Here is a 54,949-nt window from a genome sequence, read left to right as displayed (position 1 = left end):
TCATACAGCTGAAAATTTACCAAAATGCAAAATCTGGGTCTGTTGGCCTGTAGACCAGGTTTTTGTGTTTTTACTTTGCATCGTGACCATTTTATACAAAAAACTGCAATTCATGTGAAGGAGTGAAAGTTTCAATTGTTTAAACCAATTTATTTTGGGTGTAAGTTTTTGTTTGTACTTTCTAATGCAATAGAAAGAGCCTAAGTTACTATTTGTGACCTGAAAATATGAAATGAGTGTCTTTATATGAAAAGTAGCAAGTTGGTAGTTTTTCGACATCCTGGCTGCTGCGTTGGTGTTCTTTGTTTCAAGCCAATAGTACATGTATGTCTGTATGGGGGGCACATTGGGCCATTCATGAAGGACATACTACATGTATGTCTGTATTGGGGGCACATTGGGCCATTCATGAAGGATATACTGCATGTATGTCTGTATGGGGGGGGCACATTGGGCCATTCATGAAGGACATATACTACAGCCAAACAAGGAACACCAGTAGCCAGGATGTCTCAAAACTACCAACTTGTGACTCGACACTCGGGTCACATTTTAGTAAATTCTATGAAATTTTAATCATATTACACATTAGAATATTTTAATGTGTCTTTGTATTATTGTGTATATTCATGTTTATTATTGAAATTAAACCATGCCAAATGATCATATTATAACATCAATTATGTGATCACAAGAAGTTTGTTTCTCTTGTGGTGGTTGTATGCACTCTAGGGATTTGCTAAATCTGTAAATCTTAAAAAATATCATTAAAAATCTTATTTTTATAAAAAAGTATAGGTGTTGTAACATACCAAAAGCTCATAAGACCAAAATGACACTTGAAGGATAACATTTTACATTATTATAAGCCCCCCGGAAATCAAATGGTGCGCTCCTTAACACAGATGATGCATAACTTGTTATTCTGCAACATATTTTTGTTCAGTTTTGAAAATCCGAATCCGTTAAAAATTTATTGATTTGTTTAAACATAATTATGTGAAACTTAGAATTTTTGATATAATACTCGTAGTATGCAACGACTAGCAAACAAATCTTCTCACAGAATATCGCATTGGGTATACCATTTTTAACCAATACTAAATAATCATATATTGGAGCTTTTGTTCCTTAAATGTCAACTCCCTGAGGCTGTATTTGACATTTTGGACGTTTTTGTTACAATAATAGAGATATGACAATAGTATTTGAGTGCGCTTAGTCTAAGCATGAATAGGCATGGGACTGGCTAAATGGAAAGGTTGCCTGCGCCGAAAAGCAATGCGAGTGTATCGTCAAAGAGAAGATAACTATATTGACGTAAACAAAGTTTTCCACAAAATCCCTACTTATTTGCTATATCAGACCTTACTGCAATTCAGCTATATCAGATCTTACAGCAATTCAGCTTTTAGCTGCGAGTGTGTTTGAATAAACCATGAATAATAAAATAATAATAATACTGACATTTCAACACAATAGTATTATATAGACTATAGTAAAATTCTCTGAGACTTCCATGTCGATCCGAAAAAAGGGTTTTCGTCCCACAGGCACAGGTATCCCTGTACACACGACCAAACACTGGTATCCACAACATGCTCATCTATCTTTGGCACAGTTCTTTAATCCCAATACATCTGTACACTCATTGAATGACCTTTGAAAATTTGGGTACAAAAACTCATACTCTGCAACTTGAGGTCAGATTTCGCACTATGGATGTTTAATTGAGATTATTGAACTATGCTATTGGGATGAGGCTATTGTGGTCCATAGTGAAAGGACTAGTTCTTTCATATTTCATTATTTTACCCCAGTGGCGTAACTACGGGGGGGGCAACGTGCCCATGGCGGCACACTTGGGGGCGCCAAATTTTAAAACCGATATTCAACTTCTAGTAACCAACATTAATTAGTGGTAGGCCTTATTTGTCCAAAATTTCTGGTGGGTGTGGGGGGGGGGGGGCAGGGGCGCCAATTTTGTTTCTTGCCCCTGGCGCTACCAACCCTAGTTACGCCACTCTTTTACCAAGGGGGGAGAGAGCAGATGTCTCAATTTAATCTACAGATGTTGCCAATTAATTTCAGACTTTATTTTTCCAAGTCACCACCCATGGGAATCGAACCAGGGACCTCGTGCAGGGGCTATTTTAACGTGCCTCCTGGCACGTTCGTGCAGTGAGAATAGAAATCCGTGCAGTGAGAATTAAAAATCCGTGCTTAAAATGTTTCTATACTAGTTTCAGCCCGAAAAATGACTACGAAATTAAAGAAGTTCCTCCACAAAGTAAGACTAATCTAGTCGGGAAATCGTATATCCTATAGTTTGTGGTGATCTGTCAAACATTCAATTGGCAGGGGAAATCAAGCAAATATTGCCTCACAACGCCTCTGGTAACGCCCTTTCCTCCCAACTTTAACTCTTTGTCCACGAGGCACCATGTAATTTGAATGAGAGCACACAATGCGAAATAAAGACACCAGATCTGACACTAGAATTAACTTAAATCAAGGTTGATTTTTGCGTTCTTTCAATAATTATTCCTTTTTTCGGTTCAAACTTACTTACGTCCTTCATACCTCACCCAACTCCAACTCCAATTTTTCAATTTCCTACAATGTGTCCAGCTTATACTGGGATATTTTGTAATTCACGCCACTTTAATTTGCACATTCCTTTCGACATTTGAAAAACCCGCCCATAAATTTGTATGTTTCTTTTAGAGAATGAACATTTTTTATGTAAGGCTAAATATGAAAATAACAACAAATAAAAGAAATGTTTCCTCTACTTATATACAAGACAGCTCAAGAACAGGGACAATAAAACTTTGAGTGCTCCATTCTACTTCAGTGCCAATGAGGGTAAGAAAATGGCAATTGTTCAAAATCTACCTTACACAGAGTGTGCTGACATTCAAAATTTCTATGTCCCGTGGACAAGCATTAAAATCGAGTCAAAATCGAGTATAATGTGTCATAACAACAGAACGGTAAGTGCTAATTACTTCGTTTTTTCACACAAGGCCACTAATGAATATATCATGTGTTTTAAATCCTAAAAGTTCAATCTGGTTATAAAATAAAGATGGATTCTTTGCACTATTGCACTTTTTTGACTCACCCTGTACTGCTTGCAGAAAATAAACACCCTGTTTATGGACTGAACATCTTAGTGTTTTAAGTTGAGCACTATAGACATTTAGTTCATGAAGAGTGTGTTTAATCTTTTGTAATGAAATTTGTATGCAACTTTTCATGCAATTTGCCGACAACTTAAATGCCCTTTGAATCACTTAAGTTGCAGAAATCTTATCACATTTTGAGAACTTTACGCAACAGGTTAAGAGATGGTAGGGACACGTGAGCATTTTATTCAACATTTAATAAAGAGGTTCTATGTACTTTTACGGAGTTATCAAAAATGACAATTCAATTAAATAGAATGACATTTTATGTGAAACCTACCCTTCTAAGTAAATCAAAAGGATTTTTTCTTATTAGTACATTTTACAGATATTTTAACTTAAAAGTTCGTGCAAGTGTAGGCACCTGTGTGCATTTTTGCAGAGTTTGTATTCGTTTTTGCATATCAATACCATCAATACCATAAACCTTATGACATTTATGATCCTAGTCTGTACTTTCATGGAGCTGTAGGTAATTAAAAATAATGACAAGTCAATTAAATGAATTAGTGAAATACATTAGTGATCCAGACATGTATCCATTTTCAACTTTAAGTGCATATCATTAGATTGATAAACTTTACTTCGAGGACTGTTAAATGTCAAAAATGTCATTTTTAAAATAATTTGTCATAAAATTTGTATTATATCACAAATTTCAAAAATTCAAAATTAGTTGATATCAGTTAAGGCTATCCCTTGTACTCAAAATGCAATTTGTTATGTCTGAGTGATGTGCCCTCAGCTCTCAGCCCTTAACGTCAAAAATGAGTCAGTCAAATCCGTGATTTTAACGCGTTATTTGTAAAAGTTTACAGAACTCGAGTGGATACAACCCCTCTGCCAGCAACCCCTTCCCCTCAAGCCTTTGCATCGGGGCCTGAGATTGGAATTCCAGTTTCCTTTCTCACGAAGTAAGGGCTAAGAGTAAAATTGTACAATTGTGTTTGGGAGTGACCTTCTCTCTTTTCTCTTTTTCCTAGCTATTTTCTTCCATTTCTTGCTTTGTTTATCAAAGCTATCTAGGCCAGCATGCATATATTAGCCTACACTGGCTATCCAGGCTTGTGCATTTGTATGAGCTTGGAACGGTCCATGGTTTTCCATGGATTAGCATGTGTTCCTCACGGACCAACCTGGGTAAACAAACAAAGCTTGTCTCCGCTAGCTGATCTTTTAGATTTTACGTTTGCTAAATAACGTGCAGTGACTTTTTTCTTCTAAAATAGCCCATGACCTCGTGCACCAAAAGCAAGTACCGTAACCATTAGGTCATGCTCCCCTCCGACCCGCCATAAAAGAAAAAAACTCACGGGATTCCATTCCGTATTCGCTTTCTTTTGTTAAATTCTAAACTTCCCGAACTTCAGTTCTATTTTGAATAATATTATATGCATTCTTTCTGACAATACCTGTAAAAGTTTTATTTTGCTTAAAATGTCAAATGTCGATACACTTTTCTCATATTTTGTGAGACAACGTAAAAGGTGAAGGTCATGTGACGATTGTCAACCGAGACGCTGAAACTGAACTGAAACGTACGACATGCGCACACGTATACATTGCATTATCAAAGTTAGTTAGCAGTTAGTGTTCTGATATATATGGTGTGCTTCTCAAAATGTGGGAAAATATAATGTGGAAAACTTCATTTTTGGCGTGTGTTTAAGTCTTGTGATTTACATCAGAGGAGGACAAACACAACGTATGTATGCACTCTTCATTTGTAATTTTAAATCTTGAGCAATACTTGCTCGTTATTTATTTCACCAACTTATTTAAAGTAACCAACTTTTAAAGTAAAACAAAATCATGTGGTGGGAAGGCCCAAAAAGCAGGGTTCGAGCTTTTCGACCACCCTGGCTTTATAGCCATATTAAAGAGCCAATATTTTTAATGAATTTTTGCAAACCTGATTATTTGGTGTATTTGTAATGTTTAGGCTATATACACATTTCCTAACTTACATTTTATTGAAATCAACCAAATTTGTTGCGCTTGTACCGTATATGACAACAGAAGAATTTTCAATGAATGTCTACACCACGTTTTATAGCGTAATCTAAAGTCATTAGGGGCGTAGCCAGGGGGGCGGGGGATCAGACTACCCCAGACATTTTCAGTGATAAAATGGGGGTGGCAAAGACTAAAGTGTCCTTAGGGACGGTTCACAAACACTTGTAAGGGGGGCTGATGCAAAAAAAAATTTCATCGCGAAAATTTTTCGGCCCCCTTTATAGACCTCAAAATTTCAGGCCCCCCCACTTTTTGACATGAAAATTATGGGTCAACCCCATAGAAAAGCATATAAATTTAATTTTTCCTGGAAAATTTGTGGTAATTTTTTTCAGGTATTTTATGGGGTTTCTTTCATTTTACCTCATTTTTTTGCTTCAATTGGCCATATGACCATCCTGACAGTTGTTTCTAACATTATTTCATGATTTTGGCAAACAATTAAAATTTTCCGAAAAGCCTATAACGGTGTGGCAACGTGTAATATTCCTGATTATACATAGGCCTGATGACATTTTATAATTAGATTTCAAAAAACAATGAGATGAAAAGTAAAGGCCAAAAGCGCCATAGCTATCTCACTTTGAGCCCAGTGGCGCAGCTGGGAGTTTTACTAGGGGAAGAAGCGTTAGTTGCAGCGGTAAAACGCCACTAAAGATATATATTAACGTTGTATTGGCGTTGTACAAACCGAGACACTAGTACAGACAACTAAAAGAATAAGAACAACCCAAACAATTGGAAGGAGTTTACCCAGCAAACAAATACGTTTTCGATATCATTCGCAAAAGGTTAGAAAAGGTTGCCGGAAAATTATTAAATGTCGGTTTATAAAGGATATATATAGGGTATAAAACGTTGACATAACATTAAAAACATGCAAATATTCTAACATAATGTTATATTGACAAAATATAAAAATACAGGGTTCAAAAGAAATACCCCCCCCCTAAAATTACAAAACATTTCTTTTCATAACTTTTGATCTGAAAATTTTAAAAACCTGTAAATAGAGGAATATTCTTGCTATCCTCCCAATTTTCTTATTTCTGAAAATCATTTTTTCTTGGTCAAAAATTATCACATTTTCCAAAAATGATGCTTTCAGAAAAAGTTGCACTTTTCAACATCCTGTGCATGTTATAGGATACAAAAACGTTCTCGATATCAACGTGATCAATGTAAATTGTAAGTTTGTCTTAAATTTTATGTATCCGATTACTCAGTCACCCATGCAATCATATTTCAGTATAAAACAATGATTCATTGACATGAATTTTGACATGAATGGGGATTTCAGTCGGTGTTTCAAAAATGGTAAAATCACTATAAGAGTAGAAATAAGTCAGCATCCAGCCAAATCACTGCATGCAGCCAATCTCTTATGGCCACATCATGAGTGTTACACCTTTATCCAAGAAAGCCATCGTTTTAAATCAAAATGCAAGATGCTTCAACTGACCCAATACTGGTAAATGTTCACCCTTTTGGTCAAATTTATGCATGGAGAGCTCATTTCTCCTTCCTAGAGATTTTATCATTTTGAAACAACTGCTGATTAAAAACTTCAAAGAAAATCTCATTTTACGCCGAAATTAAGTTCAACAAATCTTTGTTTTGCACCGAATGATGGTTGTATGGTTGCCTGAAGGATCGGAGCCAGAAAGGTGAAGGAAAAAACAAGAATTAAATCAACCTTAGGATTAATATCGAGAATGTTTTGTACATAATGTACATCGTGGTAAAGTGCAACTTTTTCTGAATGCATCATTTTTGAAATTGTGATTAATTTTGACCAACATTTTTGAAATTGTGATTAATTTTGACCAAAAATATTGTTTTTGCAAATTAAACAACTCCGGGAGGGTTGAAAAACTATTCCTCTATTCACAGATTTTTGAATTTTTCAAATCAACAAAATATATGTCAAGTTATGCAAAGAAATGTTTTGTAATTGTAGGGAGGAGTTATTTCTTTTAAACCCTGTTATATACAAAATATGTTAATAATGCTGCAGTGAGTTTTCATACATACAAAACGTTTTAAACGTTTTCATGACCTTTATATAAACCGACATTTAAGGGTAGACGAGGTATTGTTGGTCGAAGCAACCTAAAATCGATTTTCATTATCTAGATCAATATTATTATTGAAAATTAATACCTTGATGTTTTGCAAAAGTCCATTCTACAAATCGTATACTCTGCAAACTTGCTTAATTTATTGTTGTTAATTAGTTGTGTACGTTTTACAAAAGTGTTGTTGTTTCAGCCCTCTTCACAACGTAACTCAAGAACCGCAGCACCTATAAAAGTATATCTGTGATATTTTAATTCTTCTACACGCTCGCTATGAATTGAGCAATGCAATTTTTGCCAAAGCTCACTACCATTCGTAAGATGCTGTAAACTACCAATCACAACAGTTTAAAATAATTAATAACCTTAATGTTATTAAAATGCTTTTACCAAAATCAAAACCCAGAATGAAATCTAGTTCAAATGTTTCAAAAACGTTTTGTGTTAGCTGGGTACCGTACTTACACTTCGGACAAACAATATTGCAGAGTTTGTTCATTTAGCCATATCGCGCGCACTGAGCCGGGCGATATCTGATATGGCGTTCAATCACCCTGCCCAGAGTTCCGGAATACTTGGAATACCGTAAACGTTCGCCTAATGGCGCATCTGGAATCCTTTGCCTTGGAGTAACTTTCATGTAAAAATAGAAAGCTCCCTCCTCTAAAAATCCCAACAAACATTAAGGGTATGTGCCCTTATTTGCTGGTGGGATTTTAACGGGAGGGCACTTTTAGTTTGTGTCTAAAATTCCAGTTATGTCAAGGGAGCCCATAGCGCCATTAGGCGAACGTTTACGGTATGAATTCAGATGTGCGCCTGCTGCCCGGGCCTGCTGCCGGCTTTTCGTGCATTGTCAATGCCAATTCCATTTTATTAATACTATAATAATGATTGTTTAGGAGCTTCCTTGACCTGCAACATTTGCATTAATTGTCTTTTCCAGAAAAATGAAATCAGAAACTTGACAATTTAAAAGTTCACTGGATAAATTTAACTTGTTCTGCGTATTTTGATGCCTTACTTGTTAATGCTGGAATAATACGTCTTCAGTTTGTATTCATTTATATAAATTAACAAAAAAATAGAATTTCAGAAATGTCAATTTGCATTTCGGCCATTAATTTTCCTTCCAATGCGCTATACATTAATGCAGCAATAAACCGTGCTAGGTATTTGAGCCCATTTCAAGTGGGACATTTTGGAGTAGCGAATAGCACAATTTGTTATCTTAAAAGCTTATAATCAAGCAAATAAGTTGCGATATCTTGCTCAAATTATATCGACATATGGACTTGAATTAGGTACCAAAACGTGCAGAACAACATTTCCCACCCGTTGCACTTATTGATTTGCTTATTTAGTTCATTGGGTCAAAAAATTGCCTCCTATCTAACTTCTTGTGTTACGTTACTTTTTGGGACTGAAAAGTTTCATTACATAAATTACCACTACCCATGCACCTCTTTAGCTTGGCCAGTTAGTAACCAGGCTTCAGAGGCTGCAATGGACTGAAGGAACTGGTATGGTCAATTCCTGCGCTGAAAAAAGGTTATCCAAAGTATTGTGATGAGAAACTCCTTTAATTTTTCTGGATTGTTCTAATTCTTAATTACATGTTGCAGGTGTCTGAGTCAGGTTGTACTCCGGGGTTTACTAACGCTGCTTTTATTCGGTTCTCCGCTGCAATTTCCCGTTCAACTTGAGGATTAGCATTCGCTCCAGCGTTTTGTAATTCGAGAATATTAAGGGATGAGTCTATAGGAATAACGACCAAACAAAGAAATTCTTGTTTAAGCCGTAATATTGTATGTAGTCTTTCAACCCTTTCACAACTTCAGCTGTGTAACTTACAAAAATTCCCACTAAAAAGTGGTTCTTTTAATTTTAGAAAATACATTAATAATCGCATTGGACTTTTCGTACTGATCGTACTATAAGTGACCACCAGCCTATAATGTTCTAATCACACTATAGACTGGGATTACATGTGACGTCATTGCCAGGCAATTGGTCTCTATTGTTCCTTGTCCGGAAATATGCCCACGCAGTCAGGGACCGTGCTTTTAAAACTCCCGCCAGATCACAATAAGGCCATTGAACTGCGTAGTAGCCATACGTACTCATTGAAGTATAACGGTAGCACGTTCCTTACCGACTCATTATTAATGTGTGGAAGGGGTCAGGGACGGCATTCTGATCATTCTAATCCTTTCTTTTGAGGTCAATAGATAAAAGAAAGGCCTTGAACACAGGTGCCGAGTTGTAAATAATATTTAATCATCAAAGCTGATGGCATAAGAAATTTCGAGGAGGCAGCGCTTATTATTTCTTGTAAACACAATCTAATGTGGTACTCACTACATGTAGAAGGCCGGGCGGGTCTGCAAATTAGTGCATGAAGCTAGTAAAGATATAGCTTTATGTTCAGTTTAATCAATTAAAATACTATGGCTGGATATCAAAAAAATCGTGAGGCATTAAGTATTAATTTTTATATTATTATGACAAAATCCAGTACCTTCTCAATTGAATAGGCTCCGAGATTAGACTTTCCTTTCCAAAAATAAATTATATGGCCTAGAGGACATGATATAGGCCTAATCTAAACCCATATTCGGTATCCAGAAACCTTCACAGTCTGAGCGGCGCTTGCACTCGCATCGCATTAAACTAGACAAAGTTCGCTAAACTGAGGCCTGCTTCAATTGCCAACCTTTATCGAGGGGCGAGTTTGAGGTTTCATAGTCATCTATTACCTATACAACATGTGATAAACTTCCAAGTGAATCTATTCACATTAAGGTTTGCAAAATTATACTCGGAGTTCATAAAAAATCCACTAACAATGCAGTAAGAGGCGAATTAGGTAGTTTTCCACTGCTCACAACTATGCTTTCTTTATCTGTAAAATACTGGTGGAAGCTTAACGAAAAATGTATGAATGGTAATGATTCTCTTGTAATTCAAGCACTTGTAGATAACAGAAAGTTAGTGTGTACTAATAATTTCACATGGTCGACAGGTATAAAAAATATATTTAGTCTTATCAATAGGATTGATATTTGGGATAAACCAAATACGATCACCGCTTCCAATTTTAATGAAATTATTGTATCTAAACTTCAAATCGTCTATAACAATCTTTGGGTTAATCATATTAATAATTTTAGTCCTAAACTCAGAACATATTGTACATTCAAAATTCTTTCAGCACAGAAAATTATGTTATTATCGCTAAAAAGATCTTCCAGGGCTGCATTCTGTAAATTAAGAATAAGCGCTCATAATCTCATGATCGAAAAGGGCGTCACTTCTCTCCAAAATTAATCCAGAGAATAGAATTTGTACACTTTGTAATTTAAATAAGGTGGAGGATGAATTTCATTTTGTAATGATATGTCCTTTCTATACCATCCCTCGCCAAGATTTATTATATACAATTCATGAAATGTATGATATAGATGGTATGGTAGACACTGACATTTTCAAACTTATAATGAGTGCAAGTGATTTTGACAGTATTACTCCAATAACCAAATTCGTCAAATCAGCTTTTGATTTACGAACGAACATGGACTTATAGATAATTATAGATAATAACAAAGTCCACATAAGTTGGGCTTAATGCAACGTGGACTTGAGCGCCACTATTAATATTGTCTATTATTATTAAGACTAATTTATATTTCTTTTATAATTGTAAATATTTGTACTTGTAACTTTAATATTACAATTTCAATTGTAAATATTTGTATTTGTAAATATTAACTGTACCAGTTTGTTTGGTGAATGTTAATAAAATATTGATTGATTAATGCCTATAGGCTACCATTTTTCACCCCGATGTGGCAGTGATGTCAACGCGTTGTGAACAGCTGTTTCGCTCGCGCATCTATGCGGTGTCTTTAAGCGCGTGCGTATGTACACCAGCGCCATCGAACTCCAGCGAGTGATGCTGCGCCTAATAAAATTCGTTTCATATCTCTTTCCCGCCATGAGTGTCGCAAAATACATCATCTCCCCGGGGAGTACAGAGTTATGTTCATTGCATTCTGGAAAACGGACATTTCGGCTGGTGCCTTCATCACAAAAAGGAATCCCCGATCATCACGATAATGGCGCGCGATCACGAACACCCGGCAAGCGGCAGAGCGTTTCAACCAATGACAAGTCTTGATTGTGTCCGTTTGTCTGCAATGCGCGTGCGCCACGCCGCTCATTGCAACCGGCATGGTAGTATGAAACCAGCACAGAGGAGTAAGATATCTTACTCCTCTGTGGAAACCAGCTTTATACTGACGTGACCCCGGATGTGACGTCACTGTCACATCAGGGTGAAATGTAGTCTCGGTACCAGCCGGTTTGTGCTCCTCCGTCACCGTTAGTGACGGAGGAGCACAAACCGGCTGGTACCAAGGTGAAATGGTATTGAACAACGCAAACCAGCCAAATTTGTCATAAGTTTGAATAGCCATTAGAACAACCGTGAATATAGTGTCAGAAAGTCTTACACACATAGAGTAATAAATAATGCTTACACATCTTAATACTAATTATGGCGTGTCCGTCCTCTGTCCGCGCGCTATCGCGTGCGCGTGGCTCGCTAACGCGTGCTCGCGGTGCGTATAACGCGAGCGCGCGGTGCGTATCGCGTAGTGCTGCGGAGTACCGACGGGCGCAGTGCGAGCATCGGAAAGCATTACAGTGACTAACAGGTGCATCTCATCGGACCAATAGGCCTATTTTAAAGACATGATTAACATACCCGTTTGCGTTCACATTTCTCCCGATTGAATTGACGGCCTACATCCAGACACTACTAAAATTTCGGGGTATTTTTGGGTCCTCCGATGTGGTTGCAGGACAGGGTTTGGAAGAGGCGAACGATGGGTTTTCAGATTATAGGTTCCGAAGTAAGCGTCACAGCTACAAAACAGAGTTGATAGTTGTGTCTTAATCATTGAGAGACATAACGTATAGGTCAGGACAAGTATTATAGGTAACGGGCGTTGGGTAATTAGAGATAGGCCTATCACGAGAACCGCCCAACCCGAGAACCGCGAAATCTAGTCTTAGTATAACCTTGTCGTTAGTGTGATACTGAATGCAGCGCCATATTTGGAATATATTCGTACACGGTGTGGGCAAATAGTTGCTCAAATGTAGGCTAAGTAGGCATAAATCATGAAAATCGCTTAATCGGAATAATACTAACCAGTAACGGACACTGAGACAGCACTACGTTTGAAGTTTGAGGTAAGTAAAGCTTTTCCTTGTTATAAAAAACAAGGAAAAGGCAGTCATTTTATCACAACGCGATATTTTAAAAAGTACATTTTGAGAGGGCCTACGCTGGTTCTTTTGATTCTAGTGTAAAATCTGTTCATCACATGTAGTCCGATTTGGTATCTATGGTCTCATCAAAGTCTTGAGAACTCTTTTGGATGTTATGTTGGTTAACAAAAACGATACTGTTAAGAATAGCGGTATTTATGCAAGCGACGTATCTATTGTGTAAAATGCATTGAAAATTGTCGGCTAAAGAGGGCATAAATTAAAATCGCGAAGAGTAATAGCAACAATAACTATCTACATTCCAAGCGGAAACGCTTTTCAAAAACATACCACCTTTTTCGGGCAATCGCTGAAACCGAAATATGAAATTCCAGGCCATCTGTAAAAAAGTGCGTGAGCAGAAATTACCATGAACTTGGGTCACCGAAACAAGTGTTTATATTGGTGTCAGGCCTATCATAGTGATACAACAATTAGCCCCCAATAATGGCTTTCATTTGAACCGTTATTTGTTAAACTGCGATTTTTACTTTTTGAGAAATCAATGAATGTATCAAAAAACTTTTCGAAAGTCGATTTATATTGACATAACCCGTTAAGAATACAACACTGTAAAATATTACACTATGAAATTTTTACACTGAAAATCACACTGATATCTGTAATGGACACTGAAAATTTAACACAATGAACAGCACCACTGAAAATAACACTGAAATAGTTCTTTTGTTATTCTGTATGCAAATAACCATTGTCCAACCACACTGAAAAATGGACTGAAACACTTCTGAAAATCATTGGCCAGTCATTAATCCCACTGAAATGTATTTAATCCCACTAAAATGGATTTAATCACACTGAAATGAGCTGGCCTGTTCTATTGTTATGGAAATTAGTGCCCTAGATCATTGCTCATTATAGCAGACAATAACCACTTGATATACCACTGAAAAATACACTGAAATACCACTGAAAACAATTTCAGTCTAACAATTTCTTTTGTTCTGATGATTTTCAGTGATACCCTGTCATTTTCAGTGTGATTTTCAGTGTAAAAATTTCATAGTGTTAGCCTACCGTTATTATACGACAATTTCACGTAAACATTTTTACCATAAAATTGAATTACTATTTCACTGAAAATAAGCATGTTAGTACCGTTAGACTGTATTTGTTTATTTGTGTGTGTGGTGGGGGTGTAAAGTGTGCAAGCATCTTCCATTTTATTTGACAGATTGTTCGTATAATGTACATTGTATAGATACGCCAACATCTGTAATTTAAACGCAGTTGCCAGATATTTTATCATATGCTTTCTTTACCATATTTTGTACAGGATTGTGGGTATTCTACCGTATTATACCGTAAATATGATAATCATACGGTGAAATACTTGTAAAATCGTCGTTTTTACGGTAAAATGCTGGCAACTTAGTTGCCAGGTATTCTACCATAAAAATTGCGGTCAGATTTTTACATTGAAGGTCTGATTTGTTTACCCGACTCCTAAGTCAGTAGAAAGTGGAAAGCAAAGAGTAATTTTAAGGGTAATGTCTCTGATTCACTTGAAATAAAAGTGGTGTTCCCAAGACAATATATTGGGACCATTATTATTTCTCATTTTATATGCTAAATGTTGTTTCACATGGGAAAACATCTATGTACGCAGACGACACCACTCTAGCTGTCAATGATACTGATAGTGATATTTTGTATTAGGTTCATCTGGATCGTTCATAAATACTATTTGATGGGAATTCATACTATCAAATCCATTTTTAAATGACATACCTTGTACAGTTTCATGCTGCTACGCAGCACTTCATCAGACTGACAACCCAGCTTCTTCTTCTTTCCTGAAGTTGCTGCCGACGGCGGTGGCGGCGCTAGAAGCTGGTCGAAAATATTCGGTAAGAAACAATTCCCCTCGTCTCTGCTCATGGTGTTTCGCCCTCGTTTCCTGATCCAAATTGCCTCTCTAATCTGTATTTTGTTCCTGTTGGCCTCCCTTGATCTGATATTAGCGTCCTCCCAACCAATGACTTGGTTGTTTTGCGCAACGTGATCTGTAATAGCAGATTTATTTACTTCTGTGATCGATTGTTTTCTCTGTGACCGAGTATGTACCCCAAGTGCTGCCTTCTCCGCTTCTCCTTGATGTTCTTTTAGACGAGTGCCAAACAAGCATGAAGTTTCGCCATTGATGATTGTCAAGCGGAAGATATAAATCTATAGGTATTAGGTTCGAATGAACTTTCTTTTATTTCAATGTTGTTGTTTTTTTCTATTTCAATGAGGTTCGAATGAACTTAATATCTATGGTTACTGACAAGACAAATGTTATGCTCATTGGTAATGAGCCTTAGTTACGTATAATTAATGTTCTGCTTTTTCAGTTACCATTGATGATTGTCAACTTGTAAGAGTTCATAGTGCCAAATGTCTTGGTGTAAAGATGGACTCTCAATTACTTTGACACACTCATGTTAACTCTGTATAAACCATTTGATGGGTTTTGTGTTGTGTGAGTCTTATGTCAAATATCAGGACGAGCTGATTTTGATTTAAACTTTTGATCCAAACACAAGGAATTAATTCCTACCTCGGAATTTTTAGATGGTACTCCATCTTTCATCAGCGAGAGAGTGACTGTATCAGGTCGTGATCTTTTTGATGAAAAAATTTTTCTCGCTGATGAAAGATGGAGTACCATCCGAAAATTCCGAGGTAGGAATTTAATTCCTTGTGTTTGGATCAAAAGTTTAAATCAAAATCATGATTTATACCAACACAGATATGAACTTTCATGAACATCAGGTCGAGCTGTTGACAGGAAAACTTATAATCTATAAGTATGAACTAAAACGACATGTAACTCCATTTGCTTCAATTGCAAAATTCAGCACCCCTCCATGCCCTGAACACAAGGATTTCGACCAGTTATATGTCACGAATACACGCGAATTGTGTGTATATGCTTGGGGGTTGTGTTGGAGTCTTTTCCGTTAACAAATTTGGCACATTTTTGAAATTGGACTGACAAAATAGCTTTTTTTTTTCGAGACTGTAAAAATTATGTTGATTGTCTACATTGGCGAGATTCAACAAGGCATACGTTGCCCTCCGACGTTGGAAATAGTTATTTCTGTGGGATGTTCCACACACACTCGCAAAATTATAATAAAATCGGCCCACGTGAAATGCACGAAATTACAGCACCAAGGCATATTCGTGCGCTGACGTAGTTCTCAGTGACAATGATGTCACAGAAAATACTCTTTGCTGCGGTCTATAGACCACCTAGCGCTAAGAGTGATATCATCAGCTATCTGAACTATACCACCTTGTATATATAAAGCAGTGGCGTACCGTGGCCGCCCCAACCCCGGGGGGCTGAAGAAGAAACAATTTTGCCGCCCCTTCCTTAACAGCCCGAAAAGGTTGACCCAATTTTTTCACGGTCGTTTGAAAAGTGAAGAGCAAAAAAAAAAACGCTTACGCCCTAAAAGCAACCCTTTTTAACATTTTTAAAGCTTTTTTCAAGTTTTTGCGCCCTTTTTTCTTTGCTAATTCGTTTTATCGCCCCCTTCGTTTTTGCCGCCCCTGTTTTTGCCGCCCATTCTTCTTCCGCCGCCCTTCGTTTTTGCCGCCCTCTGCTTTGACCCCCAAAGCCCTCCCCCCAAAATACGCGCATGTAAAGCTTTCCGAACTCAATACACAATCAATAGCTGCTTGGTGACTTCGATGTCCACCACAAGGAATGGCTTAGCAGCCGTACAACAGATGCTGCTGGACGCCACACACTTGGAGATGTGTAATGCTCTTGGCCTAACACAATTGGTCAAAGAACCTACCCGGGAAGACCGGGGAAAACTAGCTGAAACGAACATTATATGAGGATTTGCTGTATGCAATGACAAATCTGTATTTATATCAATTTGATATTCATTGATTTGATTATAAAAACTATGGTTTTGGATAAGTGGTAAAGTAGTAAAGCACAGTAATTTTGTTGTCTTTCAACTATTTTGCCCAAGTTCAAATTCAAATTTTTAAAAGAACAAAGTCATAGGGCCAGGCGCATTACTTCAATTGTAAGGATCTCAACCCAATTCTCGCCATTCATAATGCGATGCGCCGCCAGCGGCTGCTCTTATTGGTTCAATTTTTGACCTCCAACCTCCAGGGTCGACATCGCCATTTTATCAATGAATAACTTTTGGATAAGTTTATATCACACCACTCCACGCCATACATAAATTCTGCCAGTCACATTTCCCCAATATGAAATTTTTTAAAAGTAAAATTTCAATTTTAATTTTACTTCATTAAAGTTTGGCGGAGGCGGGGTTCGAACTCACGGCGGCGGCGGACTGCTTTGGATACACTATGAACCCAGCGCCTTAGACCACTCGGCCATTTGTCTTCTTGGAATTCATTTGAAACTTATTTGAAGGTATAATCGCAACTTCAACATAGGCCTACCACGTGACAAGCAAAGGCAGAAAACGTACCATATTTTGGAATTTTATTTGCCTAAAAACATTTATGTGTATTATTAGCGCTCAATTAAGTTAACTGCGTGTTTTATACAAAAAAATCCAATAATAAACAGTGATAACTGGGCGTCTGTATGGACAATACATTATATCGATTTTGACACGTGCTTGTGTCTCAGTACATTTCCATGGTCAGTAAAATACTATAGAGGAAAACCTACCATTTTCTTGTATCACGTTCGATGTTTTTATCAATTACATAAAAATTCCATTTTAGACCCCAAATGTTTTTTCAGGAAATAAAAGATTAGATTACCATAAAAACGAAACAGTAATCTTTTGCCGGGTCTAATGTAATATTCACATAGGATTTTCAACGTTTTTTCTATCCTTATTCTTGCTCAATTAAAAAAATATTTTGGCGTATATAAAATTGAAATAAAATTCTCTGCTTCTTAAACGACATCAAATGTGCCACAATTGGGTATCACGAATCGTTATATATGATGTGCAGTTAATATTCATATTTTCTTTTATGCAGAGGATGCTTCAGTTTTGACAGGAAAAATATTTTCTTGAAAACCCTCTCACTCGGTTATTTTAAAAGGTAACCACGCTTCCCTAGAATGTGCAATAAATTAGCATTAAAATTTTTCTTATTCTAACAGCAAGCGTTTCTAGAATGTATTTTGGCGAAATGTGGTGTGAGTTTATATAGAGTATTTTACCAGGGAACTTGATATAAAGTCTGCACAAAAAGTAACTCAGCTGTTATAAATGCGCCTATAGATTCAGAACTAATAATTGTTTTCACAATATTTCAACATAGAGAGAAGGATGATTTATTTACACGCATTTTGATACCCCATTCGTCAAATGTCGTTCACTATTAACAACACAGTAGTATAGTGCTTTTACAGAAAAATACCCGAATTTAAAAGTTGCTGTTTACAGCGATCAATGGTTATAATGCCAGCACTGTAAACACGTAAAGCCCGCCATTATCTTCGCGCTTACTTCAAATCAATTATAGCGGCACCTTTTAAATTGGGGTATTTTTCTTACAAAACACTGCTGTATTGTCAATATTGAACAAATGGGGTCTTCTTTATATGTTGAAATATTGTGAAAACAATTATTAGTTCTGAATCTATAGGCGTATTTATAACAGCTGAGTTACTTTTTGTGCAGACTTTACATTGATTTGTTAAATGTGATGCGATCAAGCAAAATCAGTCGGAACTCGGCAATAATAAATTTTCAGTTTCCTACAGTATAGTAAAAGGCATTTACAAAGCTGGATATTGCAGAAAACCCCATTGAAATTGAACAACCAGTTCCAAAGATATGAGCAATTTTAGTTTCCAAAACAAAAGGAAACAAAAGGAAATATTTCCTTTGTTTGGCTATATCTCAAAATCAATATTTCCGAGTTCCGACTGATTTTGCTTGATCGCATCACAAATGTTCCAGAATTCTAATATAAGGCCGTATACAATTAATGTTTTGGTTCTTGTCCAGAGAATTTCATGAATTGATGAGGGAATTGTTTTTTCCTGTGTAAAATTAGCAATGTTAGTAGTTTTCGGTCTTTTCAAACAGTGTTGGAGGAAAGAAGGAGTGGAAAGAATCACAAATTACAAATCTTTATTTATATCAGAGTGATCAAATATTTAGCCTATGCTTTTATTGACAAATATATCTTTTAATAATGTTTACAGCTCCTTGTGGAATATCTGAATTTGCATGTGACAACGGAGACTGTATAGATATCGATTGGGAGTGCGACAGATATATGGACTGTTCAGATTACTCGGACGAACTTCCCATCAATACGAACTGCCGTAAGTAAATCTTAAGAACAGACAAATTTAGCATTAAAAAGGGTGGTTGACCACAAATGGAAATATATTATGTCTGTAGGTTTTGCCCAGGGGTTATTCCATTTGAGGCCACATAAAAAGATTGGTTTTATTCATTATAAGAAAGTCTTTGAGCAACAAATTGTGATGGCATCTAAATAAATAAAAGTTTTATTCACTATGAGAAAGCATTTGGTCATCAAATTGTGATTTCATCGAGATCCCAGCTGGCTGCGATGGTTTATGTAGGTGTATTACGGCTTGCGAAGTTTATAATGATATTTTATCAATTTCGCCGTCGAGTAAGTATTGAAGGAGAAAACAGGAAAAGTAATCCCGCCCAAGAATTGAACCCAGGATCTCAGCTTTTACGAGATCTGCGTCGTAACTATTTGGTCACGGGAGTTTCATCATGATTTGGCAGACCACAAACCCTAGGGTACGTGGGAAGACTGGAAATTCAACCGATAAGCGGTCAATAAACCCTTCCTCTTTCGAGCAAGTCATCCCATAGTTGGCCTATCCTGGGACTTGAACACTGTTTTTTACGCTCGTTTAACCATTTATCTTGCTAGAACATTCTTCTAAACGAACATACCAACATTTTGGTGATTTATGATCAGTCTGGCCAAACATTATTTAAAAAATATTTTTACTTCAATGTTTCAGCCGCTTGTGGACTATCGCTGCAAAATCCTGAATTTTCATGCAATAATGGAGAGTGTATACATGAGTTTTATAAGTGTAACAGATACATGGAGTGTTCAGATTACTCAGACGAACTTCCCATCAACACGGACTGCCGTAAGTATACCGAAGAACGGTTGATGACATAATTTATTGGAACATATCTCACTGAGCAAATGCTTTGTAGCTTTGGGAGTTCCAAGTGGGAAGAGAAAATCATCATGGACACAGCCTTCAAGACTTCACTCAGAGCTAGCTACGTTATCTGGATATTCCGTCAAAATAAAGCATTTATCCAGATGGACCTCCGATAGAGCACTTAGAGGGAAGTGGGACGGTTGAGCGCTCATAAAACCGGTCCCAAGTCCAGAAACCCCAGTACACACTATACTGTGAAAATAGGCTTCGATGGTGACAGTGTTGATGTTCTACGAATGAAAGAACTATTCCTCAATGACACTTTTCATAGCTCTACACTACCTCGGGTCGACCGTTGCAACGGTGTGGCACTTGCTAGCTTTTTTGAACAATGATTAAATTGCTTTATTTTTATTAAAATTGTTCAATTTATACCTAATGCTTGCAGATAGTACAGTTGGATTAGGTATCGTGTATTTTGCACAACAAAACCGATACATGTTCAGAATAGCCCATAATTATGGAGATTATCCAAAGCTTACGAAGTTTTCGGCTTCAGTTTTTAACCGTTTCCAACGTACCAAATCTGTATTCGCTTTAACCAACATATCTAAACAACCCGTAAGATTTATTGTGTAGCCAAGATTTAAGAGTATAATCATGGGTAATTTCAATATCCTGGCATGTAAGATAACAGAGATGTGATGATGGAGGTAGAACTTTTTGAATGACCCTCGTAAAATAAAATAAAAAACACTTATTTGTTGTTGATGTTCAAAATAGGACCAAGTTTTAAGAATGTGAGCCGAGGTGGGGGCTTCTTTAAAACTTGCCGCTTTCCTTAGGCACCACATTGAATTTGGTCCTATAGAATATCGGTACCTCTTCGGGCACCGATAGCGCTATAGGACCATAAAAGATGTTGTGCCTTACGTTGTCAACGTTTTTCTATTTATATACTCGTATCATTATTTTCCCGTTGTTGTTTTTGTTGTTCTTGTCCTTGCTGTAAATTTGTCTGTTATTGTTTCCAGCTCCTTGTGATGAACTGGATGGGGAATTTACATGTGACAACGGAGAGTGTATTATACCCAAGTATCCACATCTGGGCCTAGGGGCATGTGACTTTGCATATGATTGTATGGATAGATCGGATGAAATGCAACCAAATAATAGCGAATGCGGTAGGTACATCCCTTAAAGGGCAGGTCTATTGCAAAAACAAGTTTATCTCTATTGAAGAGAATAATTATTACATTACAAGTTGACACTCGTTGCAATTTTTTTATGCGTATTTCTCCTGGGAAATTGTGTGGGTCAAGTTTTCGGGCTCGTACGTGTTCTTCCTCCGTTTGAAGCGAAATTAATTTGCAAGGCAGCGGCTGATGACGTAAGTAAATGAAGCGGACACTGTACCATGCTCTCATTTACTTGTGTGATCACTTTGACAAGTTTGAAATTAGCAACAATGAGTTGTACTAAACATCTCAAAAAAGTAACTAACCCCCCTTAAATAATGGCCATTATTCAAAAATGTGCTATTGTATTGCAAATCTGTAAAATGCGTTGGAAGCAGAATTTATTTCGGCGCATTTTGACACCTCGTTTGATACGATAGCCCAGAAAATAATAAAACACCGGTCAATTTAATGTAGTGAGGTCCAGATTTGAAAGTTGCACTTACATACAAATTTTACAATACAAAAACACTCAGATATCATTACACAGATTTCCTTTCATTACACTGAATGCAAAATCAATAGATTTACTGCAACTTTCAAATCTTGGGCTACATTGATTTAAATGTACGCTGTGACTTCAATATTTAGTCAATTGCTACAAATGATGTGTCAAAATGTGCAGAAATAAATTCTTCTTCCAACGCATTTTACAGATTTGTAATACAATAGCCCGTTTTTGAATAATTGTCATTATTTAAGGGGGGTTAGTTACTTTTTGTGAGATATTGCTCCATAACAATATGCAGACTATTGTTCTCATTTGGGAAACAAAGCGTCACACAGTATTTTTACTATGCGTTTGCTATGTAATATTTCATCCAACTGAAACTATAATAACTATAGCATTGCAATATCGCACAGGGAAATCAGGTACATGAGTTTGTGGACTTAACACGGTTTATATGCTAGTCTCAGATTGATCACGCTGAAAAACAAGCGGCTGATTTTATCCATAATTCAGAGTTTTTTCTGTGAACTGTGTGCATTGAGAATGTTTATAGTTCTTTCTCGCAAAGCAGGCACAGTCATTTCATGACGTCAACTTTGTTCTAGGTCAAATATGTCTCGTTCGAAGGAACTCATCGTTTAAGTTGTTTTTTGCGGAATATCAATTTTAAACGTCTTATTTTCTCAAAAAAAGAGTCATTTTCACTGTCCTCATAATATTAGCTTGCCAATGATATGATGTTGTCCGAGCAATATATATGACCTTTCAGTTAATAGTTCGTCTCAAAGCCGCCGTGCGTATTAGTAAAATCGCCTGCTTTTTGCACGTTATTCCCGCTGGATTAAGTAAATTTCAAATCCACCACACATTGCAATATCGCACAGGGAAATCAGATACATGAGTTTGTGGACTTAACACGGTTTATATGCTAGTCTCAGATTGATCACGCTGAAATTCTAAGCTCAAATTTTTTTTAGCCCAAATAGTTCTCATGATATTGATATACATATGAATTGTAATATCACAATTTACTTATATATGAAAAAACAAGCGGTTGATTTTATCCATATGTTTAAAAACCATTAAATTTGTAATACTTAATTCAGAGTTTTTTCTGTGAACTGTGTGCATTGAGAATGTTTATAGTTATTTCTCGCAAAGCAGGCACAGTCATTTCATGACAGTAAATTTCAAATCCACCACACAATATTAACGTGTGACGTCAAAATAGCGTAAATTGTAAATCTTAATAAAAAACTCTTCACCTTTACCACAGTGAAACCTCCAACCTCCTTGGCAGTTTAAAAAAGGTGGTCATTGCACGTCCCACGGATTAAAAAAAAGGTAACAAACCCCTAAAAACCGCATTTCACATTAAATTAAGATGGCCTGAATATCTTTTCGGTTTCTACCTCTCTCAATGTCGCACCCCCCCCCCCATGGCGACGGTCCTGGAGACAGTGCCCATATCATGCTTAAAGCGGCACATTGGAATGTCATCTTTCCCTGGGTAAGAAAGTGCTCATCATGGTACTAGCAGCAGACCAACAGTAGGCTAGACATATCAAGCCCGACCATCCTGAGGCAGAAGTGTGACTTGATCCATAGATCATGGTCAGGGCTAGTAGGCAACATTGCTTGACCTTTGCAAGGACTGAAGGACACAGTGTTGTGTGGTATATAATAGTGCTTGCATACATGAACTAAGAGGGGACTTTGTCAACTATTTGGCTATTTTCCTGAAAAAAAATCAAATAACTGTTGCTTCTATGAACATGAAATGGAAACTAGGTTATAATTGTGTTGGTTTGCTCTATACAAGATCTGTATGCAAAATATGACCTTTGGGGACACATTTTCCAGGGTATGGATGAGACAGCCTCTGGGTTGGTCAGTCCAGGGGTCAGTGTTAGCCAGCTCAAATAATCTCAAATAACATCTCTGTCTTAATTATTTCATGGCCCTGAACCCAGTGGCGTGCGCAGCACATTGAAAGTGGCGGGGCCAGGTTGTTCAGTTCCCCCGAATGGAGTCTGATTAGGAGTGTAAGATTGGTCGGGTCTAGGGCAAAGCCCTGGTGGGGGTCCAGGGTGCAGCGCCCCCTAAAGCTCCGGGGTTTTAGCGTTTTAAAAAGGCCAAGGAATCCTATTTTGAGGGGGCAAATTTTGACGTTTTTGTACAGTCCCCCGAATTCCCCCGAATGACCAACAAAAGTGGGGGCTGCCCCCCCCCCTCCGCCCAGCCCTCCCCTTTGCGCACGCCACTGAAGAAACCCCAAATAATATGTTTTAGACCACAACCTTTCACATCTGGCGTTCCGTTCCAATGTACCGCTTTCAATCTACATAATTCGTGTAATGATAGATAGTACTACCAATATCAATTTGCTTATGTTACAGACTGTGGCTGCACAGAGGCTGATAGATGTGATGGAACTATGGAATGTAGAGATAACATTACTCATGTTGCTAGTGATGAGTTTTACTGTGAAGGTAATATTTACTCTTATGATATTTATAGCCATCACGCAATGCCTTGCACATTTTAGCGGCCCAGTTTAAATACGACAGTTTACAACTACGGGAGATACCCATGCGCTTTGCCCCTAATAATGATAAATATATGAGTAAGTTGGATTTCACCCTACACTGGACCTGATATTGGCATCTTAGGCATAAACCAACACCATAGTTAATTACCCTGAACAAGTGAAAATAAAATCCAAAAAAGCAATATGATAAATGGATGCTACATATTGACAAGATAGGTCTTCAGAGTGGTTTTAAAGAACACTGAACATTGAACACTGGCGGTCCCCTGACGTTCTCTGGTAGCAGATTCTCCCGGCAGATTCCATTCTTTAGGAGCCTAAACCAGAAAAGCCCTGTCACAATAAGTGGATCCAGTCCTACGTGTCATAATAGAGACTTGCAGTTGCAGCATGCAGTCCGAGGAAACTAGAATGTAAAGAACGTAGTAGAGTGTATGTGAGGTGAGCGGGTCATCAATGTACGCCGGATCAAGACTATTCATGGATCTGTAGATGAGCAGAGCGAGCATAAAGAATAAAAACTTCCTCACTGGAAGCCGAAGGCTACGGGGAATTGGCTGGATGCTGCCATGCTCTCAGCTGAAGCTTGCTGATTTCAATCTCAGGTTAGCTACATAGCAATCTGTTGCATATATCCAGGCAAAGGAGATGAAAGCATGTATCAGTGGTTCGGTGGTTGCACAGTCTAGGAATCGTTGTAGCTGTCCGAAGATGACAGCGATAGTTAGTTGTCATACACGACATGCCCATAACTGTTACAATAGAATCCATTGATGTTCAATTTGAATATGAGGGAGGGGAACAATCCTCTCTCTTCTACATGTAACGTGAGGTGATCCAGGAGGTGGTATGGATGAATCCATTGTGCGTAAACCATCCTAAAATTGGAGATGCAAACTGCCAGTTTCTCAAGTGAGCATGATCTGGATAATGATGTAACATATTTTGTCGTCAGCATATAACATTCCATTAATAGCATGGACCCTTATGTAGAATGGCATATGTAGTCCTTTATAAATGGTGAAATCCGGTTTTGGTTCAACAATAGAGCCTTGAGGGACTCAACAAATATATCCAGACTATTCACCAACAGACAACTTGGAACCGCTTCTATGCATCTTTTAGATCATTTTCTATTAACTTACACATTACAAGGATCATATCATCATTTATAAGTACCATACCAAATGCTTATATTTGGAAGATCTTTCTTGTTTCTAAGTAATCGTCGAAGCAACTCGAACCCTTATATACAGCAGAAGATCCACTTGCACATGACATGCCTACTGATGATCTAAGTCCTGTTAACATTGACCGTTTCATTTTGTTAATCACAGGTTCTTTCTTAGATACTTTTACTGCTTATGCTTCTTCGCCAACTGATTTATCAGTCAACTGGGTGTCAACTTGTTTGGGATTGGAAGTGGGTAGGTGCTACGCAATCGATATCAAAGTGGAAGTTTTCTTAACCAACCAGGATGGGTGTTTGCCCATTGATGGGATTGGCACTAAAGTTGCACAATTAATTGAACCTGCTTTATGCATAGTCAATGATATCTATGACTACTATGACTACTACTATGACTACTACTACTATACTACTATACTACTACTACTACTACTACTACTAATACAGTGGGATACTATATATTCCCCAACTGCCCAATATATACAATATCAAACCTAGAGCCTCATTCAACGTATGATGTGAAAGTTACACCCGGTGATCATGGAATGTCTCATCTAAGGTTGTGTTTACCGTTACCGTCTCAAATTGTCACCATTACAACATTGGCAGAAGGTAAACTATTATTACTAGTTATATGAGGGGTTGGGTTCTGGTGGAGGGTCAACTTAGGAGATGCAAACCCGGGGGTGCAAGATGTTGTTTTTGCGCAATCCAAAAGGAGGGAATGACAAGCAATTTAGGGCAGGTCGAGAGGGAAAACGTTCAAATGTCCCCTTTCAAACACATATTAAGTAGCCATCAAACCTCACTCCATGATATATAACAATATTTTTTTACATATACGTAATTGTTTATAATTGTGTGTAATTGTTTGGTAAGTTGTCGTTTCTGTTTCCGTGTTCAGAAATATATATTAGTATATTTCTTTCCAAGCGTACGCGTATTATTTCCGGAATGGCTTTAAGTCGCAGGGCGTGTTTCACACAATTTCTCCCCAGAAGTTTACTTGTTCCACCTAAACATATTTGTTGGTGGCTCTCATATTGAGACTCCTTCATATACTCCTCCTTTGAATAGATCCCGGGGAATAGATCTTTTAAGATCTTGACATATTAAAGTTTCATGTTGTTTTCTAATAATTGTATCACGCATCAGACCCAAGTACCGGTCCCACTTCACTTGTTGTCACTGATGCCACACCGTCATCTCTAAGTTTATCTTGGGAGCCAGCCGCTTGCGGGGACAGAAATCATAATATCGAAGGATATCTTTACCACTTGTGCTTGGGAGATATTAGTGACCCAGAATGTGACGAATTAATAGTCGGACCTACCTTCACCGATAATCCACAGACAAACATTGATGGTCTAGATTGCAATACAGCATATACATTCATTGTGAATCATGGCGTTTATGATGACCAGGAGGGACTTCATATACCTATCGGACTCCCTACAGAACTGACAGTATGGACCTCAACACCAGGTACGGACATTATGGAGTAAAAAGATATTATACTTTCAATCCGACAACCAGAAATTTCGAAACAGTTGTCTTGCACTTGTTTTTAAAACAAAATCAAAAAGGAACTTATTATTCTTGACGACGGAGATAAAAGACTGTTTTGCGGCTGACGTCACTTACCATCAAACTTCCCTCAATCCGTGATTGGTTATCCCGCAACTTTCCGTAACATAATTTCCCCTGGTTGCGCTATAACCAATCACAAGCCATGGGAGTTTGATTAGCAGGTTACGTCAGTTGCATAACATGTGTACATCTCGGTGCTGTCTTGTGTATAAACAATTTATCATAATACACTCAATTCTAATATGCCCCTAAATAAAAGGTTCATAATAATTTAAGCTATTTTTTTTTTTTTATTGTTTTTCATTTTTTTTGTACCATGCACCAGGCCCAAGCTTACATGACAACGGATTAGTATATATTTCTTGCCTGTGCGAGGGTACCATCAATCACGCTTGTGAACCATAATCGGACAAACTAGCAATACGTCACACCCTTCTGACCTGCATTCACCGCTGACATTATTGTTTTATTGCTTCTTTTTTTTAATTTAATTTATTTTTGTACCATGCACCAGGCCCAAGTTTGCTTGTCAACACGGAAATCACGCCATCATCTCTAAGTTTTACTTGGGCACCAGCGGATTGCGGGGACGGATTAGGATACATTTATCGCCTTTGTGAGGGAACGATCATTGACGCTTGTGACGTACCAGGAATTGGACCGACCTTCACGTCTGATTCAAGTGTAATCATTGATGGCTTAACATGCTTTACGTATTATACCTTCAGTGTACGTCATGGACAAGACGGCAATGATATTGTCATCAGAATGTCCTCAGAGCTGACTGTACAGACCTCTACACCAGGTATAGCCTACAATAGTTTTTCGGGAATAGTTTTCTAATCACTCTTTTTCAATTGAATATATTTAGTATAATAGTGGATAATAACTGCCATTCGGTTTCAACAAATGTCTGTTGATCACGATTACCTTAGTCAATATTTATTTTTTTGAGCCTGCTGTATTTTATTGTAAGCAATAATGCTGGGACGGATTAGTATATATTTCTCGCCTGTGCGAGGGTACCATCAATCACGCTTGTGAACCATAATCGGACATACTAGCAATACGTCACACCCTTCTGACCTGCATTCACCACTGACATTATTGTTTTATTGCTTCTTTTTTAATTTAATTTTTTTTTTACCATACACCAGGCCCTAGCTCTCTTTCCAACATTGAAATCACGGCGTCATCTCTAAGTTTTACTTGGGCACCAGCGGATTGCTTTGACGGATCATCCCTGGACGGATTAGGAGGATACATTTATCGCCTGTGCGAGGGAACCATAAGTGACACTTGTGAAGAACCAGCGATCGGACCGACCTTCACCGATAACTCAAACGCAGCGATAAATAACTTAGCATGCAATACGGAATGTACCTTCATTGCAAATCATGGATGGCAATCTGGTGAGCGTATCGATGTAATAGGGATCTCGTCGAGCCTGACAGTATGGACGTTAACACCAGGTAATCTAACCAAAAACAATTATTTAAGTGAAGCTCTAATATATTGTTCGCATAATCTTGGCAATTTTTCCCACAAAAGAAATTTAAAATAAAATGACAACATTGATATATGTAGATTTTCACCTTATTCAAAACAATCCTGCTGATTATCACTTACACAGCACCAAATGGAATCACGAGTACTCAGTCAGCAACTCAAGGTCTGACGTTGTCATGGCGAACTCTTGATTGTGGAAGCACCAGCCCGATGAATTTCCAATATGTTCTTTGTCCTGCTGAGTTCTCCATTATAAATGGCGAATGTGTAATACCGACATCCAACCGACGTAAGCGACGTGAAACGGCAATGATGTCGGGCCAGACAACATCAACTAGTGTTTCTTTCGAAGATATTGATTGCAATGAGGCGTTTACTTTCATTTTGGCTGGTATTAACGGAGATGGAATGCCAGGAGAATGGTCTGATCCATATGAACTAATTACTGACGGTGTGTATTATAGCTAAATAATTATATTCAAGACCGCAAGCAAAATCGGTCAGTAAAGATGATGATCGCCAATAGGATATATTGATCATGAAAAACGTAATCGTCGGCAGAGTGCTACACTATCGTAAGTGCAGTAGAATGTAATAGCTGCCATTTGCAACATTTCAATAAATAATGTACTTATTTTTAATCCAAAAACACTAGAAAAACACCCAACTACATGTAAAGGTGATATCTTTGGTTAGCGTAGTGGCCATCAGGCAAGTAATACAGAACATCAACACCTTACAATGAGGAGATGTGCTGCAAATAATAGGTGTTTTACAAAAGGCAGCTATTACATTCTACTGCACTTACGATAGTGCAGCACTCTGCCGACGCGTTATCGCGGTTTATTTGTGCGATACCATAGTTAACTGCAACTTTATGTCCAGTAATCAGTGACTAACGTCCTTATTTACATAAATTGCAGCTTTTTGACGATTTCCTTAAACTACTGGTAACCGTATTTGCTGAGTGGGCAATCGACATGCGGTAAACAGGACATCTCTAAAAAATGATGTTACAACAGGTTACTCCCGACATATTGAAACGTCTGCTTAATGGGATACAGGGTGTATCAAAATGATTGGTACCGAAGACTTCTCGTTTTTGCCGAATTTTTTCACTATTTTTTGTGCCAGTTTGGTGTTCATTGTTTAAATATTTGTAATTATAGTAGTTTTATCCTCTCTAAGAATTTTAGATCATAAAGATAGCACATTCTATTCAGAAGTTACATGATTCTAAAGGAAAGTAGGTGTTTTTACATTTTTCATCGTAAGGCTGGATCAGTAGCGCACCATTTTCAAAGCACTATTTTACTGCAAATACCTTATGAGGATGATATGTTGAAAATCATGAAAATGTTTAATATTTTCCTTCATTCATAATATATATTTATGTAATAATCAATATTGATTGCTTGAGAGTAATATTATTGACTTGAATAATTTAGGTGGGGTGAAAGAAGTTTGTGTATCAACACCATCCAGGGCGGTAATTCAAATTGTATTTTTGAGATTACTAAGTCATGAAGTAGATGGTGTGGCAGAATGGCTATAGACTGTAGACAGTGTAGGTTAGTTTAGACCTGGTAAAAGTTATTGGAATGGCTCCACAGTATGCCACACTTCAGTGTGCATTCATAGTTAAGAATCACTGGTCGTCACGAAGCTATGGAGAAGTGCAGAGAAGATTTAGGAGACAGTTTCTAAGAACAAGGCGTATCCTATGCAAACATGCTATAACTTGCCATGCTTCAAAATTTGATATGGGCAGTTACAGAATGGACCAATCCCAGTTGTCATGGTTGTTTTAACAACCATGACTTAAAAGTCCTTTCAAGATAGGGTTTCACCTCACACTGCCAGAGTCGTAACCCAGCAAACACAAAAACGTTTTAAAAACGTTTTAAAGAAGTTATATTTTGGCTTTTGGTTTAGGTAAAAACGTTTTAATAACATTAAAATGTCGGGTTATATAATGGTCATGATAACGTTTTAAAACGTTTTGTATGAAAACACACTACAACAATATTTTAAATGTTTTCAAAAAATGTTATTATAAACTATTTTTGCAATCATTTTTGCCAAATATTTTGTCAATACTTAAATATCATTATTTTAAAATATTTGAACTCAGCAAACACAGAAATGTTCTTAAAATGTTTTTTCAAAACATTTTAATAACATTTAAATGTCGGGTTATATAAAGGTCATGAAAACGTTTTTAAAACGTTATTGAAAATATTTTGTGCAAACATTTTTCGCAAAATATTTTTTCAACCCCAAAATAACATTCTGTTTACAATGTTTTGTATCAAGTTTTCAAGAATGTTTTTGGAATGTTATTAAAACGTTTTTATACCCTTTACATAACCCGACATTTAAACGTTTTCTGTAAAACATTTTTGTTTGCTGAGCAGTAGATTATCAAAAATGTTTTTAAGGTTATGAAAACGTTTTATACTCTTAATATACCGTTTATATAACCCGACATTTAAACGTTTTCTGACAACCTTTTATAACCTTTTGCGAATGATGTCGAAAACGTTTTGTGTTTGCTGGGAAGGCATGTAAGGCAGGGACTTCAGGAACTATCTTTCTAAAAGCATGTGTGAAGCAATTTTATGTTATGTATACTGAGGTGAGATATTGAAGAGTATGTATGCAATAAATGGTTCAAGCAGTGAACATATTCATCTTGTGTTGTGTAAGTAAAACCATGATTACGTCGATCTTCGTTTAAATGACAATAGCTTCCAGATGCATCAACCTATCAACTTCAGATTAATAGATCAATAAGTTAATATATGCCCCTTTCTATTTATAGTACAAAAACTATATTAATTAGCAATTTTATATTTTTGATATATTTTTGAAAATGTCACATAGCCCGGTACCAATCATTTTGATACACCCTGTATATAGAATTCAATTCATAACCATAAATGAATGACGCTATTTGATTGAGCCTGCATGACAATTAATTTTCTCATCATTAAATTTCTCATGTGCAGGTGCAGGGGCAACTATCAACGATTTGACTATCACTAACATTGCTGACGGAGTTGAAGTATCGTGGATACCTCCGAATATTGGTTGTTCTCCGACTGGGTACATTGTTGAGTATTCACTTGTCAAGCTGGATCAATGTATGGAGATAGACAATCCAATACTCGTCAATTACGGAATGGTTACAGACCCACCTGTTACCATCACCGGTTTTATTCCTCATTCATCTTACCACGTCTATGTCTCGGTGGCAACACCCTCTGGTGAAAGCGGACCTTCTACCAGCACAACATTGCATACAGTGTCTGCTGCAGGTATAATACACGTTGCATTCTTCCTTATTCATTGCAAGCGCATTCAGTTCGTATCAAGAATCAACCCGGTTCAACCCCGGTATCAACATTCTTTTCTTTATAAGTATTCGACCCCGAGGTGTGCCTCGGTTTCAGGTTCCGGAACAAAAGCTGACATAACCATCGTGCATAATAAATTAAGACAATGAATAGTGGAAAACAACATAATCAGACACTTCAGCTAAATTTGTTTTGCTTCTCGTATTCAACTGATCAAGGAACAGATCTTCTGTATCTCTGCTATACAGGCTACCGGGGGTATATCAAAATGATTGGTACTCATCAGCAGTGATTATGGATATGACTGCCACATCAAAGTGCAACATAGGATCCATATAATTTGTTGATTTAGTATTAAATATGTCATAAACAGTCATATAACAATAAATTATGCCTATTATGGTCATTTCAAGACAATCCAATGTTGCATTTGAAAGAAGCAGGCTTTTTAATAACCATCAAAACTGATCAGAAATCTGACACGACTAAAATATATCCCGTGCGTATCTCATGGTAACTATGTAAAGTAAGGACTAGAATGGTTATCGTTTCTTGTTCTTAACACCTTATGTTATTTTATTCCATATTTATCGATGTGTATACCCATAGTTCCTCCAGCTGCACCACAAGATGTAACCAATACCGATCGAACTGCAACTACCTTAAGCTTTCAATGGCAGCCAATACCATGTGGTGATCGCCACGGAATAATCAGTGCTTACGACTGTAGATTGATTCTCGCAAGTACTGGTGAGCTTATACGAGAGTTTCGACTGAATCAACCAAACTCGCCATTCACGACTGTTTTTGGTCTTTCGCCTTTGGTTCAATATGGGTTCTCTGTTGCAGCAGATATTAGGCATGGAGATAATGACACTGGACCATACAGTGATGTAGCTTTAGCGACAACGTTACCAATGACAACGTCAGCTTCCGGTGGTAATAACGGAAATTCGTTTACGGCTACAGGTATTATGATAACGTTTTTGGGCTACGTTGTGCCCGTCTGTGGCTACGTAGGTACTAGCATAGCAATAGCATGAACAGGTTTAACATAACTATTATTGCTTGTGTTGGATGTAAAATTTGCCTCATCCTGGTTTTCCCCAGTTAAAATAAAACATATCGAACAAAATTTCCCAAATTCGCAGATTCCCCTGATATTCACTTACCCACAAAAAAGGTCTGGTGCAGCCATTATACAAAGCGTTTCATGTAAACATGAAATGTTGGTCATTCTGTCCACTAGAGTATAACCCCCATGTGCTAACAATAATATTGATTCCGTAGAGAAAAAGCGGGAATGTGTTCTTGTATATTTAACATAGAACATGATGGGATATTGTGGGTGGGTATCATCTCTAGAATTCACTCTTGCACTTACCCTCGTAATATAAAGACGTCTATGCTTTATTTCAGTTCTGCCACTTTCTGCGACTGTGTACATTGCACGACCGTCCTATTCAGTGAATGAAGGTGCCGGCTATGTGTCCATAATAATACAACAGACACCAGGAACACGGTCATCAACAGAAGTTGGTATGACATTATGTGTTTACTTTAAAATATTTAGAACCGTCAAAGGTATTGCCATAATTCATTCGATTAACTGTGAGGACTAACCAAATAATGATGAGGATTGTACTCATTGCAGTGTTCCTTGACATCTTTTGCATTATCATTGTTTATTTCTTACATACATTCTAGTCGTCAGCACGTTAGCCGATACTGCCACACCAGGAGCAGATTTCGAGTCTTTCAACACCGTTCTTACTCACCAAACAATATTACCATACGAAGTGATGATACCAATTGTGGCTGATCAGATTTATGAAGGGAATGAATACTTCTATGTGCGGATTCTAAGCCCGTCAGTGTCCGGTACGAGCATGTCTATAATCACCATCATTGATGATGATGAACCAGGTATTGAAATTCTACCTTTTTTTTTTTTAATACAAACCATTTGCTCGTTAAAACCTTTATCATAAAATCTTCTCATTTTGTGTTATCTCTGTACATACAACCCACTTTTTACTCTTCGAACTATAATGATCGTTTGTAACAGAGCCAACTGCCCCACCGCCCTTACCGCCACCTAGACCAGCATCATTTACGTTTGACAAACCATTCTATTATGTGTCCGAGCTTGGAGATGGTATGCTCCCAGTAAGTGTGATAAGAAGTGGCAACACGGACACTGCTGCAAATTTAAGTAAGTAATAAAAGCACATGTTGAAACGGTAGATACTATAATTTTATTTGTCTTTTAATTTTTCTATGTTACATAACCGGGGCACAAAGGCATAGCATTGTTTTTCTTAGATCAAGCTAGCTGAATGCATTTGTGATATTCTTGTTATGTAAGGAAACTAGTGAAATACTTCCATTGGACTTTGTTTTATCTCATAACCGATCCTTTGAGATTACAGATATTGTAAACTTTTCTACTTTTGCTATTGTTGGTAATATTGTGCGAAAAAAATCTTAATAAATGACTTTATGACCCCGATTGAAGACAAAGAATATTGTTTTACGAATAGGGGTGAAAAGCACTGGAACCACCGCCTTTCATCCTCAAGATTACGAAGAAGTCGATGAAACAATAATGTTTACTCCTGGACAAACCACCGCATCTCTTCAAGTAATGGTTAGATATGATACAACGAACGAAGGTCCAGAAAACATTCATGTTACGTCTGTGGAACAATACCAATTTAAGATTATTGGATCAGTCACAAGTGACAATTACAGAAGGTGACGATGATATCAATGGTAATCCTACGGCCAACGAAGAGCAAGGTAATGATATCATCATCCCATTCATCCATAGCGCCAGATTTGAAAACACGTTTACTTGCTTGTTGTGCGCTTGTTTACCTTTATTTATTAAGGCGGCCCCATCCGTAAATCTTGACGACATGTATACACTTAGATTGTGAATATCCAAACAATTCGGGGACGGAATGGGACAGCTATGGGTTTAGGCTACATTCTATTTTTTATTGATTGTGATTGCGAGCTAATAAAATTATACCAAATATATTCCTTAATACATACGCAGCGTGTGATTGCAAAAACTTTCATCGTAGTCATGCAAATATATCGGTATTCTTTTCATTGGTGGTACCAATGGCCAACAAATTCCACCAAGTGCCCAAGTGCATGTCAACGTTTTCCTTTTCATTGTATTCTAGCCACTTGTCCACGTGAGATATTGTCAACACCATACGGTGATGTTACTCTGCGGTCAGGAGATCTTACGAAAACCAGAAATTCAGGGCTGGTGTGCCCAGTAACAACAGAAAATGGTAAGAGTTATAGTTGTCTTACTGAAGGTATCTTGAGGACACAATAGATAGAGATAGTCGTCATTATAGTCAATTTGGCTTCCTCAAGAGAACGACGTCAGTACTCTGTCGGCATTACTTCTCGCGTGTTCATATGAACCGCATTTGAGTGTAAGCACGTCAGTTCTTTGAGTCAACACGCGCGACTTAATACTAACGTCAGGCTCGTGGAAGCCAAATGGACTATAGTGGACTATCATCAAGTCATATTCGAAAGTCGCGACTACCGTTATAATTAAGTCGAGACCATGCCCAGTAAAGAAGAAGCATTATGCAACCACCTCGACACCGGATTGCAGGCGGGTAATACATTGTGTTTTATGTTATTATTTTACATTTATAGCTGGATTGTCAGTTATCACCGCAGTCTGTTTGTTAGATACAGAAGAAAACCAAGCATATTGGGATTGGAAGATCAATTGTGGACAGGACTTTGGTGCGGAACAAGCTCTTGAGACACTTGTACAGGTAAATGTTCTGGGCTTCAGTTGACGTTCTTGACACTATATCGCAAGGGCATGTGCGGTAAATTCTTAAAACGTGACAAGACGTATTATATCTCCAATTGAGAGGTAATCCCTTACAATGAACCATGCGAAGGGAATAAAACAATAGTTGTAATTATTCTTGATGCTGGCATGAATAATATGCTAAAGATGACGCCATTAGTATTATTACTGAGATATAATTAACACATTCATGAAAACAATTAGACCTAGCCTAAATACAATTTTACAACTTTTCGGCCTATTTTAGCGCAATATACATGTATTATTTTCAATTACTTTCGTTATAGTATTTGAACTGTTGTTGTCATTATTCAAGGATCCAATATCGGAAGCAAATGTCATGGGGATTCTTGGAGCTACAGAAGAGTTAACTCGCAGAGAGGTGGGAGTTGGTGGTGTCTCCACTACCGCGCAGATCTTGGAAGCCACGGTAGATCTAGCTAGTTCAAATAGAGAGGTCAGTAACGGACTGAAGTATATATCCGAGCTGAAATTGTGTTTAACATGAGATCAAAACTCGAACAATAGAAACCGGATGGAACCAGTGGTCAACCGCCGGTCGAGTTTTGATTTCATTCCTTAACTGTTCCCCTTTATAGTCCATGGGGCATTGGTGTCCCCAATGAATATGAGGACTTCTATGGAAATTAAAATCAAGCAGGGGCGTAAACAGAACAGGGAAGGCAGGCCAGGGCAGAATGTACCAAGGATAAAATGATTGATATATAAAACAATGACCTAAAACATGTCTGTAAATCCCATGTAAATCAATACGCGAGTTATACATTAAATACACCGTCGGCTATTTATAATGCTGCATTTTTCATACCATGTCTCACATTTTATATTTTTAAACAGGTTACTAGGACATTGGTTAAGATTGTTGATAACCTAATGAATCTTAACCCACAAACACTCTTTGATGCTAATCAACAAGATGCCGCACCAACTAGGATTGTTGCTGCCATGGAAAATCAACTGCAACACGTGGAATTATCTGTGTTCAATGCATACCGCCAAATCGAAGAAAACGTTGCAGTAGAGGTAACACTATTTATATGCCGACGAGGATGTGCAAAATTTCAAAATCAAACATGTCAAAATGATGTCCAAAAGATTGGGTACCCTTCCGTTGGCCATGTTGGCAACACCGCTAATTTCTCTTGCACCCTATTCGGCAATCGCGCCACCCATGCTTTGAGCAGGCGCAGTGACGTTGAGAATTCGCTGCTGCGGTTGATGGTGTTTCAAATTCCGGCTTAAAGCATTTCTGGAAGTGCAATGTTATTCAAGCCAAGGAACCGCATAGTTAAGATCTAAAACACTACGAGTGCAATACTTAATGTAGCTAGACTTCAATTTCAGCAACAACTTTAAAGAAATGACGGAAAGACAAGTATAATGTATTCGAGCACACCAGTCATTCCACAACGTTGACTGGGACAGCTTTCGGTCCATCGGACTGCTTTATGCTCCGTTAGAAATATTGCGACCCTTCGCTCGTGCTTCGGTATGCTACATGAGTCACATTTCTACAGCGGCAAGTTTAAGTGCGGTTCCCAGTGGCAACTCATCCTGAGCTACACTGGATCACCCGGGTCAAATGGTAGTGTTGATCTTCCCCCATTAAGGTTTTTGCAATCCTCTAAATAAACCTGCACCTTTAGCCAAAACTGTGTGTGCAGGGATGAGGGTTCAACATAAAGTCGAATTTGGTAAAAATCACCAGCAAAATTCCTGACTGGCATGTCTAAAAGTTGATATTCTTGGTATAAAAAGGCACGTGAGCTGCAAAATAACCTATATTTGGGTGAATTAAAGTTTTAACTTCAACACTACACTATTTTTCGCTCACCTGGAACGTTTTCACTAGTCCGACTAGCGTCTTCAGCAGATGGTGATGCTGTGTTGATATCTTGTCTACAATCGTAGGATATCTCTCACTGATGACGTCATATGATTGACAGAATGACGTCATAGGATGTTACGATGTAGCGCCGCCCCCCCCCTGGGCCTCAGCAAGTTATCCCAAATAGGATCTATTTCTAGTCCTTGGTCACGATTTAGTCTTGGTTTTTGAGTCCTTATTTGTATGGCTTCAAGTACTCTCCGGGACATAACATCCGCGATCGTAACATCCTATGACGTCATTCTGTCAATCATATGACGTCATCAGTGAGAGATATCCCGATTGTAGACAAGATATCAACACAGCATCACCATCTGCTGAAGACGCTAGTCGGACTAGTGAAAACGTTCCAGGTGAGCGAAAAATAGTGTAGTGTTGAAGTTAAAACTTTAATTCATTTTATCTACCACTACGTATGAATATCCACTCGTATATATTGGGGTGGTTTTGAAATAGCGTGTGTAATACTTGTGTCAACATGGTCAAGTTTGGTATCAGAATAATACTGTAGGGCTTTGCTATTTTCAAATAATGATTTTGTTTTTAATTTTACGAGAATACTTGTAAGAAATATTATGGTTCAAAATAATAAATGGTCTTATGGGACACTCTGTACTTTCGTCAAACTCTCTTAAGGATTAACTGAGTATTTAAACAGTGTTTAAAAATAATTATGTAACTCACTTACAGGTCATAATGGCGACCACGGAGGATTTTCAAACTGGTTTAGGCGTTGCCTCATATGATCGAGCAGGAACCAGGCACAAAGACCGTACGGATCTTACCATCATGGATGCTTCTTTTCTGCCTTCTGAGATTCCACCACTGGCTGCACTTTATTTGCCACAAGGTTATCATTAGAGTTTAATGGTGTTTCTATATTATTATTAAGTGTTTGGTAAAGTTAATACACCACAGGTCACCACGAGGTCTGGAGATATTCCAGACTGCATAGGTTGTAATCATGTAATGTTGTAGCTTTTATTTCAGTTATCACTGTTTATGCAGTGTCCGGTCCGTATAATATTTATAAGGGTGGAATCAGTTTACATTATAGCTACTCGAATATAGCTTCGACGCCGATCCAGGCGCAGATCATGTCTGATGCCCAAACAGCTTAATAATCTCCCCTATCCTGCTCTTTTCTAAACTTATTTCGAACTACATGTACATGGGGTTGGCTCTCTGTATCCAAGACCAAGGCGAGGGCAAACGATAAACTGTCCCTTCCGGACGGCACATTCTCATAGTTCATTTTCTCCATTCTAATCAAGCGACAATTCTTTTGATACTTTTTAATAAACAGAAGTTGTAGACGCAACTAACGTTGATAATCCCAATGATGTACGGGTGACATTCACTGTTTTAAGTATCAATGATATCCTTCCGTCAAACATGCTGGCTGAAATAAATAACGAAGACACTGGATACAATAGAGACGTTAACTCCCGTGTTATATCAGCCATTGTCGGTGGTGAAGACAAGAAAGGATTGAAAACTCCTGCTGTTATTACGTTCAAACCGCTTGCTGTGAGTAAAATTGGAGCTTTTTCTTCATTACATAGATGATTTTTGTCAGACTGGCAACTACGTTAGCTTGCATTAAAGTTTTTTGTTTTGTGCTTGTTTGTCTAAACGGTCGCTCCGTGTGGAGAGACACACTTGGGTCCTGATGGGACCAGTCTCAAACAAAAGTGTTCAAGCCAGGCTAAAAAGCCTCTAATGCTGGCCTATATGGAAAGAAAAGTGAGATACAGATTTGAAGATAAAGAACAAGGAAAAGAAGGCCATTCCCAGGGTTAAGAGAAAATATCTGTTTAATCCAATCTCAACTGCCACTGAGGCTTATTAAACTTGAAGGCACTTATAAAACAATGTGCATATTTTGTGTTTTTTCTTAAAAATATATTCAATAACGGCGCAATCAATTGCCCTCCCTTCATAACCATATTCTTATTATGTTATATAAATGTCTTACTGGTAGAGCTCCTGATTATCTTTGTTCCAAATTTTCTTTTACCAAATCCACTCATGATCATGACACAAGAGGTACTTCCTCCAATTCACTTGTTGTTCCTCAATTTAACAATAACTCTGGTAAGAGATTGTTTCAGACGAGAGCAGCAAATCTGTGGAATAGTTCTGTTGATGTTGACACTCGCACTAATTACATTTCCTTGAGCCTAAGTGAATTTAAATCAAGAGCTCTCACAAACCCCGCTGTTCATTGATTTTCACTTTTGTATAATTTTTCTTGATTCTTGTAATTTCATTATAATAGTATATTGTATATTTTTCTTGTAATATTTATGTAATATCAATGTCAATTACACCCTGTATGTCACATGGCCTCTAAGAATAGCAGTGCTTTTACACTGAAGGAGCTACCCTGTATAAAGAAAGTTGAAATAAATAAATAAATAAATAAATAATGAATGTGAAGGCAAAAATTATCAAAAACTGGGCAAAACAAAAGCTGGAGATCAGAGACAGTGTTATAATTATTACCTACGTTGTATCAGTGAGTGTTTTCGGACATGGTGTATTTTCTCGGCCATCTTTTCCGTCAGTTTTCTGTTGCGCAAATTGTGATGAAGAAACAAATTGTGGATTCCCATTCCGAATGTCACGGAAATTTAGTCTCCATTAATAGAAGGGTTTGGCTACGCAATATACTTGGATCATTCACTACCCGTGCGCAATTGAAATTAAAGCAATGGGTATAATTCTTTCTTGCCACATTGGATGAACTTGTACATTTCATCGGTTAATTTGAAACGATAATAAATCCCGGGATCACTTATTACATTATTTTATGTAGTCGAGAGCTAACAACACTGAATGTGTATTTTGGGATTTTGGAATTAACGATTGGTCAACTGAAGGTTGTCGTTCACTTGGCGAATCCATAGACGGTTTACAGCAATGTGAATGCGATCATCTTACCAATTTTGCTGTTCTGATGGTAAGATTCAAGCTCATTAATGGACCTAGAGAGGACTTATATAATAGTTGTTTTATTAGGTTATCATTTGAAATAAGCGAGTCATATTATGTTAGTATCAATTGCAAATGATAACGATTGTCAAACCCTGTTAATTGTCAATAACCACTTCAATCAACCTGTTGTTTGAGCTAATACTTCATAATGAGGTAATTATTATATCATATTGTAAAACTGAGAGTTTAGACAGCTCAATAAATAATCAACTGAATTGTAGCGTCCTTATTAACATTTCGACAACTTACTGCACTATCCGATCTCTGTTCATCTTGTCGGGACAAGCGAGAACGGTGTTTTAATAAAGAAAAGAGAGTTATAGTACATAAGGCAATCACCATTAGGAAGTAGGGCAACACCATGAACAGAGACGAGGGGCAATACAACTTAAGCATGTAAGACACGTATTTGACGATCTGATTTCCAATGGAAAATCAACTGGCAACTCCGTTGCCAAGCAGCAGAAAACATCAGCAGTACATAAGGCTATTTGGATTTTGTGTGTTGAAAAGTAATCTGTGAACTAAATAAAAACTTAACCACACAGGTGAAAGTGTAATCGGACTTTGATTGGAAAATCCGATATTACATTGTTAAGTCACTTGTGTTTTCCAGGATATCTATGGCCAAACAGCATTGACGAAGACTCAAGACTATATTTTGGAAATTCTGAGTTACGTTGGATGCTGCCTGTCAACACTCGGTCTAATAGTTACTCTCATCACATACGCCAGTAGCAAGTATGAAGAAAACTATATATTCCGAAATATACGTAAACAACTAAGGACAAGTTTTGTCAAATTCACAAAACTTCACTACAGAGCCACATATCGTCAGATAATTCTTAGATCTGAAACTGAAGCGCGACTCGTGCGACCGAAAGCATGTCAAATTGCATACTATAATGGCAAGACACGATTTTTGAAGAGTGATAAGAGCTCCAGTCCTACATTGTTTATATATAGTTGTTGGGAAAGTTTTCTAGCCTGTGTAAGCTCTTAACTTATGCATCGATGCCTAAAAGTTTATTCGACGAAATGGAGAGATATCAGTGTTACCCAATGAGCAGGCATGAGACCGAGGTTCGGTTAAAAAGGAGGAAAAGCCCCAAAAAGGAAGAAAATTAAATGAATCTCCTATACTTTTGTACAGGGAAGAAAAACTGAAAAAGAGGAATTCCTCTAATCAGAGGTAGAATCTCATCCCTGATGAAGTAGAATATCTTTGGTGTTGCCGCACATGAGCGTGTAGAGTTTTTCTTTCATTTACGTCGCAAAATAATTGTCAAATGTTTAACTGTCACTCCACACAGGAATCTAAGAACCAAGAATCCCAACAAAATACTGATGAATCTATGTGGAGCGCTCACTGGATTGTACCTAGTATTCATAGCCATGATCAGCATAGACACCACACGAGGCGAAGCCGAGTTCCCTAGCATAGGATGTGGAATAGTAGCGGGATTGCTTCATTACTTCACCTTAGCTTCGTTGTGTTGGATGGCCGTAGAAGGGTTCAATATGTACTTGCTGTTTGTTCGCGTTGTAAATAGTTATGTTCGTTCACTTTTACTGAAGGCGTCGCTCATTGGATGGGGTATGTACTCCGCAAGGAGATTCGTTTTATCACTTCGTTTCGCTATTTTGAACAAGTTTTTTTATATATCGTAAAATAAGAAATGTAATTCTAATATCTCAGACATTGTGTCAGAGAAGATGCAGCGTGTTGATCAAAGGACGTTGCAAATGATGACGTCACTTTTTAGTATGTGGTATATTAAATACTTAACAAGTCATTAACATATTTTATTTAAAGAAAAGATGGCAACTGTTTGAAATATTAGGACCTGCTTAATCCGTGACTATTCTGTACCCTTTAGAGGCAATCTGGCCTGATCTTTAGTTCAAACAGCGATAATGATTAATTTTATTTTCTGCCAACTTGATTTTTTGGGATCAAACTCCTTCGGATATACTAATACCTAAAAGTAGCTTAATACAAATTTAAACCTATTTAATAAAAAATGCAAACGGTGGCCTCGAGTTGTAAAACAGTGTATGCGTACCAGATTCTAAGGTTGCGCCCAGACGGTTATTTGAATCCAGATATTTCATTTGTTTCCCGATAGGATTACCGGCTCTCATTGTCATAACAACAGGAGCAGCAGCACGAACGACATACGCCAGAACTGATTTGTAAGTTGACACAAAATATTAGTATGGTGTAATGATACCAGTGGCGTAGCTAACGTACAGTAGAGTGAGGGGAGGGCGAGGGGCGAAAATGACCCCTAGCTCAGTTCTCCCTCAAATCCATTTCTAAATACTCAGAGCTAAGTATTACACTTGTAAGGGGGGGGGGGGCTGATGCAAAAAAGGGGGCCCTGAAAATTGTATCCCTCTGAAGGGGGGCCTTTTAAAAAACTCACCTTCATTTTTCTGATAGAACATGAGTTTATACTATTTTCTATGGGGTTGGCGTACATTTCCATGGCCATGGCCCTTACAAGTGTTTGTGAACGGTACCTAAAACCATCCACAAGTAAATACCCACACACTGCTGCATTGCACAGACCTACTCGTTTGATTGACCACAAATATTTATTAACCGCTTGAGTCCACCACCAAGACTGTTTGACATTCCCTCATTTCAAATTATAAGTTTTGGTTTCTCTTTTATTCAGAAACCAAAAATCAAGGGATTAAAAAGTAGAGCAGATCTAGTCTGCAATCATAACACTATTATGCTGGGAGGACACATTTTAGGGTATATAACCATAAGTACTAATAGCCTGACCTCTTACCTAGGCTCCTCTCTCCCCCACCTATATAACCTCTGGCTCTTCTTCCCTAAGTGTCTCCTTCTCCCTCCCCCTCCTCGCCTCCCCCTACATTCGATATCTCCTCTATATCGAGCTCTCCTCCCCCTTCCTTTTTCACTTTCAATGCTCTCTCCCATTAGTTTCTCTTCCTCCTCCCCCTCCCCCCCCCCCCCCCTCACACACACACTCTCTCTCTCTCTCTCTCTTCCCCTTTTTCCAGTAAAATTGCTTCAATAAAAGTGAATAGCTTATGGAAGTCATATAATGGCCTTCCATTGATTCTCGTACATGCGAAAAGGACATGAATCGATTTTGTTTATATCACCTGAGTCGTCCCTTTTGTAATGTCGAATGCAAATATTTCGATGGTCTATATGTTTTCACAGCTAAAACAGCCATAGCTTATTGGATTTTATAAACCACGTTTTTCAATGTAGATCGACATGCTCGATTTCTCTCGTGAATATTGCACTGCGAAATTTAAACATTTCTTTCGTATACTTAGATCAGGTAACTTCAAACAAAGTGATTTTCTTCTTCACACTATTTAATTATGTAAGAAACTGAAATGAATACCGAATCTCCTTGCTACAATTTTAAGTTTCAAACAAAGGGTAGAAACAAAGATATCAATAATTATGTAAGTCAAGAGCTTAGGCAGGATACTAGGAAACCACATGACCAAAAACCAAAACCAAAACTAAAACTCAATATTTGAAATGAGGCATTGTTACGAATATTCCTTCCAAATAATTTCTAAACTATGTACGGTGACTTTGGTGTCAATAATGACAATCCTGCCCTATTGTTGATTCAAATTATGGTAGCACATAGCCCAGTTCTATTGTCACTTTGCGCGCGCAGTTTGCAAGTAGCTCTATGTTATTAAGAAACGCCCTTCAAATAGCGCCGCTTGCTCAGAGCTGCATTGATTGGCCGGGGCACTTGCTAAGAATTCACTTGCACAAACGGGAAGGCAGTGAGAACACGGACATGATAAACGGTTCTAAAAAAGTATGTCCCCCTGAGACATTTTGGTATAATCCAAAAACTACTTGATCAATTCTCTTGTTTTAATAAAGTTTCGAACATTTAGTTATGCATCAAGTGAGCGAGTTTTTGTTGTTATCCTTTTCTTCTTTTCCCATTCCCGGTTTACAGCTGCTTTTTGGAAACCTATCCATTACTCGGAGGAGTTCTCGTTCCCATTGGATTGATAATGATCTTCAATATCGTGCTGTTTGTTCTTATTATGAGAAGTCTAACCCGCAGGCGACCCGCATCTACTGCACAAAAGAAACGAAAGGAGGCCCGATTTCGACGCATACGTAATGCTATCATGATCACCCTACTTCTTGGTCTAACCTGGGCATTTGGATTTCTTGGATTAATACAAGCAGCAACATTTTTACACAAATGATATTTTGTGTTGTGAATTCAATGCAGGGATATCTCATATTTATGATGTATTGCGTTCAGCAACCAGAGGCTCGAAACCATTGGAGGAAATTGTTTAACACTATGGACTCAAAAGGGTCGTCAAATGGAAACTCCCCTAGTAATGCCCGCGGTACTTCTAGCGCTGGTACTCATTAATAGTATAACTCACTTTGGTCGGTTTTCTTTAGGCCCTATATTGAAAAATATCTGGTTCAGTTTTCTGCTTAAATTAGGCTGAAAATGTAAGAAAATCGAGTGAATTTGCTGCATTTTTGCATATAATCTTGGTTATATTAATGTGTAATTTGGAAACCACAATTTCCTCTTCTGTTGTAACAACGGCGGCATAACCGGGGGAAGAGGGCCAGCGGCTCCCCACTTTTTTAACCGGACATGCCAGGGGCCTTGCCCTCCCACTTTAATCAAAGCAATAATGTGCTGTGTGTTACATGTTTGGGCCACATAAATAATCAATTCTCTATAGACCAAGAAAGTGTAAAAATGATGCACCAAATGGCTTCAATTGGACCTTCATTTTGCACAATTTTCCAACCCCACCCAACACTGTATGCTTAAAGCAATAATTTATACAACAATAGTCAACTTTTCCACCAATGACTTCAATTCGGCTTTCATTTTACCAATTTTTGGCTTTTCATTTCACCTCGTATAACTCAAGTTTCACCTCGTATAACTCAAGTTATTTTCTTGGTTGCTCTCGTGATGTGTCTTGCTCTTTTCATTTTGCCTATTATACAGGGTGTAACAATAAAATGTGTACAATTTTGAAAATAGAATGAAACAAGTATGCCGCTTATTTTTTGGTTCGATATTTATATGTCTATCAAAATATTTTTTTAGCCGCCAGATAAGCTTTGTTTCAATAAAATCGATGGTATACAAGTGAAGATATGGCCAATTATGTAACCTAGTCTTAAAACCGCTTGGGCCACTTTTGTCTAAGTGTTACATAAGTGACTGAATAGAGTTGAACCATGGACCAGTTGCACGGTGCTATTAGGTGGTTTTAAACAATGGGGTACTCGAAGTTGTAGAAATGATTACATAATCCTTGAGTTTTTGAAAGTCACAACTAAGCACTGACATACTAGAAATCATGGCTGCAACTTCAACCCCAATTCACGTTGGAAGAGCGTATGTTCATGGTTGTGAGATTCGGTAGCACATGGAGTCAGGCAGAAACCATAAGATTGTTTATATCTCATTTTCCAAACTCACATTTTCCATCCATCAAGGCATATAATTACATGATATAACTGTGAAAGTATGTAGAATTTGCTAACAGAAATGCTGGCAATAGTGGTCGCCCCAGAACAGCTAGAAGCCCAGCTGAACTTAATTTCAAAATCTTATTGTTTGGTACTTATGAATGCAAAAACTGTTCTCAGGTTTATCAATGATCAGGGATATGAGAAATTAATGTGCTTTATTTTAATTTGAAAGAAATTTCATGACTTCATCTATAGATTTTAAAGAAATATCATATTATTATTAAGTTCACGTTATATGAAGAAACACCACTTATGATTCTTTTGTGTCAGTTCTTTAATGCACGATAAGCATATCTACGCGGTTCAAAATTGATATGCACAAACATGGCAAAAGTGGCCCAACACGTTTTCTGGACGATTTAATTAATCGGACATAACTTTTGAACCCAAACTAGTATAGAAACCAACTAAACGTTTTCTTTTAGCCAAGATATTACTGATTAAAATGCATATAACATTTGTCCCATAACTCTTTTAGTTTTTTCCTGAGAAGTCAAAATCCAATTGTACAAATTTTATTGTTACACCCTGTACCTGGTGTAAATATGTTATTATTAAATGTGTCAAGTTAAATATGTCAAGTTATTAAATATGTCAAGTTATTAAATATGTCAAGTTATTTTCTTGGTTGCTCTCGTGATGTGTCTTGCTCTTTTCATTTTGCTTATTATACCTGGTGTAAATATGTTTGCTTCACCACTTTGGTATTGTTTGTGTTAAAAGTATCCTTTTGTTTGGAATTTTTCATATTCTATTTGATACTGTTTTTTGCCATATTTGATATTGCATTGAATTGATCATGTGCTTAATTGCTTCGCTGTATACTTCATTTTCCTTGTTTGTTTTCTACTCACGTGTTATTTATAATAGTGTACAGCTTGGCTTTTAAATAATTGTGTTTTATGATTCTAATTTCATCTTCTGTTTGATATTTGTTTGCATTATACCATTGTTCATACAAAATTGTTTTGGTTAAACTTATTTTGCTTTATTGCTTATGTCGTCACTTTGAATATTTCACTTAGTTGTTTCTTTGCTCATTTTGCATGTATTTTTTCCGTGCAATCCCTTTTTTGTGCAATGTTCATCGTGCGCCTATTTCATTTGTATTATTTCTTAATGATGTATATATTCATATAATTCAATGGGTATTTTGTTTTTTACATACTTATGTATTTAATTGAAAAGCTCCTTGTGGTCTTTGATGTAATGCGCTATATAAGAATATTTTTATAATTTTTCGAACTAAAATTGTACACAATAATAGTACAATAGCTGAGGATACATACAAGATCCGTTGGTAGGTGATATAATGTATAGAGGTTGTACCAAAATGATTGCTTTTTGGTATTTATTTAAATGCATCTTCCAAATGCATGATCTTGAAATGTCCAGAATATATAGGTTTTTACCTTTTATAACATCACTCTGGTATCTGATGTGTCAGTCTAGTATAAAATCACTGTGGAAACGGTTGGATACCAACCATTACCTTTAAGAAATGACTTGAGAATTTTACACATAAGATTGGGAGATCAACAAACAGTAAGCGTGCAAAGTTTTATTTTTTTTTAAGGATAAATATTGGAAAAATTATGTTAGAGGTAAAGAAGTTAACAACTCACGATGTAAGTATTTTTTTAATTTAACATGTCACAATCCATAAAACCAACTGATCAGAATGATTGCTTGTTTAATCATCTGGGTAATCTGAATTAAGAATATTTTAGGACATTACCTTTTCAAATTGCCACTGAAGAAAGAATGAGATATTTTCAATATAAAATCCTTCATCGAATTATTCCAAGTAATAGTTATTTAAAGCTTGTTAATCTTAAAGAGAACGAAATTGTCAAATAAATTCTTTTTGGAAGGAGACATGGTTAAATGGAAAGATACAGATCAAATACATCTATGTTATAAAGATGTAATTTTGGGATTGTAAGGACATCCAAGGTTTAAAGTGCTTAACTATAGTAATTTGAGTGCTAAGTATTTCTTATTTAGAAACGGGTTTTCAAATGGGAATCCATATATTGCCACTTTTTCACATATTTTGAGTAAAAAACTTTAATACCTTTCGCGTGAAATGGGAATTGAAGGTTTTGTGTAAGTAATGTAAAAAAAAAAATATATATAAATATATATTATTGTCTTTCTCGGGTACCCACGGACAACAAAGTCATAAAAGAATATTGTATTATAGGCCTATTTATGTTTTAAGAGATGCTTTTGTATTCTGTATTTGTGTGGTGTATGTAGCTCTGCTTTCTATCTATAATTTTTTTTTTTTTTTTTTTTTTTTTTTGTCTTTTGTCCTGTTTAAATAAACAATAATATTTATATTGAAGTGGAAAACAAGGTCATCTTGCTGACTTTGATATTAAAATTTCATGTCAGCAAACCTGTACAAATTCTTCCGTTCTTCCAACTGTACACTCTAAAAATATTTTACTCAACACTAAGCAAAAAGGTCACAGCTCAACAGTTGAGTAAAAAATTACTCAACATTGAGCTCATATAGGCCACAACAAATGAGTACAAAATTACTCAACATTGAGTAATTTTTTACTCATTGTTGAGTTGTGACCTATATGAGCTCAATGTTGAGTAATTTTTTTACTCAACTGTTGAGCTGTGACCTTTTACTTAGTGTTGAGTAAAATATTTTGCAGTGTATATCTAATGAATTGAAATAAAATAACATACTATGTACAGACTTGGATTCTTATCATGATTGCACTTTTATTGGTTTCAATAGTAACCACTTTTTGTGTTAATAATCGCAGTATGTGATACACATTAGATAACATATCCATAATGGGTTATTCCAATGGAACTCCATAAACCTCTATGGAAGACTTCACTTTAATCCACACAGGGGATTCACATCTCCTGTGTGGAAAATCATGTCTTCCATAGGTAATGTATAGATTTCAACTGGTATAGCTCATTTCTATGAAATCATTATAATGGTAATAGGTAATAATCACTATAGTACAAAAACAGGTGTGATGTGTAGGAAACTGGTATAATATTTACTGACAATTATAACTTACATGCCAGCTAGTTTTGTAACTTTGGAAGAGGAGATTATTGTACAGATCCAATAAATATGTGGCCCTTACTCAGATATGAATTTTTGTTGGATGCTCTGTGTACCTTTCTTTTGGGGGCAATATTACTGCAAATGATCAGATCCCAGTTCAGTTCTTTAGTTTTTTGTTTTGCTTAAATAAATCAACTTGTGCACAACATGCTATGGAATGAATTGAGTACAACAATATCTGTCCAAAAACTTTCTTCCTCACTTACAAATTTATAACATCAATTGCTAGGCCTGTTAACACAAACTTGTGACACACATTCTCACAGATATGTTGCATCATAATGCAAATTAATCGTTGTGCAGGAAAAACCTCATGTGTCATTGGCCCCTGAACATGCTTAAAGCAAACCTATGTAACTGATTCAACAACAATATGCAACTCAAGCTCACCTAACACAACCCTAAGTACACCCAACCTGAATTACACATTATATCAATACACAACATTAACTTGGGCACTGTCCAAACCTTATGTTACATTTGTCGAAACTAATGATTACAATATTGAAACTTGAGTTCATTCATAATAATCACATCAGTTGTTGACTTCAAGCACAAACCTGCAGCACTGAAGGTCAAAATATTTGGAAATAGAACATTTTCTACTTTATCTTTAGATTGGGAAGTACAAAACTGATAAATCCTTTGAGAAATGCATAAACAAGAAATGACTACATCTGAAGAGTTTCAATGCAGAACTTGATAGACACCATTTAAAAAAATTTTGCATTAAGGCTACCAACATCTGCTTGTAACGCTAGCTTAAAATTGACACCCTACTTTAAAAAATCCAAATGTTTATTTTTGAAAGTATAATCAAAAACAGCACATTATTTCCCTATAATGTTCTTTATATTTGGCAAGTTGTATTTGCCTATATATCTCAAATCAAGAAATATGGATATATAGCATTTTACATCTCAACATTAACTTAATCAAGAACCACATTTTAACTGTAAAGTCGCAAAAACAGAGAATAAATGGGCTATTCCATTTGAAATATACACTCCCTCTGTGGCAGATTTAGCTTACATCATCCACAGAGGGAGTATGGGTTTCAAATAGCATAGACAATTGGGTAACTTTCATTTGAAATACACAACCCTGTTGTGGAAGATCTAGGTTTCAAAATAATTAACCCTAGCCAACTCCATTTGAAAAACATACCCCCTCTGTGGAAGATTTTTCTTAAATCTTCCACAGGATGACAGATATCAAATGGAATAGCCCAATGCACTATGGGAAATATTTTCAACATTCAGAGAACTTCCACAAAAATACACATTTCTTTCAAGAATTCAATACATCTTAATGATGAATAGTCATGTTCATATTATTCAGTCAATAGTGAATCCAATTTGAACACTGTTCCATTGGGTAATTTTGAAATCCATACACCCACTGAGGAAGACTTGGAATACCAACCATTCTCATCCATAAAAAATGCAAAAGGTGCAGAATATTTTGGAATTCCAAACAAAACATTTCTCATTTGGGCCAAATTGTGCAAAAATAACCTGGATTTTAGAAATCCCAACAATCTTCAACTGGAATTGTACCCCCAATCAACACAAAAGTTGGTAACCATGTGTGTTACCAAATATCATGGAAAAGGGTTACCAGTAGCAAGGACTGCAAAATCATAAAATTAGGGGTATTTTAATTAATTCTATTGAGTGTCACTGAAAAAGTGTTTGAAATTCTAGTGCCTTAAAAACCACACAAAAAAAAGTTTTTTCCCCTTGCCGATTTTGCATGAAACATGGCGGTAAATTTGATGAAAAATCATATCAAGGGGGTCTTAGAAAGATTTTGTAACACACATGGTTACCAACTTTTGTGTTTAGTGGGGGCAGGGAGGCCGGGAATTGAACATGAAACTGGTAAACATTTACGGCTGAATAGAACTGGAATTAAAATAGTAGTGAAATCTTCCACAGGGTGTGCAGTATGAAATAGTCTATTCCCAATCGTGAATCATCCCATTACATCTGTACTATAATTAACCAGCATGTTTAATCACTTATTTAATGACATCTGTACAATAATTAGCCTGCATGTTTAATCACACATTCTCATGCAATGCCCTCATCTTCGCATCCCAGAAACACAACACTTAACAGATTTATGACTTAGTTTATCTAAGGGGCTGTGCAATAATTATGAACCCCAGGGGGTAACATTTGTAAATGGCATGCAAAAAAAAAGCATTCCCCTCTCAGCCTGCCAAAATTGCTTCCCCCCCCTGGCCAGCCAAAAAAATCATTGTTCCCCACCCTTTGCAAATGACAATTTTTGGGATCCAAATTGCAAACCTTAAATGGTCTAGATATATACTGCAAGCACGTGCACAGTGAGCAAGAAAATTTGCATATTGAAGCGTTTCCGTTCTGTTTTTCAAAGTCTTCTTAGAGTGTTATATTTAAAAGGTGCCCATAAATATGTGTCAAAAATTGATTGCCCTCCTTTCTTGCCACCCCCAATTTTACCCTCCCCAGGGCTCATAATTATTGCACAGCCCCTAAGTATTCATACTATTCTTACCAAAATCTTCTTATGTTACAAAAATAAATCTTTCACTACATCATAACTTTCAAAACATATGACACATTCTTAACATGAGACCATTACCACTGATGGACTTTGTGACAAGCTGTCAATATCATTTTGACATGCATCTAGTATTGTCTTGTTAAGTTTAATTTAAATTACTTTCATACATTGTATCTATGAACACGTACGTTTGCATTAAACTTCAACATTTGTTAACAAAGAAGTGCGAAGAAGACAGATGCACTATTGTTTTTGTTTCTTTTCTGTTTTGTCATGAAAAATATCATTTGGGAAATAAATCAGTCCATTTACCCATAATCCTTCACATTCCATCCTAAGTAAACACAGCAATAACCAGGATCTTGATGGTTTCCCTAGTATTGCAATTATTTCTGTAACACAGTATATAATTCTGTAACACAGTATATTAGGTCAGACAGTTAAGATACAAACTACTGCAGTGGCAATAATCACTGTTCTACACATCATAAAACTCAATCTTTATTCTCTTTTACTTGTTTGCTTCAAAACCAACACTGACACATTGTCAATATTTTATCAATTTTGCTACAGAATTTCTTTTTAACATGTTCAAATAAAACATAATGTAACATTCAAAAAAAAATAATGAATGGTATAAAAAAACATCTAAAAAGGTTTCCACAATGCAACAAAACAATCACTAAATGGTCACTAAATTGAACAAAACATTTTTGGTATGCAGATAAAGCCCATAAACTGACATAAGTATATAATATATCTGTACATGTATATTTGGCACAGCGCCATCCTCTTTATAATACAAACATTATCATTTACAATATGATACAACAGAACAAAAAATAGCACAGAAAATGACTCAACATTTACTTATTCTTGGTGTCCTATGGGAGAAAACGTGTGTGAAATTGATTTTCTTCTAAAGATCTTTCAGTGTTTGCTGTCATTTTAACCCCATGCACTCAACTACCTGCCTATAAATTATTTATCACTCAGCCTCTGTGGATAGCAATATACACTTGAGGGAATTACTTGCAACAATTATGAACTAGACATAAGATTTCATGATCAAGTTGGCTTATATTATAATTGTTGATCGTCTGTGCAATTAGACAAAATATTTTGTACAAAAATCTAACCTTTTAATCAGTTTTATTCTACAAAAGGGATGAAATGTTACTAATTTATAATAAAACAACAGTCTGTATAATTAACTGTCTGCATAATTACCTAAGATATCATCTACTAATTTGAATATAGTACCCGATGAAATTCCAATAATATGAAAATGAAGACTCTCTGGATTGTAACTTTGTACATCTAAGGACCTTAATAATACTAGTATAAGATACTGAAATACTGTAAATCCCTAGCTGTAACACTTTGTAAATACATAAGGCGTTTAGCCAAATTGTTATTATTATCAAATTGTTATTATTATCGAATTATTATTATTATCAACATGTACCTTTTCAGAAAAAGGTTCATATTTTGAAACCTATTTACCTACACATCACAAGTTTAAAAATAAATATCAACACAATCCCTTTGGTTTATAATGGTTTAAAACAGTGGTGTTTAGCTTGTGTTTAGATTATATACAGGTTAATGTTTGATAGCTAAACATATCGCTTAGCTAAACAGTATTATAGTATTTAGGACAGATATAAGTGTTTAGGATGAGTTTAGATACAAATCCAAAGTGTGATAATTTGTAAATCAAAGAGACTGTGTTGATTTTATTTTAGATTTGTCATGTATTGGAGAATAGGTTTCAAAATATGAAACTTTTTTTTTTCGGAAAAGGTACATGTAGATAGTAATAACAATTTGGCTAAATACCTAACATGTTTAAAAGCTTCACAGTGTATATTATTAGTATGTCAAAATGGCTGACTTTATTCTAATTAATATCAGCATAGTAAATACATACTAATACAATTTATAAGACCTCTGTACAACAGTTGGGGAAGACAGCTTTGATTGATCAACTCATGGATGAAAGTGTTATACTGTCAAGCACAATATATTCCCACTACAAAATTTGGTGATTTCAAAAGAACCCTTGTTTTTGCGGCATGTAATTTTCATAACATAGATACATTTTATTTAAGGCCTAAAGATGAATCCAATTTCACACATTCCTAAACCTCAATGGCAGCCATAGCTGGGTCCCTGTTGGGTCATCCCACCTGAAATGTGGCGGAAATTTTAAAACCCTTGTGCCCAAAGCTGAATTTATACTCCATTACTGAGTGATGAGTGAATGGTAATTGACCAATGAAGTAGCGCACTTTTCCCAATACAACAAAATGTGCATTACCTTACTGCTAAAATCCAGTGGCTCTTCACTCAGTGATGGGAGTATAAATTCAGCTAAATTAATTAATTGAATACATAATAGTGAGATTATAATGATGAAGGTGAAATCACATTGACCAATACAACACATCTCAAGAACCTTAATGCTCTGCGTGCTAGCCATGCGCTTCAACGTAAAAAGTTCAAGTTTTGAAATATTTTCTCAAAATATCAAGAGCTATCTTAAGAACTACTGAACCAATACTAGGCTTGTTTGTACTCATTTTAATGATTTTTTCATGCTGATTCCAAATATGGTCATGAAAATTTGCATTTCTGAAATTTTTGAATTTTTAAATTTTTTTTGAAACATGTCGTCTGCATTCGACACCCGCGTGAAGAGAGTTAACCAAACACTTAATAATAAAGATTTCACATATATCCCTGTGTAACACTTAAATACTTATTATTATTTTCTAATATTACAATACTGTCCATTGTGACAATGGGATATTCCAGTTAAAGCCCATGGAATGCATGTCTTTAATCTTCCACATAGTGAGTCTGAATTTTAGATGGGGTGACCTAAAAGGGCGACTCCATTTGAAATCTACACCCCCTGTGTGAGATATTACAGACATGCCTTCTATAGGGAGTGCATGGTTTTCAACTGGAAAAGCCCAATTAGAAGACTTATTTATGTACTTGTAGGAGGTTTTATTGGTACTTCATAAGTTATTTGTATGGCAGAGATGTCCCTACATTTCAGAGCAGCCGGTGAATAAAAAGGAGTAACTGGCAGGCAGATCCAATGAAAATTTTACCAATAACTACACTTCGCTTTCATGTTGTGTGTATTTATATAAAGTGCATCTCTACAATATATTTGAATTGCCCTAAAGCCTAAAAAGTAGCTGGTGCGCAGTCAGTGAAGACATATCTGTGTTAAGGTCTTGTAACTACAAAAGTTACTTTTTGCTATATATGATTCTCTAGCAACTTTAGTCT

At 36.7% G+C, this 54,949-nt stretch overlaps 3 protein-coding genes across 4 annotated transcripts in view; 2 read left to right on the top strand and 1 right to left on the bottom strand.

Annotated features, from left to right (window-relative positions):
• The first annotated feature begins 4,781 nt into the window (after positions 1–4,781).
• On the top strand, positions 4,782–25,696 carry LOC140137351 (uncharacterized). Its single transcript, XM_072158992.1, has 6 exons — positions 4,782–4,896; positions 18,804–18,926; positions 19,614–19,748; positions 20,804–20,953; positions 23,858–23,950; positions 25,347–25,696. The coding sequence occupies exons 2-6, from the start codon at positions 18,878–18,880 to the stop codon at positions 25,694–25,696; spliced, it is 777 nt and encodes a 258-aa protein (XP_072015093.1). The 5' UTR covers positions 4,782–4,896; positions 18,804–18,877.
• LOC140138149 (adhesion G-protein coupled receptor G4-like) lies at positions 25,382–48,268 on the top strand. 2 transcript variants are annotated; one of them, XM_072160082.1, is made up of 13 exons: positions 33,764–33,871; positions 34,200–34,458; positions 34,854–34,967; positions 35,350–35,474; positions 35,832–35,972; positions 36,374–36,559; positions 38,115–38,274; positions 38,731–38,954; positions 40,246–40,389; positions 41,041–41,165; positions 41,738–42,021; positions 42,554–42,620; positions 44,408–48,268. In XM_072160082.1, exons 2-13 carry the CDS (start codon positions 34,314–34,316, stop codon positions 44,664–44,666), a joined length of 1,974 nt encoding a protein of 657 aa, XP_072016183.1. In that variant the 5' UTR covers positions 33,764–33,871; positions 34,200–34,313; the 3' UTR covers positions 44,667–48,268. The 2 variants fall into 2 exon arrangements, with proteins under 2 accessions (XP_072016182.1, XP_072016183.1); XM_072160081.1 differs by lacking the exons at positions 35,350–35,474; positions 35,832–35,972; positions 36,374–36,559; ... (5 more) ...; positions 42,554–42,620; positions 44,408–48,268 and adding exons at positions 25,382–25,810; positions 26,354–26,683; positions 27,303–27,593; ... (4 more) ...; positions 33,076–33,195; positions 33,364–33,582 and having other exon boundaries at positions 33,725–33,871; positions 34,854–34,930.
• A 3,063-nt stretch (positions 48,269–51,331) lies between these two features.
• Positions 51,332–54,949, bottom strand: part of LOC140137350 (uncharacterized) — a 31,218-nt gene continuing 27,600 nt past the window's right edge. Inside the window, exon 13 of the mRNA XM_072158991.1 lies at positions 51,332–54,949. This exon is cut by the window's right edge and continues 4,501 nt beyond it. The gene's annotated coding sequence lies outside the window, so the exon portion shown is untranslated.

This window comes from Amphiura filiformis, chromosome 17, assembly GCF_039555335.1.
Source record: "Amphiura filiformis chromosome 17, Afil_fr2py, whole genome shotgun sequence".
NCBI classification, from domain to species: domain Eukaryota; kingdom Metazoa; phylum Echinodermata; class Ophiuroidea; order Amphilepidida; family Amphiuridae; genus Amphiura; species Amphiura filiformis.
The sequence above is the reverse complement of the archived record's forward strand: the minus strand, read 5'-3'. Positions and strand labels throughout refer to the sequence as shown.

Coding starts and splice junctions, on each gene's coding strand:
- LOC140138149 (XM_072160081.1), top strand. CDS start 25,744: ATGTCTCATCTAAGGTTGTGTTTACCGTTACCGTCTCAAATTGTCACC. Junction 25,811..26,353: donor CATTACAACATTGGCAGAAG/GTAAACTATTAT, acceptor ATCACGCATCAG/ACCCAAGTACCGGTCCCACT. Junction 31,618..32,265: donor GCATACAGTGTCTGCTGCAG/GTATAATACACG, acceptor GTATACCCATAG/TTCCTCCAGCTGCACCACAA.
- LOC140137351 (XM_072158992.1), top strand. CDS start 18,878: ATGGACTGTTCAGATTACTCGGACGAACTTCCCATCAATACGAACTGC. Junction 19,749..20,803: donor TCCCATCAACACGGACTGCC/GTAAGTATACCG, acceptor TATTGTTTCCAG/CTCCTTGTGATGAACTGGAT. Junction 23,951..25,346: donor TGATGAGTTTTACTGTGAAG/GTAATATTTACT, acceptor TGTTAATCACAG/GTTCTTTCTTAGATACTTTT.